The sequence below is a fragment of the Nerophis ophidion genome, linkage group LG09 (genome assembly GCF_033978795.1).
Source record: "Nerophis ophidion isolate RoL-2023_Sa linkage group LG09, RoL_Noph_v1.0, whole genome shotgun sequence".
Lineage (NCBI taxonomy): Eukaryota > Metazoa > Chordata > Actinopteri > Syngnathiformes > Syngnathidae > Nerophis > Nerophis ophidion.
In genome coordinates this window covers 10,096,291-10,150,839 of record NC_084619.1, presented here as the reverse complement: position 1 = coordinate 10,150,839, position 54,549 = coordinate 10,096,291, and the positions used below count along the sequence as shown (strand labels likewise).

Genomic DNA, 54,549 nt, shown 5'->3' with positions numbered 1-54,549 from the left:
CCCAAAACCAGTTAAGTTGGCACGTTTGGGAACTGAGGAGACCAATTTTTAAAGCTATTCATGTGGAATTCTTTCCCATTCTTGCTTGATGTACAGTTTAGGTTGTTCAACAGTCTGGGGTCTCCGTTGTAGTATTTTGCGCTTCATAATGCGCCACACATTTTCAGTGGGAGACGGGTCTGGACTACAGGCATGCCAGTCTAGTACTCGCACTCTTTTAGTATGAAGCCGCGCTGTTGTAACACGTGGCTTGGCATTGTCTTACTGAAATAAGCAGGGGTGTCCACGATAACGTTGCTTGAATGGCAACATATGTTGCTCCAAAACCTGTATGTACCTTTCAGCATTAATGGTGCCTTCACAGATGTGTAAGTTACCCATGCCTTGGGCACTAATACACCCCCATACCATCACAGATGCTGGCTTTTGAACTTTGTTTCTACAACAATCCGGATGGTTCTTTTCCTCATTGTTCCAGAGGACACGACGTCCACAGTTTCCAAAAACAATTTGAAAAGTAGACTCGTCAGACCACACAACACTTTAACACTTTGCATCCGTCCATCTTAGATGAGCTCGTGCCCAGCAATGCTGGCGGCGTTTCTGGGTGTTGTTGATAAATGGATCTTGTTTTGTATTGCAAAGTTTTAACTTGCACTTACAAATGTAGCGACCAACTGTAGTTACTGACAGGGGTTTTCTGATGTGTTCCTATGCCCATGTGGTGATATCCTTCACACACTGATGTCGCTTTTTGATGCAGTACCTCCTGAGGGATCAAAGGCCACAGGCAATCAATGTTACGTGCAGTGATTTCTCCAGATTCTCTGAACCTTTTGATGATATCACAGACGGTAGATGGTAAAATCCCTAAATTTCTTGCAATACCTCTGAGAAATGTTGTTCTTAAACTGTTGGGACAATTAGCTTACACATTTGTTCAAAAAGTGGTGACCCTCTCCCCATCCTTGTTTGTGAATTACTGAGCATTTCATGGAAGCTGCGTTTATACCCAATCATGGCACCCACCTGTTCCCTATTAGCCTGTTCACCTGTGGGATGTTTCAAATAACTGTTTGATGAGCATTCCTCAACTTTCTCAGTCTTTTTTGCAACTTGTGCCAGCTTTTTTTGAAACATGTTGTTGCAGGCATGAAATTCCAAATGAGCTAATATTTGCAAAAAATAACAAAAGTTTACCAGTTCGAATGTTAAGTATCTTGTTTTTGCAGTCTATTCAATTGACTATAGGATTCCCCTGGATGAACTGGACGAAGTGGGTGGGGAGAGTGAAGTTGGGGCTTCTCTGCTTAGGCTGCTGTCCCCGCAACCAGACCTCAGATATATATATATATATATATATATAAATAAATGTGTGTGTGTGTGTGTATAGATTTCAGCCTGAAGTATTTTAAATTTGACTTGTTTATTAAAGTGGAGAAAAATATAAATATGTGATATTTTTATAGCAATTTTTGCAAAGCTGCCATTTTTTAAAATCATTTTGAACTTTACACCTCAGATATTTCATTGTAATACAATAATGAAACATTTAAATAAGAAAGGCAATACATTTTCTCATGTCAGGGACTTTTGAAAATAACCACACGTATTCCAAATAGTATAAAATATGTTTCCTTTTAGTTATTAATAAAAATGACATTTCCTTTTATCACAGCAAAAGTTAAGAAATGCTTGAGCTTCTTGTTGATAAAAACATGGTCAAAAAGCTTAAGACAGTGGGAAAAAAAGAACACTGATTGATATAAACATGGCATGGGCACAAAACCTATAGAATCTCAACATGGCAAAGCCAAACAAACATTCAAAAACAATCTACTGTTAATTTCTCCCAGGCTTTGAGGCTAAGCACATGGTTATGCTTATAAAGTGCTATCACGTATAATAACCATTAACAGTATTTAATTAATTGTTACATAATGGGGTTTGACGCAATGACATGATTTATTTGCAGTACACAAAATGATCGCATTGATATGAATAAATAGCTCCGTTAACAGTTTGTCCGATCTCTACATGTTCAAAAGAGTTGATTTACAATATAAAGCTCATCAAAATAGTTCAATTCCTACCGAGAGCATTCAGTGGATCATCAAATATGTTGCTTGAGTCCGCCGTTGCCGTGCTGCTCTCCTGGGAAGGGGGCGGATTTTTTAATTTCGGAGTCGCCTTAGCGGCAGGTTTGACTGTGCTTGGCGAAAAGATGTCATCTTTAACAAAAACAGAATAGCAGGTTTAAATTGAACATTGAAAAAAAACACACTTGCTGGGTTTGATTTGTCTTCGCTTACCCATTTCGTCGTCAAATATGGACTCAGTCGCTCCCTTTGTCTTCGTCTTCTGTTTCGGTGTAAAAATGTCTGTCGGGTCGGCAAAGATGTCCACGTCGTCGTCAAACAGGCTGAAATCGACGGGCTTGTCTTTCTCCTTATCCTTATCGTGGACTTTTGGCAAAGTGGTTATGTTGTCGTCCTGCAAAGGCGTGAAATGAGTTTAGGAGGCTGAGAAAACATGGAAAAACGCTGCAGGACCTTTGAAACTGAACCCACGTGGTCACTGTTCAGGCTGCTCAGCACAATACGGCTCAATAAATATAGGGTAATCTCATAAAAGTAATGCAATAGCTCATTAATAATACATTTTCACAATGACCAGTTTGACTCTGGAACTGATTATTTTATATCACATTCAAATTCCTATCATACAAACTACACCTGTGAAGTGAAAACCATTTCAGGTGACTACCTTTGAGAATGCCAGGAGTGTGCAAAGCAGTAATCAGAGCAAAGGGTGGCTATTTTGGACAAACTACAATACAAAACATGTTTTCAGTTATTTCCCCTTTTTTTGTCAAGTACATAACTCTGCATGTGTTCATTCATAGTTTTGTTGCCTTCAGTGACAATCTACAATGTCAATAGTCATGAAAACAAAGAAAACGCATTAAATGAGGAGAAGGTGTGTCCAAACTTTTGGCCTGTACTGTAGATCATATTGCAACGACTGTGTGGTAACTATGTCCGTGTATTTAAAGTTCTGATTTATACATTTGTTTTAGTTACACTATAAGGCTGCAGCTATTGATTAATTTAGGAATCTATTGATTATTTTGTTTGATAAATAACACTTTATAGCCTCAATGTGTACTTTGGGGTAATTGGTTTGAATAAACTACGCTGTTTCTGCTTGGCATAACCTTCCTTGTCATCTTCTAATAAATGCACACAATCAACATAGAAATAGCACGTTCATCAGGAGTGCATAAATAAAAATAAAAATCTCCACTGTTTGCCACACACCACCGCTCTCAAGTGCGCTCTACTTATGGAGAAACTATGTCTGCAAATCTAAAGTTCCGGCCACTTCATGGTAGAATCAGTAATGAGTTAATAAACTAATTTAACGAGTAATCAAAGCAACTAAATATAATTGAGACTTTTTTACTATCAAATTAATGGATTTATTCAATTATTCAGCTTTTATTCCAAAGTAGTTGCACACTAAAGGTTGGACTTTGTCAAAATGTCAGCAAAACTGTGTTGCATGGGCTATTTATTTTTCTTTTGGCATGCTGTTTTTGACCCAATAGAGCAGCCTGACTTGAAGTTTCACACAACGCTCAACGCTGAACACCGACTTCTACTTGAAAGTGTCAGCAAGTGTTGCTGCCGTCAGGCAAAACATTGTCGAAGGTGCGACTTTGCAACTAATTGTTCATCGACCGTTTGTCTAGTTCAAACTTGGGAAAATTAAGGCTCGAGAGCCCGGTAAGCTTTTCAATCTGGCCTGCCGGACATTCCCAAATATATTTTTTTAAATCTTTATGACGGAAACTGTAGCTACCATTATTATGTGCAGTGATGTTTTCAAATTACTGTAAGTCTTGAACTATACAAAGTAATTTAATAGTTGGAATCTGCGTTTTTGCGTAGTTACTATGGTAATTTAGGTCACAGCAGCTCAGACGAGGCACCAAGCAGTGTGGGTGGGGAGCGTTTCCACAGAGTGTTTCCACAGCAGCCAGCCTGAAATGCGGGTGTCAGGGACAGACGCGGAAGGAATTTTTTAAAACAAAGTTCCAAAGCTTAGTGATATAACAGATATATCAGGTCGTAGGTGTTTTTTTTAATTTTTATATTTGGCTGCTTTTGTTGCGTTTCGCTTGATTGTAAAATATGTCGAGCGAGTGACGTTCATATGTTGTCAATATTCAGTGTTTTATCGTTCATAGTTAATATTGTCAATTCCACATTCTTAATTTTCATGTGCATTCTGGGTGTCTCATTCAGTAAAAAAAAATGAAATTCCATTTCGTTATTAAGGTGGTCTGTCATAACGTTTTTAGTATTCATCCATTTTCTACCGCTTATTCCCTTTGGGATCGCGGGGGGCGCTGGTACATATCTCAGCTACAATCGGGCGTGAGGCGGGGTACACCCTGGACAAGTCGCCACCTCATCACAGGGCCAACACAGATAGACAGACAACATTCACACTCACATTCACACACTAGGGCCAATTTAGTGTTGCCAATCAACCTATCCCCAGGTGCATGTCTTTGGAAGTGGGAGGAAGCCGCAGTACCCGGAGGGAACCCACACATTCAGGGGGAGGACCCCAGACTACTCAGGACCTTCGTATTGTGAGGCAGACGCACTAACCCCTCTGCCACCGTGAAGCGGTTTTTAGTATTTAATCAGACATTATTGTTAAGTTCCTAAAAATCAGATATACCGGCCGCCAGACACATTTCTTTCTCAAGATTTGCCCCCCTCCGAGTCAAAATAATTGCCGAAGCCTGGTCTAGTGATTATTAAATTTGAACATAGGCTCGCATGTCTTCCAAAGACAATAAGGGCACTAAAATATCATCTACTGTTCTCGAAAAACATGGAGTGGATTGTGGTCAACTTTAGAGGTTACACACTTGAACACAAAACCAAAATTACCTCAAAAATGTCCTGCTTTGAAAAACTATTGCTGCTCTTTGGGATGCTACTACTGTAGGATGGGGGCGTTGGTGAGATTACTCCAAAGATGTCCTCGTCGTCGTCTTGTAAAGAGGATGAGGCCTTGACTGTCTTTGATGACGACTTAACCTTTTGGAAGAGGTCATCGCTGTTCTTGTTCTCATCAAAAATAGATGGAAGGTTGCTTTTATCTTTCTTCACTCTTTCGCCTGTGCCTGCCGGATGCTGGACCTCCTTTGTGGTGGGTTTGGTGATAGGGGTGTTTGTGATGGAGCCAAAGAGGCTGTCGGAACCAAAAAGGTCATCCTCCTCAAGGGGAGGCGATTCCTTCCCTTGGTTGTGGTCCTTACTAGAGTCCTGCTTTGTGGCACTTGGGGACAGAGGCAGCGTCGGTACAGAGGGCTTGGTGGGTATTTCAGTGGGAGGCGGTTGAGGAGGTAGAGAGTCAGGCAAGGACGTGATTAGTGCTGCAACCTCAGAAACAGGAGTCCGGCTTGAGTCATCTGGAGAAGACTCAGGAATGTGTCCACCAGGGATCACTTCTTGCTCCTCTACAGATCTTTCAAACGCTTGCTGCCTTGCCGCTCTAGACGGAGGTCTTCGACGTATAGAGCCTTTGACGCGACTCTGCAGAAGAACATGTACAATATATAAATAGTCAGATATTTAATTGTGATGAACCTACAAAAAACCCTGTGATTGATCTGTTGAAAAATGTAATCGTTTTCATTTCTTTCAATGCGTGCAATTTACGCCCCACCTTGTGTGCACTCTGCAAAGTGGAAGCCTGCTGTGGCGTGTCGAAGCTCACTCCCCCCTCAATGTTAGCCTGGCTTCCAATAGGAGTCGTAGCTGGGCTGGGGCTCAGGCTGGAGCTGGATACCCCAGAAGATGAATTAGGATCCAGACCAGGGAGTACACTCACAGCCCCAGGCATACTTGGGGCCAAACCAGGGAGCAACACTGATGGGTTGATCTTCAAACTTGCCTAAGAAGCACAACCACCGTAAAAATGGTGGAAATAATAATGACAGGCTATAATTAGAACTCAAAAATATGTAATCAAGAGGAAGCAACTGTCAATGGATGCAGAAACTGGCATCTCGGATAGAAATGAGGAGAGAAATGTTACACAAAGAATCAAACTTTAAAGGTGAAATGCGGAAAACAAGACAAAATAACTTTCAGTGAAGGGAAAAGAAATAACTAGGAACTGAGGTCGTTCCTGAGTCGAAAAAAGAATGAAATAGCAGAAATGACTTGAGTCAACAAAATAAATTACTTGAAGTTTGCCAATCCTTGATGACGGCTCTTTAGGTTTTGCAGGACATGGTACAGGTTTCTGTGTAGTTGAGATTACAATACATTCAGTTCAACCAAAGAAAACACATTTTTGAACACCTTACTGACGGACAAAGTCTCAATAGTAAATATGCAGGGGGCTTTAAAGGGGAGCTGCACTTTTTTTTTGGAATGTTGATGATAATTCTCAATTCTTATGAGACAAGAACACATACAGTACAGGCCAAAAGTTTGGACACACCTCATTCAATGCGTTTTCTTTATTTTCATGACTATTTACATTGTAGATTGTCACTGAGGGCATCAAAACTATGAATGAACACATGTGGTGTTACGTACCTAACAAAAAAAGGTGAAATAACTGAAAATATGTTTTATAAACTTGTTTCTTCACAATATCCACCCCTTGCTCTCATTGTTTTGCACACTCTTGGCATTCTCTCGATGAGCTTCAAGAGGTAGTCACCTGAAATGGTTTTCACTACACAGTCATAGTTTTCATGCCTTCAGTGACAATCTACAATGTAAATAGGAATGAAAATAAAGAATACGCATTGAAATGACAAGGTGTGTCCAAACTTTTGGCCTGTACTGTATGCCTTTTTTATGCTTTCTAACTCCTAAATATAAATTAAAATATGCTTACAATGAAGCCATCAATCAATCAATCAATGATTATTTATATAACCCTTAATCACAAATGTCTCAAAGGGCTGCACAAACCACAACATCCTCAGATCTGATCCCACATCAGGGCAAGAAAGAACTCAACCCATTGGGAACAATGTGAAACCAGCTCCCATGACATCACTGCTTCTATTCCGCTCATAAAACCCACTGAAAACAAACATCTAAAAAGTGCCAACAATACTGCATTTACATTTTGTGACCTAAATATTGACCAAGAATGAGCAATATTGTGTTATTATAAGTGCTAACATTAATCACCCACATATAGCGGTGCTTTGATCAGGGAGAGTTACCGATTAGCTTATGCTGCTGTACTGACATCAGCTGGTGAGCTGCTCTCTCGTCTCTGACCTGGTGAAAGTTTGAGATTATAAATCATGCCTCTCATCTGGATATTAAAAGTGATGTGGACATAAATCGAGAAGTTGGTACACTCTGACAGCCAACTAAAACCCGGAAATGATGAAAAAGACGCTCGTTTGCACGCCCATTTTTTTCTTCGCGAGGATGATAAGTCATTCTGCATCTCAACAGGAATACCGTATTTCCTTGAATTCCCGCCGGGGTGCTAATAATTTAAAACCTCTTCTCACTCCTGCGCTTATCAAAGGCATGCGGTAAAAGTAAGCATGCGCTAATCATTCTAAAACCTCTTCTCACTCCGACACTTACCAAAGGTATGTAGTAAAAATTTGAGTGTGATGTAAGCTTGGACCTTAAATCCTACTGTATAGCTCTTAGTCTTCTTCCCTTTATGCAATTTCAAATTACCGGTATTGAAATCAGCCTCCTCCATTTTGAAAATGATAACAGGGGAAGTGTCACTCGTGACGTCACAAGTTTGACCAGGCGGTAATACTAAGCATGCGCTAATTATTTTGGGAAGCGAGTTTGACCCTGCGGCAATTCAAGGAAATACGGTATATGATCACAATAACAGTCGGCATCCCAGTGAGAGAAAGCATTGTACAGTAAGTGATGTATTATTATGTTTGTTGGCTCTCATGAAGTCTACAGTGATAAATAGTTGTCAGTATTGTTGAAGGAAAAATGTGAATGTTGTGATGCATCTATAAAATTAATACACCGCCCTATGCTTAAAGTGAACAAAATACATCATCCTGATTTTGACATTTCTTTTGAACAAAGAAATGGATTTACATTGTTTTATTCCACTGTCAAGTTTGTTCCATAAACACCTCTGATTGAAATACTTTTTTCCATCATCACTGTTCTAAAGGTAGATTTATTAAAGATCTCCCCTGTTCCTTTCAGAATTTAATTACTTTCTATTTTTACTAATCTGTTTTGAATGTTGCATGTACATGATGTTTAGGATATTACAGTCTGCCAGTTCATGACATTTTAGTAAGTGTAACTGTTTTGAATATTGGGTTTGTGGGTCCCCTGTATGCATTTCCAGTAATGATTCTTACAGCTCTTTTCTGCAGAAGGAAGATTGGATTTAAATGTTTTACAGGCACTCCCCCACATTTCAATACAGTATGTTAGATATGGAACAATCAGTAAGTTTTACAAACTATACAATGCTTTTTGATTTAGCAATTCCTTTATGTTGGACAAAATAGCTATAGTTTTAGATACTTTAACCTCTGTTTCATTTATATGTGATTTCCATGACAAATGTTCATCAATCATAACACCCAAAAACTTGATCTCTTTGAATATTTTTAAGCGCTTCACAGGTAGAATAGAGCGATTCTCATAAACTCCATTGTAAGTAGACTTTTGATCGCTTTTATTTCATATTTAGAATGCATAAAAAAGGAAAAACGTGTTTTTGTATTACATAAGGATTGTGAATAATAGGCAAAATCACCCAAAAAGTGAAATTCCCCTTTAAGAAACACCATTTTTTTTAATTGCTTATTAGAATGACAGTATGCATTTATATTCCACTCACCTGAATCTCTGACACTGGTTCTGGTTCTGGATGGCTTAGCGGTGCTCTGTCGTTAGACATACTAGGTTTCTCTGCTACTTTCTGAGGAAGATCCCACCCCAACAAAAAACGAACAACTGACTTCAATTATGATGTCTTACAAAAAAAAACAAGCCAGCTTTGAATGGAGCAGATCTGCATATTAATTCAATTAGTACCGGCGGAAGAGTTTTGGGCTTGTTGGAGCTGAAGAGGTCATCCTCCTCGTCCTCTGAGAACAGACTTGGTGTCGCCGGCTTCACCGAGCTGAGCTTGGCGCTCTGTAAAATAAACATGGTTGCGTAATGTTACCACGCAATGGAATACATCCACATGCAGACACACAAACCAACATTTCATTAGGAAAACCTGCACAGTCTGAAGTGAAGACAAAACCACAAAAAATTGGTGCTAATGTGATTGGAAAAAAGGAGGAAAAATATAGTGTTTTCTTCATTAGTTTTATAGTCACTTGATTTCTTAGTAAACATCATTAGTGCAATTCATGCATTTGTAAGCTGTGAGCACCCTTGAAGGTGTATTAAATGATTCTTATAAAATTAGGCTGTTTACCTAATTGAAGATGTTTACTATTGTAGTTAACATAGAATTAGAAATAACTCAGTTTTGCATCACTGTATACCAGTAATAGTCAACTAAATGGTTTTGGGGACCACATTTCCAGAAAGTTAGGCATTGGGGGGCCGCCGGACCTTTACATTCACTATTAGCCTTATTTTATATATTCCGGAGAACCAATATTATTTTGGTCTATTTATTTCGTTCAGAGTTATAGGAGCTCTCTGCTGTTTTTAAGGACCCTCTGCAAAAATGTGAATCTCTCGCAAGTTTTTTGAACTGAACTCGCTGATCACCAGTTGAATGATGAAAACGATTCCCTAAAATGGATCCTCGAGGAACACTACTAAAAAAAAACAAAACCAGTGAAGTTGGCACATTGTGTAATTCATAAATAAAACCAGATTACAATGATTTTCAAATCCTTTTCAACTTATATTCAATTGAATAAACTGCAAAGACAATATCTTTAATGTTCGAAGTGAGAAACTACATTTTTTGGGCAAATAATCATTAACTTAGAATATAATGGCATCAACCTTTAGCAAAAAAGTTGGCGCAGGGGCATTTTTACCACTGTGTTACTTGCACGGTGAAATGGCTTTCACTTTGCATAGTTGAGTTTTAACTTGCACTTACAGATGTTGCGACTAACTGTAGTTACTGACAGTGGTTTTCTGAAGTGTTCCTGAGCCCATGTGGTGATATCCTTTACACACCGATGTCGGTTTTTGAAGGTTTTCAGCCGCGCTGCATACGTGCAGTGATTTGTCCAGATTCTCTGAACCTTCTGATAATATTATGGACAGTAGATGGTGAAATACCTAAATTCCTTGCAATAGCTGGTTGAGAAAACAATTTGCTCACGCATTTGTTCATAAAGTGGTGACCCTCGCCCCAAACCCTGTTTGTGAACGACTGAGCATTTCATGGAAGCTGCTTTAATACCCAATCATTGACCCACCTGTTCCCAATTAGACTGTTCACCTATGGGATGTTTGAAATTAGTGTTTGATGAGCATTCATCAACTTTATCAGTCTTTTTTGCCACCTGTGCCAGCTTTTTTGAAACATGTTGCAGGCATGAAATCCAATATGAGCTAATATTTGCAAAAAATTAAGTTTTGAAGTTCAAACGTTAAGTATCTCATCTTTGCAGTCTATTCAATTGAATATAGGTTGAAAAGGATTTGCAAATCATTGTATTTTGTTTTTATTTACGATTCACACAACGTGCCAACTTCACTAGTTTTGGGTCTTGTACTTTATTTAAGACTACAGACTGCATCGGAAGTAAACAAGACACCTAGTTAACAATGCTTTAGTTAAATCACATTACGAAAAAAGAAGAGGACTTGAAAGGAGTGCCTTGAGGAACGCCTAAGTTATGTAAATCACAAGTTTGGACCTCAGTGTTCTGTTTGCTAGCAAGATTAAAATGTGAAGTGAAGTGAAGTGAATTATATTTAAATAGCGCTTTTTCTCTAGTGACTCAAAGCACTTTACATAATGAAACCCAATATCTAAGTTACATTTAAACCAGTGTGGGTGGCACTGGGAGCAGGTGGGTTAAGTATCTTGCCCAAGGACACAACGGCAGTGATTAGGTTGGCAGAAGCGGGAATCGAACCTGCAACCCTCAAGTTGCTGGCACGGCCACTCTACCAACCGAGCTAAACCGCCCCACGTCAAGTTTGTGTTTACAGTGGTCCAAGATCCTCTATACAACTGGAGCATTCTAGTGTTTTTAGGAAATTTCCGCAAAAATGTTTGTCTCCCAAGTTCAGAACTGAACTCGCGGGCCCCGTAGGGTGTCATTCTCGAGCTCGATTTGGCCCCAAGACCACCAACTGTACACTACCAGTGCAATTATAACACTTTTCAGGTAATATAGGATACAGCAATGGAATCAATGAACCTTCTCATTTCTATTTTGAACACCTGAGTGGTCAAGGTTGACAGCACAGATGTGCCTAACATTGTGGTCAGTGAGTGTACGCCATAAAAATACTGACTGTCGTTCTCTCTGAGGGGGCAAAGAGGTCAACATCTGGATCATTGTCCTTCTGCTGCGTGGAACTAAACAACAACTCCTCATCCAGGAACACACCCGTGCTTTTCGCCTGTGGTTGCTCCTCAACAGGCTGTAAAGAGTGAACACCCGTTAATAAGCAAGTCAATATGTCTTCAACTTTTAATGCATCCACACCTTTGGAGGGTCTCTGGTTGTAGGTTTGCTGTGGGGGACAATTGGAGCAAGCTCATCCTCCTCTTCATCATCATCAAACAGACTTAAAGATTTTACTTTCTCCTGCGTTTTGATGATTGGTGGCGGGACATTGTCGTCGTAGTCGTCATCCAAAATGATCTTTGTCTGCTTGTTGGCAAAAACGTCAATGCCCCCAAACAAACTGACGGCTCCAACAGGCTTCTTTTTACTTTCACCACCCTCAAGTGATGACAGCAGTGTCTCAGTAGGCTTTACTGCTGCTTTCTCTGGCACAGGCGGCTTTTCTGGCACTGATGGCTTTTCTGGCACTGATGGCTTTTCTGGCACCTTCCTTTCATCTGAATCTTCTTGTGATTTGGGCTGAGAATCCACAAGCAAAAAAAAAAAAAAGATAAGTGTTAGAGATTACACCGCAGATATGTCTCAGAAACTAAATAGCAAAGTCACACTCACTTTTGTTGGTTTATTTGTGTTGTCATCTGGTTTGATGCCAAACAAGGACCCGCTATCATCATCTTCATCCTCAAACAAGAGAGAAACCTTCTGGGGTTTCTTCTGACTGTGTGAAGAGGGACATAACCACATGATTAGATTACAAGTACCCTGATTTACTGGGAATTTGAGATACGAGTGGTCTCTGGGCTTTTTGTCGTGCTTTAAGTTGCGAGCATACCCTGAGTTACGAGCATTTTCACTCTTGGTTGAAGCGATATTTGTAACAGGGTTGTGCCGTTTGAGCAATAAGGAGTTAGTATATTGTTACACGTCGTTTCTTCTTCATTTGTGCGCGACAGTTTGACAGTTTTAACAGTTGAGTGCCGCTTAGAGTTCAACATCCTGCCCTACAACCATCAGAACTAAGAAAGTTAGTGCGAAAAAAACATGTCCTACCTTTCATCTACCTGTTCATTTGTTTCTTGTAATATTACTTTATTTTTGGTATACAGTAGACTCTCGTTTGTCAATATTGATTAATTCCTGAGAGCAATAAACACATTTCCACTAAGTACAAATAATCTATTATAAATGAATTATTTTCATATTAGTGTAGTGTTGCACTATATTGACACTAAGCGTTTTTAGTACTATCGTTATATTGTGATATTATATTATTATATTTTGCCCTCCAGAGTGCAAAACCATTTCTAAGTCACAAGCCTCGCCTGTATGGCGGCAAATAAACTATGTTTAATGCAAATATCATCACAGGAGGATGAGGAATAGGTAAATATGCAAGCTAGCACTGTTGAAGTAAAGAAAGGTGGGTGGATCGATACATATAATGACAGTAACGATTAGAGATTGACCGAATATCGGCGCCGATATTTGGCATTTTTTTGTACTGTATATTGGTATTGGCCTCTTTTTTCCATTGGTATCGTCTTTTTTTACAACTGCAACAAAACTACATCAGCAGATACAATATCTACTCATATGATGCTAGTATTTATTTTTATTATTTTTTTTAATAGTGGCTCTTTCCACATTTTGGATTGCCGGCCCCTGGCTTAGACCGATATTTTTTTCAATAATCAAACAATCTCTAGTAAAGATATCAAGTATGTAATCAGTAAATGGTCGATACTATAGTTGTTGGATCAATATTTTTTTTATATTTGTAACATACTTTAGCTTTTTTTTAAATTTTTATTTTAATGGTTTTCCAAACTCGGGCTTCACAATGGCAGAGGGGTTAGTGCGTCTGCCTCACAATACGAAGGTCCTGCAGTTCTGGGTTCAATCCCAGGCTCGGGATATTTCTGTGTGTAGTTTTTCATGTTCTCCCCGTGAATGCGTGGGTTCCCTCCAGGTACTCCGGCTTCCTCCCACTTCAAAAGACATGCACCTGGGGATGGATTGATTGGCAACACTAAAAATTGGCCCTAGTGTGTGAATATGAGTGTGAATGTTGTCTATCTGTGTTGGCCCTGCGATGAGGTGGCGACATGTCCAAGATGTACGCCGCCTTCCGCCCGATTGTAGCTAAGATAGGCACCAGCGACCCCAAAAGGGAATAAGCGGTAGAAAAAGGATGGATGGATGGTTTCCAAACTCGTAAAATAAGTTCTTGGACACAGGGTGGCTTTAAGGGCGAAAACCAAAGGATTTAAATCAGAGCCAATTGTATGAAACAAGAAAAATATTAATTGACATTGTTACTCTACCCTCTGTTTTTGTTTGATTATAATTGGAATCAAATATTGAATCAATCAATGATCTTAAAAAATACAAGTATCAGCATTGGTATAACACTACTCCTGTAACTACTGGGTATTGGATGGAAACCCAAATTTGTAGTATCGGGCAAAACTAATGTTAACTGTCCAAACAATGTAAGAATAAGTGTTAATTACATTTTAACACAATTGTAGAAAGAACCACGTTGCAACAGAAAGTAAACAGCTATAAACAATACATTTTCAAGTAGATTAATAATGGTTGACAAAATCATACAACCAGAAATTACGCCATATGATACCGCATACCGCAGCAGCCATACTTGTGGCGAGGGATGATAAATGATAAATGGTAAATGGGTTGTACTTGTATAGCGCTTTTCTACCTTCAAGGTACTCAAAGCGCTTTGACACTACTTCCACATTTACCCATTCACACACACATTCACACACTGATGGAGGGAGCTGCCATGCAAGGCGCCAACCAGCACCCATCAGGAGCAAGGGTGAAGTGTCTTGCTCAGGACACAACGGACGTGACGAGGTTGGTTCTAGGTGGGATTTGAACCAGTGACCCTCGGGTTGCGCACGGCCACTCTCCCACTGTGCCACGCCGTCCCCATCAACATGATGACTGTAGTAAACTTTTTTTTTTTGTGTTCAGCACTGTTCTAACACTTACTCACAACTGTTTGTAGCTGGTGTTGATCAAAGTACCTTGATTCTTTTGCTGGAGCAAACAGGTCGTCGTCATCCTCATCAAACAGGCTGCTTTTCTGCAACATTGTGACACTGGGGAGGTTGGAAGGGGCGCTGGCACTTGGTTTCATTCCTCTCGTCTTATTCTCTTGCTTGGCGACACTGACTTTGGGATTTAGCCACTGGTCCTGATGTGACGCATGAATTCAATTAGTAAAATCACAAAAGTTTGGAAATTCAATATTACAGGAAAATGAGTTCAAGCTTTGACTTTTTTTTGTTATGAAGGCTGTTTCTGCTCACATACCTCATCATCACTAAAGAGTGAGCTGGAGATAGCTTTACTGGGCTGTGGTGTGGTGATTTTAGCTGCGCTAGACTTTGATGCCGATGCGAAGAGATCCTGCAGAAAGATAAAGCAGATAAGTAAAAGCAGGAAAAAAACAGTCCCTTTTAGGCATGAATGGGACAAGCTGCTGTCTCCACCTCTTCATCATCATCAAATAACGACACATGATGCTTGCTAAGTATGCCCTGGCTTGTCGTTTCAGGATTGGACTGACTCTTGGGGATAGTTGGAAATACCTGCATGGGTGAAAATACATCCAATAAATACAATAAAGTACATTAACATGATTTCATGTTAAGTTGTGAGCTTTACTTGTGTGTCTTCGTCATCAGAAAAGAGGCTACTTGTCAAGGATTTCTGGGTCTGGTCAGCAGTTGTTACAACATCTGGAACAAGCCCGTTCTAGAAACAAGTGCAAAAGGCAGTTAACTACATTAAGACAGCGGCTATTAATCTGAGGCAGAAAACACTTTTGGTAACGAGTCCTCACTAAAATAACATCACAATGACAAATGTTGTGAGACGGATATCTATCCAAACCTTTTCTGATTTTTCAGACTCCTCACTGGGGATGGACGGCTGACGCCTCTTCAGGCCCTCACTGAGTAAGCTTTTAGTCCCAGGACCAAACATAGAGATGGCCCCTGCAGGCATCTGAACACAACAATCAATAATGCTGTAAATTCTCCAATGAATTAAAATCATAACATTGGTTGCACTGCCTAGCAATTTGTGTAAAACGCATGTGTTACATTTGTTGTACTGTTGTTGACAATTAACTCCTTAGTGGTATAAATGCTGACCAAGCAGTTTGCCCCTTGCCGCTATTATAACGTTTCTGTTGCTGCTGTGTTGCCCCATATACTAGCCCATAAACAACTATGAGCCGGATCTACTAAAGGTTTGCGTGTATTAACACACATGCATACTTGGTAGCACATGCAAAGCTGATCTCCTGAGCTTGTGCACAGAGGATTGTGCCTCAAATGAGCAAAATAGAGAGTGCAATCCATTTAGCGTGTTTGTCTTCATATATATGGAGAATAAATGCTGATTATTAGAACGCAGGAGAAGATGCAAATAAATTCTTTTAGCGGTGACAATGTGATTTATCAAGGTTTAAATTGTTCTGCGGCCATTGTTTTGCATCTATATTTAGCTGATTTGAATTGTAAGCACAAACTGGAACAGTTATGCACATATAGCTGTGAGAAAGGAGGCGATCGGGCTTCAAAAACAAAACCATGGCGAGAGACACCTCCGTTCTGTGTTTGTCAACATATTTGGACTGTCCTAAATTTAAAAAAAAAATCTTAAATATTGCATTTATTCAGCAAACATTTAAAAATGTAGTAGCTGTCTTATGACTTAGAGGGGAATTGCACAATCATCATTCACAATACTTAGACAAGAACACATGTTTTTCTTTTCTTTTTTTAACGCATTTTAACTCGTAAATGAATGCGATCGAAAGTCCGCTCACAATGGAGCTTATGGGAGTCGTATTCTGCCTATAAAGCCTCAAAAAAAAAAATTCAAACCCTTACATTAAGGTTTCATATACATGCTGTAAATACATATAGAATACAATAGAATAGACTTTATTGTCATTATATTTGTATATAACGAGTGTGAAGCGACCGGAATGAGAATCAGCACCTCCAAGTCCGAGTCCTTGGTTCTCGCCCGGAAAAGGGTGGAGTGCCATCTCCGGGTTGGGGAGGAGACCCTGCCCCAAGTGGAGGAGTACAAGTACCTAGGAGTCTTGTTCACGAGTGAGGGAAGAGTGGATCGTGAGATCGACAGGCGGATCGGTGCGGCGTCTTCAGTAATGCGGACGTTGTACCGATCCGTTGTGGTGAAGAAGGAGCTCACCTATGGTCATGAGCTTTGGGTCATGACCGAAAGGATAAGATCACGGGTACAAGCGGCCGAAATGAGTTTCCTCCGCCGTGTGGCGGGGCTCTCCCTTAGAGATAGGGTGAGAAGCTCTGTCACCTGGGAGGAACTCAAAGTAAAGCCGCTACTCCTTCACATCGAGAGGAGCCAGATGAGGTGGTTCGGGCATCTGGTCAGGATGCCACCCGAACGCCTCCCTAGGGAGGTGTTTAGGGCCACGGGGAAGACCAGTCTACCGGCTGGCCTGGGAACGCGTCGGGATACCCCGGGAAGAGCTAGACGAAGTGGCTGGGGAAGGGAAGTCTGTGTTTCCCTGCTTAGGCTGTTGCCCCCGCAACCCAACATCAGATAAGCGGAAGAAGATGGATGGATGGATGGATGGATGGATGGATGCATAACGAGATTAAGGACTCCAATTTAAGGTGCGGTAGTGGGAACAAATGTGGGATAAAAATAAATTACACAAGAGATAATAAAGATAAAACTAAGAATTGAAATGAACAGACTACTATCCAATAATAATAGTAAGTAATCCTGTACAATATACAAAACACTATCCAATATACAAAACAAGACAAGAATACCAGGGTAATAAATAACAATCACAAGACAAGAGTACCGGGGTAATAAATAACAATCAGTGTCGGATGTATTGCACTCTAAGGGTAATATTGCACAGTAGCGTGTTAGGGTAGGATATTGTATAGGAGTGAATTATTTATTATATGTATATTATGTGTAATGTAGTAACAGGCACATTTATAACAACGTGTATAATTGTGTATTTTCATCATTTTAAGCATACGGCAGCGCATTTATGTAAAAAACGCATCACAACATTTGCTTTTATCTTTTAACTACATCACTGATTTCAACTCGCTCCTGACTTCATGAGAGCCAACAATAATGAAACATCACTTACTGTACAATTTCCGTTGTCATTAGGATGCAGACTGATAGAATCTTGTTATAAACCCATTAAGATTAAAAAAATTACTCATATAGGAGGAACTAAGCGTCTTTTTGTGTCTAAATTGGCTGTCAAAGTGTACCAACTTGTCGGGTATGTCCTCATCTTTCTACTATCAAGGTGAGAGGCACTGTTTATGATCTAGAATTACATTTTCCTGACCACCAAGGCGAGGAAGCAGCTCACCAGTCGATTGATGTCAACGTAGCCATACAAGCTAGTGATCACAGTGCTGCTATAAACACTTCGTCTACATTAGCGCTTATAATAACAATATCACCAATAGTAGGTTAATATTCAAGTCGCGGAATGTAAATGGAGCATTGTTGGCAAGTTTTTGGATGGATATTTATTGGGTTTTATGGGCGGAATAGAGGACCTACCATTGGCTTCATTGTTAGCGGAATTTTATTTACCACTTAGAATGCATTGGAAAAAAATATATCCGTCGTCATGTCTTTCATAATGATTGTGAACGATATGCAAAAGTCCAAAAAAAGTGCAGTTCCCCTTAAAAGGAGTGATTAAAACAATTCCAAATGTTTCGTTTCGGTGACTGCTGGTGTTTTTTTGTTTTTTTTTTCCATTTTGGAGAAATGTTGTAAATATATATGTAAATGTATATGATGCTATATGCAAAAACTGCAAGTTTTTTCATGCATTCTTGCATTTACTACTGGATTATTCCAGAAGTACCATAACAAAACAGCAGAGGTTAGACTGTTGGAGCATATGATGTCATGAATGTGGAGGAATTTAAGTTTTTTCTTGGGCACTTAAATATGGCGGTCTGCAGAACTTTTGTACTTGTTATCAGTTTCGCACACAGTCTTAGTACTGTAGATCAGTGTTTTTTAACCACTGTGCCGCGGCACACTAGTGTGCCGTGAGATACAGTCTGGTGTGCCGTGGGAGATTGTCTGATTTCACCTGTTTGGGTTAAAAATATTTTTTGCAAACCAGTAATTATAGTCTGCAAATGATGTGGTGTTGAGTGTCTGTGCTGTCTAGAGCACTTCCATATCAGTAGGTGGCAGCTGGTAGCTATTTGCTTTGTAGATGTCGGAAACAGCGGGAGGCAGCATGCAGGTAAAAAGGTTTCTAATGCTTAAACCAAAAATAAACAAAAGGTGGGTGCCCCTAAGAAAAGGCATTGAAGCTTAGGGAAGGCTATGCAGAACCAGACTAAAATTGAACATTCAACAAAAGTAAACAAAAACAGAATGCTGGACGACAGCAAAGACGGCGTCCACAATGTACAACCGAACATGACAGGACGATCAACAATGTCCCCACAAAGAAGGATGACAACAACTGAAATATTCTTGATTGCTAAAACAAAGTAGATGCGGGAAATATCGCTTAAAGGAAGACATGAAACTGCTACAGTGAAATACCAACAAAAAAAGAGAAAAAGCCACCAAAATAAGAGTGCAAGACAAGAAGTAAAACACTATACACAGGAAAACAGCAATTAAGTGAAAATAAGTCATGATGTGATGTGACAGGTGGTGACAGTACACCTACTTTGAGACAAGAGCTATAGTGATGCATGCTTGCTTATGCTTTAAGGTCATATCCAACAATTGCGACAACCACATTTTACTGTTAAGTGAGTTTCAGTTTTAAATAATTTCTGCTGGTGGTGTGCCTCGGCTCAAAAAAGGTAGAAAAACACTGCTGTAGATCACCCACAACATACCCAATAACAGTACATGCAATTCTATGATTTGCATACGTGTGGTATATGGATCTTAGTCGATTAGTGCTACATTTTCCTTTGCATTTTCTCAGGCACTCCAAATTGTTATCAACTTATCTTTTAACTCACTTCACAATAATATTGCAAATGGAATTCCTAAAGAACAAAACATCTTGCTTTCAAGTTAATGTTTACCTTCTTTTCAGGCGGCTTGACAGTCTCTTCCACCTTCTTATTTTGAGCTGGAGTTGAGACGCTGTACTTCTCACTAAATATGTCACCATCTTCGTCGTCTTCATCAAAAAGGTCAACGGCTTTTGGGGGGTTGGGTTTTTCCTGTGCAGCTGAAGAAGATGACATGAACAACTGTGAAGTAAAGATCTCACCTCAGAAAAGTAATGATTGAAAGTGGCCACACTTACCATCTGAAGAACTTTTCAGGCTTCTTCCGCTAAAGAAGTCGTCGTCATCGTCTTCATCAAACAGCCCTTCTATACCTCCAGATGCGATGGGGCTCGGTTTGGAGGTAACGTGGGTCTTAGTTGTTGGAGCTCCATTTTCTCTATTCTCCCTCAAGTCAGCCACTGTATTAAAACGGTTGCTATCTGTTTTGAGAAAAGAAGCATTTGACTCCATGGCCCTTGAGAACATTATGCTGTATGCTCGCATGTAACTACCTGGAAATATTGAGACAGCACCGGGGGGGATTTTCTTGCCAGGTTTGTCAGATTCTTTAGTGGATAGCAAAGGGAAAATAGGCAAATTAATAAAGGGGAAAATACACTTTAATATCATATAATGCAGGAGTTACGTTAAAAAATGGGCTTACTTGCCTAAAACTGATAAATATTTCACATCACAAGATATCATGGTTAATGATTTACAATGTGTAGAAAACATGTTGCAATGTTATCTATTTAAATAAATGCTTGACAAAAGGTGACCGGTGGGGTACATACTGATTAACTATTCAAGTTATGTTTGGTAAAGCCATTGTACTGGATCTAGATTAGACCGATACCCACATTACACAAACAGTACTTCCGCAGGAAGTATATGACGGGTACATTCAATAACAATAACAGTGCAATACGTTTTCATAACATGGTCACTACTGCCTAGTTTCTCTTCTTATATTACTGTTATATTTTTATTCCCATTGTTGCTTTTTATTTTTATTGTAATATTTTTCTATTTTGTTTCCATTTAAACCCCCATTATTTACGTTTTAGTTTTTAAATTGATCTCAACTCTGTACACTGCTACTGGAATTTTAATTTTCCTGAAGGAATCAATGAAGTACTATCTATCTGTTACGCAAATAAACACCTCACCTCTAGTAAATGTCTCCTTTACAAAGACATCTTCTCTGAACTTTGTGTCACAAACACCAATTATCATTTTGACAATGGTTTTCAAATATTGATTCAGTAACAAATGACACATTGGTGCAAATACAATGTAATTAATGGCATTGGTATACTGTCACAACCTATTGGTATAATATAATATCAAAATACAAATGGCTCTCACAACAATATATAGAATATGTTACACAATTTGATATGTATCATTTTACTTTAGTCACCACGTATTGTATATTTAATTTTATATCATCAAACTTTTCAACTTAAGATTTCCTTCAAAATTACTATATAAATTAAATTATATAAAATTCTGATTAAAATTGTATCAAAATAAATCACATTTACAGTGTCTCAAATTAAAATAAATCAAATTTAAATAGTTTAAATTTTAACTAAGATAAAATTGTATTTAAATTACATTTAAATTTGATCAAAAATACAATAAAATAAAAATGAAATTAAAAAACAACAAAAAAAGCACACAAAAACCCAAAACAAAAGCATTACCTGCAGCAGGAGTGGTGCTTCTGGTGTTTTTATTCACAGACGTGTCTTCTTTGGACACAGATTTAGGTTTTGGTGCCTCAGAGAACAAATCACCCTGCATGGCAATCCAGAATAAAGCACCAAATGCATTTGGCAAGAGTCATAAACATAAAAAAACCCATTGCTATACCTCATCGTCATCATCAAAGAGGCCTCTCCCCCCACTGAAGAGACCACTTTTCCCTCCAAACGGGGAGAAGTCGTCGTCGTCCATCTTCGGAGGTTTAAACATGTCGTCGCTGTCCTCTTCAGCTGCTGCTGCAGTGTGCATAAAGAGGAAAATTATATAAAATAATAAACTACTAAATAATGATGATAATGATGATGAATAAATTAAAAGTCCATGCGTACCATGTGAGTTTGCAGGCTTTGACTCTTTTGTGCCTTTACCTTTCTTCTTTGATGATAATGCTTTGGTTTGGTAATAACAAAAAAAAAAAGCTTGCGTATGAATTGGTGTTCATTTGAACCTACATTTTGGAAATCTCTCGTGTTCAAATGAAGATGAATGCGAAGAGAACTCAAATTAAGGTTGACACACTGGCAACTTACAGGCTCGATCTCCTGTTGGTTTGCTAACCAGTTCCCCTTTAATCCTGGCGGCCAGCTCGTCGGCAAAGGATGACGGCCCGGTGCTCTGAATGCCACATGAGGAAAAACAGACACATCATGCAACATGGCTCTGTTTCCAAGCAACAGCACTGAATGATGTAAGGAGACCAATGAGGAGTAACCCAGGAATTGATTAGTTTACTGTGTGTAAAAGTTTAGACATGTTGTGGAAATAGACTACCATATTTTATGGACTATACGGCGCACTTTAAATCCTTTCATTTTCTCAAAACTCGACAGAGCACCTAATGTATGGAGTCATTTTGGTTGTGCTTACGGACCTCAAAGCTATTTCATTTGGTACATGGTTAAATGATAAGTGTGACCAGTAGATGGCAGTCACACATAAGAGACTGCAATATGACTAAAGTAAACAACACTAACATTTCATATGTTCCATTGAAAATATAGAAATACACACAGCGCTCAAAAATCTATCAAAAAGTTTTAATAGGACTTTGGTAAGCTATGAAGTCGCACCACTTGATGGATTGTACTGTGCTTCAACATACAAGTATTATTCTGGTGAGTGTATAAGTTAAGACACATTACCTGATGGTTTTTTTTCGCAGTATTATCCAAAAGCAACTTTTTCTACCTTCTGTATTTTGCATTTGCATAAGTCCTGAAAATTTGCGCGTGTCCGCCTTTGGAGTCTGTAGCGACGCTGTAGTCGATAAGCTTCTTTTTCTCTATCTTCTTGTTATGGGTAAGCTTCTTCTTTTTCTCTATCTTCTTGTTATGGGACATTCATTTTCCACTGTTGCCATTTCTAATATAACGTAGTGTAAAGTTCTTACTTATATCTGTAAATAAACTCGCAATGAAAATTCTAAAACATACCGGTAATGGGAATTTACATTATTCACCCAAGGAACTTTATGTAATAGAGTTCCGGTCGGACGGTTTTTCACGGAACACTTTTTCGGTGTTGTTATTGCACTTGTGAGCCACGGATGAGAAGATGCTGCTCCGTTATTGAATTACGAGTGAAGTGAATTATATTTATATCGCGCCTTTCTCTAGTGACTCAAAGAGCTTTACATTGTGAAACCCAATATCTAAGTTACATTTTTGAACCAGTGTAAGTGGCACTGGGAGCAGTGGGTAAAGTGTCTTGCCCAAGGACAAAATGGCAGTGACTAGGTTGGCAGAAGCGGGGATCGAACCTGGAACCCTCAAGTTGCTGGCACAGCCACTCTACCAACCGAGCTATACCGCCCAAAGAAAAGTCTGAATGTCATTAAAACAGTTAGCTCCATCTTTTGACACTTATTCCACTCCCGCCCTTGCACGCTACACCGCCACAACAAAGATGACGGAGAAAAGACGCTGTCGAAGGTGAGCCACGTAAATAAGACCGCCCACAAAACGGCGCGTCCTGAAGCGACTGTCAGAAAGCGGCTTGAAGATGATCTGTGAAACATAATCTATGCAACATTTTGATCGAAGAACAACTATTACATGTTATGTAGACCACAAGTGTTTTAAATTTAGAGAAAAATGATAATGATATGACTCCTTTAATGCACCCAATAATCCAGTGTGCCTTTTATATGAAAATAAACCTGACTAGACCTGCTCATCGTCAGTTTGCTTTATAAACTGGTGCGCCATATGGTCCGGAAAATACGCTACATACACAAAGCTCTACCTTTGCATCATCATCATCCTTGTCTGACTCCCCGAATATATCCGAGTCTTCATCGTCGTCTTCGTCCTCCTCATAACTCAACGTAGATGACTTCTGCAAGTATAGGAGTTTTTAATGCGAAAATCCATCCATTTGTCACCAAATTGATTCCCTTTCATGTATTTACCTTATTGATACTAATGCGGCCATCATCCGCCTCCTGCATGAAGTCATCATCTGAATTCTGTTTACATTGTAGGTTTTTAGCCATGTTAAAAGAGTAAAAACATTGATAATATTATGAAAAATAATGTTAGAAGCTTTTACTTACATCTGCATCTTTGCCATCATCGCTTTCAATGACACTGTCTCTCTGGCTGTCCACTGACATATCTGTGAAAACAAATCATTACCGACACTGGACCAGACAAACACTAATGTCTTAACATGGAGGATGTTTGTTTATCACCATCACTAGACAGGTCACCAAGGCCAACGTCGTCCTGCTCCATGAAAGCCTGGGAGCCAATCAGTAAAGGAAGAGGTCTATCCACGTAAAGATCCTTACAAAACAAAAAAACACATATTATATGCAGATAATTGAAGTGTATATATCTTCATTACCTTGGCCTCCAGTATTGCCTCGCCTCTGTCGTTAGCCTCCTCGTCCTCGGAGTCAGAGTTTCCCGCTTTGATGTCCAGGTGCTCAAAGGCCGACTCCAGCACCTTTAACCCGTAATTCACAGCTTCTTGCATCTTGGGGATCAGCTCGGCTTCTTTCTGCTCGCGTGTTTTCTTTGACAGGAAACAGTGATACAAGAAAATCGAGTTTAATTGTCATTAAACTTTAATAAAACAAAAGTGATGGTGCACAGTTAGAGATACAGTTGGATGGGATGGATGTCAAAAGACTGGGCCCCTTTGTGGCGACCCATCAGCGTTCCTGTTCTGTAACCCTTTACACTGTTTGCTTGACTAATCTTGAACGGGTTTGTGCTGAAAAGAAAGTTTCATTGTACTTGTGCAATGACAATAAAGACCTATCTGATCTGAAAAGAGTTAATGAAATAAAGGTCCTGGGGGTTACAATTGATGATCAAATTAACTGGTAATCGCATATTAAATCATATGCAAACCAAAGTGTCACGAAGCATCGCAGTATTGAATAAAGCCAAACACGTTGTAGATTACAAACCACTCCGCATTTTATACTGTTCGAATAGTTCTTCCATTATCTAAATCTGATTCTGATTTTGATATCTAACCTACTGTGCAGAAGTTTGGGGCAATAATTACATAAGGACACTAAATCCACTCATCATCCTGCAGAAGAAAGCAATAATGGTCATTCATAAGGCAGGATATAGGGATCACACAAATAACTATTTATTACATTCAAAACTTGAAGTGTAAGGATCTTGTGGAAATACAAACAGTACAAATTAAATATAAAGCAAAAAACTATTCACTGCTTGGAAATGTGCAAAAGTTTTTCACTGAAAGGGAGGGAAGGGGGTTTAAACATAGAAGGGAATTTCAATCCTAAAGTTTTGAATGGTTGTGTTTCAAGCATGTGGGTTTCAACTATGGAACAGTTTGAATTTGGAGTTAAAATAATGTCCACCCTTAATTTAGTTTTAAAAAAACAAAACAATACAAAAACATGATTTTTAATATATACAAGAATGAGGGTTTCTAACAATCACAAAGTGTTTATATCACGATTATTCTAATTATTTGGGTAGTTATTTCCTTGTTATTGGTTGGTGTTACCATCAATTACTCCTTGTTTTCATGTGACTATATACAGTATGTGTATATTGTACTTATGTACTGTATTTTTGTGCAAAAGAAAAGTGAGTAAAGTGGGTAAAAGATTATTGATTATATATTGTATTAGGACCGGTAAATGTATCATTGTTTATTATAATAATAATAATGATAAGAAAGCCAGTGATTGCGTTTATAAAATAAGGGTGGGAGTAAATGAGTTTAGCTTCTTCCCACTCCTTTTTGGATATGAAAAAAACCCATTATGTATTATTTAAATTTTTTAAGTGTTTTCATTGTTCAATATGTGTTTCTATTTCTGTACCTTACTGTAAAGTTATCAAGACTATTCCCTTTTTTCATTTGCTTTGGTTTTAATATGTCCAATATAAACTACTACTACTACAAATAAAATATTACCATCCATATTAAGACTGATTATATAAAGAGACAGGGTTCATACACTTTTATTTAAAATATAACTTTTTAAAATGATTGAACTCACTTTGTCATTCAGTTGTCAAAAACTCCGCCTCCAATTATTTTATTTTTTTTAATGGTTTCTGTTTTTAAAAGTTGAGATAATTGATGTTAAAAAAATATATATATATTTCTAAAAAAAACATTTTATCTGAATCATGTTAAGAAACAAGTCCACATACACCTTAAAATTCAACAAGTTTGAAAATAAGTGTGAGGGACTATGCAACAATAATTTATATTTGTAAATGTTTTAAATAATTTATTACCAAAAATAATAATACATTTATTCATGTTGTACTTCCTCAAATAATTGCTTCCATACTCAAAGACACTACACCCCAATTATTTGCCAGATGGGTATTCCAATTGTCTAAAACAAAATGCCACACTCTTGGAAAACTAAAAACAGCGAATAGACGTGAACTAAACTTTTATCTGTACAAAATGCCAGAACAAAGACCAACAATGAGGCGGCATTTAGCCACTATGGCCCCCACCTGTGGAACACCCTACCAGAGAGCCGTAGGACTGCAGAGACCTTTGATATATATATATAAAAAAAAAGTTATAAAAAGGCACACTTTTTTAAATAAGGCTTTTTATTAGTCATTTTAAACTCTCAAGTTCTTCATTTTTAATGTTACTTTCTATTTTGTGTTTTGCTATTATTACTACTAGTATTCACTATTTTATAACAAAAATTTTAACCTATATTTCAAACTGTATTTCATATTTTTTTCGATGCAGTTAATTTTTAAGTATACTTCGGTGTGGACGCCTCAAAAGTGGCGTTTTTGCACAATTCTGAGTGCCATGCCATACTGTGAGTGCTGTGTGTTTTTTGTTTTTTTTGGGTGTGAAACACTTTGTCCTGCAACTTGCCTTTGCAAGAAAATGAATACATAATCAAGTTTGATTAATACTGAATTCCACAACTATTTTGGGATAAAATGAAACCCCTGATTCTACCTGATCAGGCTGCTTCTCCACAGCATCAGCCTTCAAAACGGGCTCCTCTACCTCGTCATCGTACACTCTCTGCAACAGGAAACAAAAGTTGATGCAACACTTATGCGTTGCAAGTACAATGAAAGTAACTCCAATCAAATAGGAAAGTGATAAGTTACATTTTCGATGAACTGTGTGTTGGAGAGCATGAGGAAGTCATTGAAGACCGAGTGCAAACTGCTGTCTGTGGCCTTGGTGTCTCGGATCAAACTGTCCAGCTGCTTTTCAATCTCATGTGTTTTGGACAACATTCTTTGAGAAAAGTCTTGGAGGAACAAGAAAAGCTGCCATGGGAGGGAAATGGGGGGGAAACAAACACGGTTATGTTGACGAACCAAAGCAGAAATAATGTCAAGATCCTGGCAATGCAGCGTTTAACCGCTACTCTCATGACTCCAGTAACTGTTGGCTCTGCTTCTCTTACCCCTGAATCAGCAGCTAAAGACCAGTTGACGCTGCTCTGCCTCATTTCTTCCAGAGTCCACGGTCTCTCCCAAATCTGAGCATCTTTCTCACTGTGTTCATTCCCGTCCGGACCGTTTGCCATCCCATCTGGCATCCCGTTCATCTGAAGAAACAACATGGTCATTAAGAGAGAGACAAAACAGACTAACGTGCCGTTTGATTTATCAATAAACGTACAGCACATAAAAAGATGCCCTATTTTTGCTTCTTGTTAACAGTTATTTTTATTATATTATTGCCATGTCAGGGGTTTTAACAGCAAGAATTTTCAAAAGTTCCAAAAAAATACATGAGAAAATTTAAATCACATCTTTAAAAATATTTTAAATAGAATTATAGTACTATTTTAATAATATGCATTTTCTTATTTTAGTTAATTTTAAACATTTATCATTAATTTGATCTTAATTTTCAAAAAGGCATGCAGATTCCTGTATAGACACAAAAATAAGACATAAATGTTATCCTAGCAGAAAAGTCAAGTGACCTTGAATTCTGGGGTCTATAAACCAAACCAACAGGTGGTGCCATGTGACTTCTCACCAAGCTAGCCCATGCCTTTCTTCTTGTCACTCACACCCGCCTGTAAAAAATTGACTCAAAGGCTGGGCATACAACAAAGGAGGACTGTATGATGCTACACTTAAAGATAATGATGTAAGTAAAGTCATCAAACAACTGTTGCGCAGTTAAGAAATATTCCATCCACCAGTTATTTCACGGTCATAATATAATATACGATGACAATTTCTAATTAGTGCTTGATTACTGTTGATTCTGTCTTTAAAGATTATATCCAAAATAGATTTAGAAAAACAGGGGTTATCTTATATTCAAGTCCATATAATACGGATTACCTCAAAACATATATAATTTTCTGGTGGCGATGTATTATTAGACAAACATTTATGCATTTGTGAAATATTATGCACAGTCGTCGTTTGTTTATCTCTGTTAATTGATTCCGAACATGACCACGGTAAAGTTGGAATCCATTATAAATCAACTATTTTTGGGCTAAACATGATGTAACACCCTTTAGTCCCTTTTTTAATCCAATTTAGTAATGCTACCTGTGGATGAGCCAATCAGTGGCCACAATAGTGAAAAGTGCGCTCTGATTGGTTTAGACTTCTCTAGTGGCCAATACTACTGTAGTGTTGATATTCTTCATTTAGTTATCCATTTTTGTACCGGATAAAAGGCCTATCCGGGAAATCGCAAAGAGCCGTTGCCTTTGCCGTCGCCACCGCGATGGTGAACCGGAAGTGAAACAGACAAAGCGATGGAGGAGTCTACCCGTCAGCCGCGGGAGAAGTTTATTGACTTCCATTTTAGTATTGGCCAAACATACAAAGACATCAAAACGTATTATGGTCCCACAACAGAGCACAGATGATGGGGTAGGCTCCCACCCCTCCATCCCTGTGTCAGTTTTACTTACGGTTCACCATCACGGTGTCTGTTTTACTTCCGGCTCACTGACATAGGAAAAAATACCTTTTGCAAGATCTCGCTAAAAGTATTGCGAGATCTTGCGAAACATCCATGTCCCTTTAGGGGCTCCATAGATTTCTGCTAGTGGTGTGCCTCTGGACTTTTTCAAGGAAAAAAATGCGCTTTGGCTCAAAGAAGGTTGAAAAACACTGCTGTAACTGTATCTGCTGTGTACTGTTATTTTACTATTTTGAGATGTTTCTTTTTCCTTTCCTTTTTTTATTTGTAACTGGATCTGTGTATTATTATTATACTTTGAACTTTTCGAAAAAGGACCCTAGGAAAACTAGCCTGGCGTTTGTGCGTCGGCTAATGGGGATCCTCAATAAACAATTGGGGTTTTTGCGAGTTCTCGCAAAAGTTTTTTTTCCTATGTCAGTGAACTGGAAGTAAAACAGACACCGCGATGGTAAACCAGAAGTGAAACAGACAAAGTGATGGGGGAGCCTACCCATCATCCATGGAAGAAGTTCATTGATTTCTATTTTAGTATTGGCCTAACATACAAAGACATCAAATTGTATTATGGTCCCACAACAGAGCACAGATGATGGGTAGGCTCCCGCTCTTCCATCACTGTGTCAGTTTTACTTCCGGCTCACCGTTGCTGTGTCTGTTTCACTTCTGGTTCACCATCGCTGCGTTTGTTTTACTTCCGGTTCACTGATATAGGGAAAAAACGTTTTACAAAACATTTTTTTCCCTCCACGTCCCTCAGGGGCTCCGTAGAAATCATAAAAAAATGAAACTCAAGACAATAAAAAGTTGTTGTCGTAATTGTTGGATATGAATTCGAACCATAACCAACCATGCATCACTATAGCTCTTGTCTCAAAGTACTTTGTGTCTTGCGCTTCTATTTTGGCGGCCTTTCCTGTTACAGCGTCATGTCTTTCTTTGAGCGCTATTCCCCGCACCTGCTTTGTTTTAGTAAGCAAGAATATTTAAGTTGTTGCGATCATTTTTTGTGTACTTTGTGGACGCCGTCTCTGCTCCACACGCCGTAGGTTTTTGCTGTCGTCCAGATCTTGCAAAAAGTATTGCGAGATCTCGCAAAACTTCCATGTCCCTTTAGGGTAGGGGTGTCAAACTTATTTTAGCTCAGGGGCCGCGTGGAGGAAAATGTTTCCCCGCGTGGGCTGGACGGGTAAAATAATGGCATGACAACTTAAGAATACAACTATGATAACTTCCGATAATTTTCTTTGTTTTACTTTGGCCCAAAGGATATTCGAAAAATGTCCCAAATAATCCTCTTGACAAAACACTTCAAGTTAGTAAAGAATTCTGATGTAAAAACTGGTGCCGTTTCAAAAACACCATGAAGAAGACAATGAAATTAGACTTAATCTCAGTGTTTCTACAAGCCAATTAAACTTTAAGTCACAGTCCATCTATGATTGAACAATGGAGCATAAATAAAAACGCTTCCACATATCAACTACCTAATTTGTTATTTCCATTGTTGATTTTCTTTAAATTTGCACAGAAAAAAATCATTTTCACAGAACTATATCAATGTGCAGTGTTTCATGCGGCGTTTTAAGTGAGGTTACCTATTCTTTATTTTACTGTTTGTTTTACATTGGGTCGAGGCGGAGGAGCTTTACCGTGTACCTCTTGCTTGGTATACCCGCTCACCCAGATATAAACTATTTGCTTGCCTAACAGAATTGCTATTGTGACATCCAGTGGACACAAAGAACAGCGGTTTCTTTAATTTAAAAATGCCGCTCAATTTTACACTTAGCAAACTCATCACGTGGGCGGGATTGAACCTGTTCGCGGGCCTGATACGACCCACGGGCTGCGAGTTTGACATCACTGCTTTAAGGGCTCCGTAGATTTCAGCTAGTGGTGTGCCTACGGACTTTTGTAATGCAAAAAATGCGCCTTGGCTCAAAGAATGTTGAAAAACACTGCTTTAACTGTATCTGTGTACTGGTATTTAATTTGTATTATTTTGTTACTGGTCGATCTACAATCCCCGGTTCCATATGAGTTTGGAAATAGTGTAAGATGTAAATATAAACGGAATACAATGATTTGCTAATTATTTTCAACCCACATTCAGTTGAAGATGCCACAAAGACAACGTATTTGATGTTCAAACTGATAAACATTTTTTTTTGTGCAAATAATCATTAACTTTAGAATTTGATGACAGCAACACATGACAAAGAAGTTGGGAAAGGTGGGAATAAATACTGATAAATTTGAGGAATGCTCATCAAACACGTATTTGGAACATCCCACAGGTGTGTAGGCTATTTGGGAACAGGTGGGTGCCATGATTGGGTATAAAAGCAGATTTTATGAAATGCTAAGTAATTCACAAACAAGGATGGGGCGAGGGGTCACCACTTTGTAAGCAAATTATCGAACAGCTTTAGAACAACATTTCTCAACGAGCTATTGCAAGGAATTTAGGGATTTCACCATCTACGGTCCGTAAAATCATCAAAGGGTTCAGAGAATCTGGAGAAATCACTGCACGTAAGTGATGATATTACGGACCTTTGACCCCTTAGGTGATACTGCATCAAAAACCGACAGTGTGTAAAGGATATCACCACACGGGCTCTGGAACACTTCATAAAACCACTGTCAGTAACTACAGTTGGTCGCTACATCTGTAAGTACAAGTTAAAACTCTACTATGCAAAGCAAAACCCATTTATCAACAACACCAAGGAACGCAGCTGGCTTCGCTGGGCCCGAGCTCACCTAAGATGGACTGATGCAAAGTGGAAAAGTCCACATTTCAAATTATATTTGGAAACTGTGGATGTGGTGTCCTCCGGACCAAAGAGGAAAATAACCATCCGGATTGTTATAAGCGCAAAGTTCAAAAGCCAGCATCTGTGATGGTATGGGGGTGTATTAGTGCCCAAGGCATGGGTAACTTACACATCTGGGAAGGCACCAATTAATGCTGAATGGTCCCCACAGGTTTTGGAGCAACATACGTTGTCATCCAAGCAACGTTATCATGGACGCCCATGTTTATTTCAGCAAGACAATGCCAAGCCACGTGTTATAACAGCGTGGCTTCATGGTAAAAGAGAACGGGTACTTTCCTGGCCCGCCTACAGTCCAGACATGTCTCCCCTCGAAAATGTGTGGCGCATTCTGAAGCGTAAAATACGACAACAAGACCCCGGACTGTTGAACAACTTAAGCTGTACATCATGCAAGAATGGTAAAGAATTCCACTTTTAAAGCTTCAACAATTAGTTTCTGTAGAATGACCAGACGGAGGGAAATAATTTTTAAAGTGAACTCTATTTATTTGCTACTCGCTGGTACAGCTCTCAGTTCCTACTGGTTGTTATCACAACACCTATAGAGCTAAGAACCGGCTTGCGCATGCACAGTACACAATAACAAATACGGTGGCCTCCAAGGTACAATATACCAAGAGGGCATTACGTGAATGCTCTACAGCAGTGGTTCTTAACCTTGTTGGAGTTACTGAACCCCACCAGTTTCATATACCCTTCTTTAGTGAACAATAAAAACTTTTTTCATAATTTATAAATATTAACCATGAAATTATTTTATATTAAATAAGTACTAATAAAGATATATTTTCCAAACAAAGTTACAGGAATGTACACATGATCCCATGTTTACTTCTCACTATGTAACATGTGAATGTTCTAGTGGGAACTAAATGCTTTTTCTCCTATGTCCCACTCTCCCTTGTGGAGGGGGTCCGGTCCGATCCGGTGACCATGTACTGCTTGCCTGTGTATCGGCTGGGGACATCTCTGCGCTGCTGGTCCGCCTCCGCTTGGGATGGTTTCCTGCTGGCTCCGCTGTGAACGGGACTCTCGCTGCTGTGTTGGATCCGCTTTGGACTGGACTCTCGCGACTGTGTTGGATCCATTATGGATTGAACTTTCACAGTATCATGTTAGACCCGCTCGACATCCATTGCTTTCCTCCTCTCCAAGGTTCTCATAGTCATCATTGTCACCGACGTCCCACTGGGTCATTATTGTCACCGATGTCCCACTGGGTGTGAGTTTTCCTTGCCCTTATGTGGGCCTACCGAGGATGTCGTAGTGGTTTGTGCAGCCCTTTGAGACACTAGTGATTTAGGGCTATATAAGTAAACATTGATTGATTGATTGATTGATATCTGAAAGGGGTACAAATTATTTCCAAAGCAGGAACCCCTCCCAGACATACAATACTATTAGCCAGCTCGTGAAAAACAATATTTTTTGTTATTGGTATTGTAATTGGGCCAAAATACTTATATTAGAAAATAATCTCATGGAAATGACTGCTGTCATTTGATTATAATAATAAAACATTTAACTTATTTAGTCAGGTTTGGGACCGGTGTGCTGCTGGTGTGGCTACAGTGCATGTGCACGTCTAACGTCGTTCACATGTGCTCCACTGAATGCTCAAGGAGTTTTTGCGTTTGCTGACGCATATAGAAAATTAGAGGGAACATTGTTTGGGGGTATCCGTAATACGCCGATAGGGAGAAGTTTTTATTTACACGATGAGTCGGGTTGTCTTGACCTCCGTGCGGGAGGCTCCGCCGAACCCCTGAGGCCGACTCACCGATACCCTAGGGTTCGATCGAACTCAGGTTAAGAACCACTGCTCTACAGTTTCTTCAGTTCCCTAACGTTTATTGAGTGTTGTTAAAAGAAAAGGTGATGTAACACAGTGGTGAACATGCCCTTTCCCAACTACTTTGGCATGTGTTGCAGCCATGAAATTCTAAGTTAATTAGATAGATAGTACTTTATTGATTCCTTCAGGAGAGTTCCTTCAGGAAAATCAAAAATTATTAGTTGCAAAAAAAAAAAAACACTTTATGAGTTTGAACATTACATATTGTGTCTTTGTTGTGCATTCAATTGGATATGGGTTGAAAACGATTTGCAAATCATTGTATTCCGTTTATATTTACATCCAACACAATTTCCCAACTCATATGGAAACGGGGTTTGTACTATCTATCTACATCAGGGGTCTCAAACTCAAATGACCCGTGGGCCACTGGATGCAGAAACTGCGTGAGGCTGGGACGCGAGAAAAGATTTCTAAAAAAAAAAATCTAACATGCACTTTTTAATGAATTCACCTTCTTTGAATGGCTTTCCCGCCCTAACAAACTACTTCCCAACTCTCGCGATCTTTCCAGGAAACACCCGAATATCAGTGGCCCTCCCGACAATCTCCCGGGGCAATCATTCTCCCGATTTTCACCCAGACAACAATTTTAAGGGCGTGCCGTGATGGCAACTGCCTTTAGCGTCCTCTATAACTTGCGGTCTCGTCCGCTTTTCCACCATACAAATAGTGTGCCGGCCCAGTCTCATGTTCCGGGCTACAATACGGGGCAGGGTTGAGGGGGGCGGGGGTGTATATTGTAGCCCGGAAGAGTTATGGCTGCATGGGATTCTGGGCATTTGTTTTGTTGTGTTTATGTTGTGTTACAGTGCGGATGTTCTCCCAAAATGTGTTTGTCATTCTTGTTTGGTGTGAGTTCACAGTGTGGCACATATTTGTACCAGTGTTAAAGTAGTTTATACGGCCACCCTCAGTAGGATCTGTATGGCTGTTGATCAACTATGTCTTGCAGTCGCATACCGCATATACAGAAGCTAAACACAACATGTGGTTGGACTGGCACGGTGTTTGTACAGGATGTAGAGGGCTTCAAAGGCAGTGCCTCCACGGTGTCCCCTTAAATTGTTGTTTTGGTGAAATTTGGGAGAATGATTACCCCTGGAGGGGCACTGAAAATTGTGACTCTCCTGGAAAAATCAAGGGTATGCAAGTATGGCGCTGTAAAGTTAAGTTAAGTTAAAGTACCAATGATTGTCACACACACGAGGTGTGGTGAAATTTGTCCTCTGCATTTGACCCCTCCCTTTGATCACTCCCTGGGAAGTGAGGGGAGCAGTGGGCAGCAGCGGGGCCGCGCCCGGGAATCATTTATGGTGATTTAACCCCCAATTCCAACCCTTGATGCTGAGTGCCAAGCAGGGAGGTAATGGGTCCCATTTTTTTTATAGTCTTTGGTATGACTTGGGGCTTCACGGTGGAAGAGGGGTTAGTGCGTCTGCCTCACAATACGAAGTTCCTGCAGCCTTGGGTTCAAATCCAGGCTCGGGATCTTTCTGTGTATAGTTTGCATGTTCTCCCCGTGAATGCGTGGGTTCCTTCCGGGTACTCCGGCTTCCTCCCACTTCCAAAGACATGCACCTGGGGATAGGTTGATTGGCAACACTAAATTGGCCCTAGTGTGTGAATGTGAGTGTGAATGTTGTCTGTCTGTCTATCTGTGTTGGCCCAGGGTGTACCCCGCCTTCCGCCCGATTGTAGCTGAGATAGACGCCAGCGCCCCCCGCGACCCCGAAAGGGAATAAGCGGTAGAAAATGGATGGATGGTATGACTTGGCCGGGGTTTGAACTCACAACCTACCGATCTCAGGGCGGACGCGCCATTCATATAAAACTTGCGGGCCGCACCAACATTACATTTTCACATCGAGATGCGGGCCGCGAAATAACATCTCGCGGGCCGCATGTTTGAGACCCCTGATCTACATAGATTCAATGTGGGACCAGGCTGAACGTCCAGGGCAGCAGTCCTGCTGCACTTTTGGTCAAAGTGCAAGAAATAAATCCATTAATCCATCTATCAATCTTCTTCCGCTTATCCGAGGTCAGGTCGCGGGGGCAACAGCCTAAGCAGGGAAACCCATACTTCCCTCTCCCCAGCCACTTAGTCTAGTTCTTCCCGGGGATCCCGAGGCGTTCTCAGGCCAGCCAGTAGACATGGTCTTCCCAACGTGTCCTAGGTCTTCCCCGTGGCCACCCACCGGTTGGACGTGCCCTAAACACCTCCCTAGGGAGGCGTTCGGGTGGCATCCTGACCAGATGCCCGAACCACCTCATCTGGTTCCTCTTGATGTGAAGGAGCAGCGGCTTTACTTTGAGGTCCTCCCGGATGGCAGAGCTTTTCACCCTAACGGAAAGCCCCGCCACACGGCGGAAGAAACTCATTTCGGCCGCTTGTACCCGTGATCTTATTATTTCGGTCATAACCATAGGTGAGGATGGGAACGTAGATCCATTTCCATCCAATTTCTACCGCTTATTCCCTTTCGGGGTCGCGGGGGGGACAAGTCGCCACCTTATCGCAGGGCCAACACAGATAGACAGACAACATTCCCACTCACATTCACACACTAGGGCCAATTTAGTGTTGCCAATCAACCTATCCCCAGGTGCATGTCTTTGGAAGTGGGAGGAAGCCGGAGTACCGGGAGGGAACCCACGCATTCACGAGGAGAACATGCAAACTCCACACAGAAAGATCCAGAGCCTGGATTTGAACCCAGGACTGCAGGAACTTCGTATTGTGAGGCAGACGCACTAACCCCTCTGCCACCGTGAAGCCGGTGGAACGTAGATCGACCGGTAAATTGAGAGCTTTGCCTTCCGGCTCAGCTCCTTCTTCACCACAACGGATCGGTACAACGTCCGCATTACTGAAGACGCCGCACCGATCCGCCTGTCGATCTCACGATCCACTCTTCCCTCACTCGTGAACAAGACTCCTAGGTACTCGAACTCCTCCACTTGGGGCAGGGTCTCCTCCCCAACCCGGAGATGGCATTCCACCCTTTTCCGGGCGAGAGCCATGGACTAAATAAATCCCTCTATGCAAAAACAAAGCAACTTTCCACAGTACACGATACATTTTGTAGTAATTTCATTAAAACTAAAATACATTCACTAGTAGCTACTTTGCATTTTTACGACATCTAGAATGTTCTCTCAACTTGTAGCAACATGACTGCTCCACTTAAAATAAACAAAATGTACCTCCGTGAATCGTACGATAACTTCTTACATTAACGCCACGTGGCAAAAAACAAAAGTTTATTCGTTGTGTTGCCTTTTTAAAAAGTTGAACTATTTAACTAGCATCGTGGGAGCTGTTGGGCTAGCCGCTAGCTAGCTAGCCAACGTATACGTTAGCCTGGAGTTGAGCATGCGAGCAAACACAAATAAAGACTTAAACACAAACGTCCCAGCTTACCTTAGTAACGCCAGGCAATGGAACGTCCACCGGCTTTCGAACGTGCGGGGAAAAGAGGCGACACAAGCGATCGATTATGCTAAATTTGGCCTTTCCCTCATTGGTCTTCTGACAGGTCAGCCATGTTCTGTCTGCAGACAGTCACCTGACTCGGGTTGCCTAGCAACCACTGCTCAAAGTGGGACGGAGTGGAACGAATAAATCTCGTCCGCAATGTTTCCACACTTCGGGGACTTGTCGGTTCGGACTTTTCGATTTTGAGGTCTAGATCGGTGGTTCTCAACCTTTTTTGAAACCAAGAGCTATATACTTCTTGGGTACTGATTAAATGCGAAGGGCTACCAGTTTGATACATCCATCCATCCATCCATTTTCTACCGCTTATTCCCTTTCGGGGTCGCGGGGGGCGCTGGCGCCTATCTCAGCTACAATCGGTTTGATACACACTTAAATAAATAGCCAGAAATAGCCAATTTGCTCAATTTATCTTTAACAAATAAATCTATATATATAAAAAAATGGGTATTTCTGTCCGTCATTCCGTCGTACATTTTTTTGTCCTTTTAAGGAAGGTTTTTCGTAGAGAATAAATGATCGATCAATCAATTAATGATTACTTATATAGCCCTAAATCACTAGTGTCTCAAAGGGCTGCACAAACCACAACGACTTCCTCATTAGAGACCGCATAAGGGCAAGGAATACTCACACCCAGTGGGACGTCAGTGACAGTGATGACTATGAGAAACCTTGGAGAGGACCGCATATGTTGGCAAACACCCCCGTCTAGGGGACCAAAAGCAATGGATGTCGAGCGGGTCTAACATGATAAATGGGTTGTACTTGTATAGTACTTTTCTACCTTCAAGGTATTCAAAGCTCTTTGACACTACTTCCACATTAACCCATTCACACACTGATGGAGGGAGCTGCCATGCAAGGGGCTATTGATTGATTGATTGATACTTTTATTAGTAGATTGCACAGTACAGTACATATTCCGTACAATTGACCACTAAATGGTAACACCACAATAAGTTTTTCAACTTGTTTAAGTCGGGGTCCACGTTAATCAATTCATGGTAAAACCAGCACCCATCAGGAGCAAGGGTGAAGTGTCTTGCTCAGGACACAACAGACATGACGATATTGGTACCAGGTGGGGATTGAACCAGGGACCCTCGGTTTGTGCACGGCCACCCTACCACTGCGCCACGCCGTCCCAAGTTCAATCCATAGTGGATCCAACACAACCGTGAGAGTCCAGTCCAAAGTGGATCCAACACAGTAGTGAGAGTCCCGTCCATAGTGGAGCCAACAGGAAACCATCCCAAGCGGAGGCGGATCAGCGGCGCAGGGATGTCCCCAGTTGATACACAGGCCATCCTGGGTCCCAACTCTGGACAGCCAGTACTTCATCTATGGCCACCGGACCGGACGCCCTCCACAAGGGAGAGTGGGACAGAGGAGAGAAAATGAGAAGAAACGGCAGATCAACTGGTCTAAAAAGGGGGTCAATTTAAAGGCTAGAGTATACAAATGAGTTTTAATGCGAGACTTAAATTCTTCTACTGATTAAAAAAAACACTTAATTGAACGGTTTAACAGAGGAGAAAACAGGGGGGAAAAAAATGAAAATAAAATTTTGAAACATAGTTTATCTTCAATTTCTACTCTTTCAAATTCAAAATTCAACCGAAAAAAAAGACGGGAAAAAATAGCTAATTCGAATCTTTTTTTAAAAATTCCAAAAACATTTTTTTGGAACATTATTAGTAATTTTCTCCTGATTAAGATTAATTTTTGAATTTTGATGACATGTTTTAAATAGGTTAAAATCCAATCTGCACTTTGTTAGAATATATAACAAATTGGACCAAGCTATATTTCTAATAAAGACAAATCATTATTTCTTCTAGATTTTCCAGAACAACATTTTTTTAAGAAATTCAAAAGACTTTGAAATAAGATTTAAATTGGATTGTACAGATTTTCTAGGTTTGCCAGAATAATTTTTTTGAATTTTGATAATAATAAGTTTGAAGAAATATTTCACAAATACCGTATCTCCTTGAATTGCCGCCGGGGCGCTAATTAATTGAAAACCTCTTCTCACTCCGGCACTTACCAAAGGCATGCAGTAAAAATTTGAGTGTGATGTAAGCTTGGACCTTAAATCCTACTGAATAGCGCTTAATCTTCTTCCCTTTATGCGATTTCAAATTACCGGTAATGAAATCAGCCTCCTCCATTTTGAAAATGATGACAGGGGAAGTGTCACTCGTGACATCACACGTTTGACCAGGCGGTAATACTAAGCATGCGCTAATTATTTTGCAAAGCGAGTTTGACCCGGCAGTAATTCAAGGCAGGCGCATACTATATGCCCTGCGGCAATTCAAGGAAATACGGTATTCTTCGTTGACACAACAGAAGCTAAAATCAAGAATGAAATTAAAATGTATTTATTATTCTTTACAATAAAAAAATACATTTACTTGAATATTGATTTAAATTGTCAGGAAAGAAGAGGAAGGAATTTAAAAGGTAAAAAGGTATATGTGTTTAAAAATCCTAAAATAATTTTTAAAGTTATATTTTTTCTCTAAAATTGTCTTTCTGAAAGTTATAAGAAGCAAAGTAAAAAAATAAATGAATTTATTTAAACATGCGAACACCAAGTCTTTAAAATATTTTCTTGTATTTTCGAATTCTATTTGAGTTTTGTCTCTCTTAGAATTAAACATGTCGAGCAACGCGGGACTAGCTTGCTAGTAAATAAATAAAATATAATAAAATAGAGGCAGCTCACTGGTAAGTGCTGCTATTTGAGCTATTTTTAGAACAGGCCAGCGGGCGACTCATCTGGTCCTTACGGGCTACCTGGTGCCCGCGGGCCCCGTGTTGGTGACCCCTGGTCTAGATTGTAGGAACGCAGACACGGTTTAGGACTTGTTTGTTGTTAGTTTCTCTTATCAAAGAGAGCTGTTGTTGCCGCGCGGTCGTCAGTGCGCATGTGCGGATATTTCACACCACGGAAATAGCGACATACTTATTGCAAAACGATATTAATGTTAAAAAAAACAACAACAAAAAAAAAGCGGTTAGTGTTTAAGGCAAATTGCACAAAGTTGCTAAACCAAATGAAAAGTTAGTATGTGGTATAAAAATAAAAAATACCATGATATGTGGTACGGGGATGTAGCTCAGTGGTAGAGCGCATGCTTTGCATGTATGAGGCCCCGGGTTCAATCCCCGGCATCTCCACTTTTGCAGACATTTATCGTTAGTACCAAAATAATCGGACATGGTAAAACTGATAAAATGCAACCCAATTAAAAGTAATCAACACTCTTATAGTGATATTTTAATTGATACCTTCCTTTCTTTCCCACCGGAAGTGTACACAATTTAAATTTTTAAACTTCCTGTTGTCTCAGTGATTTGTAGTGAGGTTTATTTTCCCCTCAGCATTTTTAAAACCTTAAATCGGGGGAGGTCAAACTTTTTTTTAGCTCGGCGGCCACACGGAGAAAAATCTACTCCCAAGTGGGCCGGACTGGTAAAATCTTAAAAATAAAAGACAATTACAGATTAGGCCCTGCGATGAAGTGGCGACTTGTCCAGGGTGTACGCAGCCTTCCGCCCGATTTTAGCTGAGATAGGCACCAGCGTCCCCCGCCAACACAAAGGGAATAAGTGGTAGAAAATGAATGGATGGATGGAACTTCAGATTGTTTTCTTTGTTAAAAAAAAAAAAATTACTGTTGGATTTGGTTGTCTTTTTATTTCCGCGTCAGATTTTAGAACAGCCAAAGTGTGAGCCTTTTACATACACCTTGAATTTGGAATGTTGGAATGAAGACATAACAATCTGTTATCTCAACTGTCCGAGGTAGGGGAGGAGAAAAAGAGGGGCGGCTGAGAGTGAGTCAGGAGGGAGAAACTGCCATTTTAGGATTAGATCAATTTGGACCATGCCTTTGAAATGTTGTATCTAGAGTGATCTCCCAAGGCGCTTTGGTTATAAAATATCAAAATGAGCAACTTCTGTCTCTGATTGATTTAAAACCAGTTTATGTGTCATAAAAGAACCTGGGGGAAGTTGACTGAAGGAAGAACGGGTCAGAACGCAACAATTTGGGGGCTCGTCCGGGATGACACGCTGAAAATTGGACTGCTCTTGCAAACTTACGGACGGACTCACTTGGCCAACAAATAATTATAGTTGCTTATTACATGCACAAAGTCGTCAAGACAGAAGTCTAATAGAAAGTATACGGTAACAAACGTGTCCGCATCATTCAACTTTCTACATGAGCTTGACTTAACGAATTAACGCGGCCACCAGGTGTGGTAGAATGTCAAATTACTATTCAATCAATCAATCAATCATCAATCAATGTTTACTTATATAGCCCTAAATCTCTAGTGTCTCAAAGGGCTGCACAAACCACTACGACATCCTCGGTAGGCCCACATAAGGGCAAAGAAAACTCACACCCAGTGGGACATCGGTGACAATGATGACTATGAGAACCTTGGAGAGGAGGAAAGCAATGGATGTCGAGCGGGTCTAACATGATACTGTGAAAGTTCGATCCATAATGGATCCAACACAGTCGCGAGAGTCCAGTCCAAAGCGGATCCAACACAGCAGCGAGAGTCCCGTTCACAGCGGAGCCAGCAGGAAACTATCCCAAGCGGAGGCGGATCAGCAGCGCAGAGATGTCCCCAGCCGATACACAGGCAAGCAGTACATGGCCACCGGATCGGACCGGACCCCCTCCACAAAGGAGAGTGGGACATAGAAGAAAAAGAAAAGAAACGGCAGATCAACTGGTCTAAAAAGGGAGTCTATTTAAAGGCTAGAGTATACAAATGAGTTTTAAGGTGAGACTTAAATGCTTCTACTGAGGTGGCATCTCGAACTTTTACCGGGAGGGCATTCCAGAGTACTGGAGCCCGAACGGAAAACGCTCTATAGCCCGCAGACTTATTTTGGGGTCTAGGAATCACTAATAAGCCGGAGTCTTTTGAACGCAGATTTCTTGCCGGGACATATGGTACAATACAATCGGCAAGATAGGATGGAGCTAGACCGTGTAGTATTTTATACGTAAGTAGTAAAACCTTAAAGTCACATCTTAAGTGCACAGGAAGCCAGTGCAGGTGAGCCAGTACAGGCGTAATGTGATCAAACTTTCTTGTTCTTGTCAAAAGTCTAGCAGCCGCATTTTGTACCAACTGTAATCTTTTAATGCTAGACATGGGGAGACCCGAAAATAATACGTTACAGTAATCGAGGCGAGACGTAACAAACGCATGGATAATGATCTCAGCGTCTTTAGTGGACAGAATGGAGCGAATTTTAGCGATATTACGGAGATGAAAGAAGGCCGTTTTAGTAACGCTTTTAATGTGTGCCTCAAAGGAGAGAGTTGGGTCGAAGATAATACCCAGATTCTTTACCTTGTCGCCTTGTTTAATTGTTTGGTTGTCAAATGTTAGAGTTGTATTATTAAATAGAGTTCGGTGTCAAGCAGGACCGATAATCAGCATTTCGTTTTTTGGGCGTTGAGTTGCAAAAAGTTAGCGGACATCCATTGTTTAATTTCATTAAGACACGCCTCCAGCTGACTACAATCCGGCGTGTTGGTCAGCTTTAGGGGCATGTAGAGTTGGGTGTCATCAGCATAACAGTGAAAGCTAACACCGTATTTGCGTATGATGTCACTTAGTGGCAGCATGTAGATGCTGAAGATTGCAAAAGGATCCGCCATAAGGTTGGTGTTTTTCTAGCATTTGTGTCAATATAAATATAAGCATATTTTGTCGCCTTCACCAGGTTGAATTATTTACTTGACTATCAGCTAAACTTTTTTTTTAGATGTTTTTGAAAGTAAAAGTATTACAAACACCTTTGTTGTCCCTTCTTCAGAAACAGAAGAGGGAAGAGTTGAGGGTGGAGTCAGTCAGACTCAGTATTTTATATTTATTTGGCGTTATTTATACTTTCTGAAAAATGGCTAAATTGGCCCTAGTGTGTGAATGTGAGCGTGAATGTTGTCTGTCTATCTGTGTTGGCCCTGCGATGAGGTGGCGACTTGTCCAGGGTGTACCCCGCCTTCCGCCCGATTGTAGCTGAGATAGGCGCCAGCACCCCCCGCGACCCCAAAAGGGAATAAGCGGTAGAAAATGGATGGATGGATGGTGTGACAATGTTCAATCAGTCAACTCATTGGTGTTGATTTTCAATCTATCTAGATAAAAAAAAAATAACATCAAAATAAAATTACAGGATGTTATTAATTTTCCTCAACTGGTGCACTAACATTATGTGGTTATTTATTTATTTATTTTTGCATATGAAGCATAATCCACAAAGATACGAGACACATTTAGAACAGCAGTTTCTTTCATTCAAAAATGATGGCTAATTTTTATACTTAGCAAACTGATCCCGTGGGCCGGATAAAACCTAGTCGCAAGCCGTACGTTTGAAACCTCTGCCTTAAATTGTTCAATCATCAACATAGTGCCTCAGAGGGTTTTTCAGACCACACATTACTGCGCTCGAGTCAGTATGTTAAAACAGGTCGGTCATCAAGAGCAGTGGTCCCCAACGACCGGACCGCGGCCCCCACCACCAGGCCGCAGAAATTTTTTTAATTCATTTTTATTTAAAAAAAAAAAAAAAATCATAATTTTTTTCATTAAATCAGCATAAAAAACACAATATACACTTATAATTAGCGCACCAACCACAATAACCTCCCTTTTTCATGACAAAGGAAAAAAAAAAAAAGGACCCACCCTTCACCCTGGGCCGCGGGACAAATTATTAAGCGGATACAAAAAGGTTGGGGACCACTGATCAAGAGGATAAGGAGAAGGGAGAATGACTTACTCTAAGTAAACATGTATTTAAAATGCATATGGCCATGTATAAAACAACATTTTTTGGCTCTACCAAGTTGTATACAAACTCCATCCTGTGTTTATTTTTTAAATATTTATTCATAAATTTCAATGTTCACAAACAGTTGAGAAACAATAATCAAAACAAGTCCAACGACAGTATAAAACATTATAAAAACAGCACAAAACAGCGCCAGGGAGTTGTAAATTTAAAGTAACAAAAATAGAATACAAAAAAAATTATATACCGTATTTCCTTGAATTGCCGCCGGGGCGCTAATTAATCGAAAACCTCTTCTCTCTCCTGCGCTTACCAAAGGCATGCGGTAAAAGTAAGCATGCGCTAAATATTTTAAAACTTCTTCTCAATCCGGCACTTACCAAAGGCATGCAGTAAAAAAATTGAGTGTGATGTAAGCTTGGACCTTAAACCCTACTGAATAGCTCTTAATCTTCTTCCCTTTATGCGATGTCAAATTACCGGTATTAAAATCAGCCTCGTGGCAGTAATTCAAGGCAGGCGCATACTACATGCCCTGCGGCAATTCAAGGAAATACGGTATATATAATAAACAAAGTGCAAAGCCATAGGCTCATTCGCTCCATTTTGTCCACTAAAGACGCCGAGATCATTATCCATGCGTTTGTTACGTCTCGTCTCGATTACTGTAACGTATTATTTTCGGGTCTCCCCATGTCTAGCATTAAAAGATTACAGTTGGTACAAAATGCGGCTGCTAGACTTTTGACAAGAACAAGAAAGTTTGATCACATTACGCCTGTACTGGCTCACCTGCACTGGCTTCCTGTGCACTTAAGATGTGACTTTAAGGTTTTACTACTTACGTATAAAATACTACACGGTCTAGCTCCAGCCTATCTTGCCGATTGTATTGTACCATATGTCCCGGCAAGAAATCTGCGTTCAAAAGACTCCGGCTTATTAGTGATTCCTAGAGCTCAAAGAAAGTCTGCGGGCTATAGAGCGTTTTCCGTTCGGGCTCCAGTACTCTGGAATGCCCTCCCGGTAACAGTTGGAGATGCTACCTCAGTAGAAGCATTTAAGTCTCACTTTAAAACTCATCTGTATACTCTAGCCTTTAAATAGACCTCCTTTTTAGACCAGTTGATCTGCCGCTTCTTTTCTTTCTCCTATGTCCCCCCCTCCCTTGTGGAGGGGGTCCGGTCCGATGACCATGGATGAAGTACTGGCTGTCCAGAGTCGAGACCCAGGATGGACCGCTCGCCTGTATCGGTTGGGGACATCTCTACGCTGCTGATCCGCTTGAGATGGTTTCCTGTGGACGGGACTCTCGCTGCTGTCTTGGAGCCACTATGGATTGAACTTTCACAGTATCATGTTAGACCCGCTCGACATCCATTGCTTTCGGTCCCCTAGAGGGGAGGGGTTGCCCACATCTGAGGTCCTCTCCAAGGTTTCTCATAGTCAGCATTGTCACTGGCGTCCCACTGGATGTGAATTCTCCCTGCCCACTGGGTGTGAGTTTTCCTTGCCCTTTTGTGGGTTCTTCCGAGGATGAATTGATTAACGTGGACCCTGACGTAAACAAGTTGAAAAATGTATTCGGGTGTTACCATTTAGTGGTCAATTGTACGGAACATGTACTGTACTGTGCAATCTACTAATAAAAGTAATAAAAGTTTCAATCAATCAAACGAATGGAAAACCTGCTTTGGAATTAAAAATTAAAGTGACAATTTTAGCTAGTATAGAATTTTCATAAGAAAAAGTGTTTGAATAACACAAAGGCAAGGAATACAGTAGGACTGGCACTCAGAAGGCACTATTTGTCGCGGTTTACCTGACACATGAAACGTGACGAATTGCAGGAGTGCTCTATAGCACTTTAGCCGCCATTCCAACATAGACCACAGCGTCAGTGACTATGGAGAGTGGAGCTTTCCCTCATTTTCAGCACACAGCATTGCAAAATGATTAACCTGAAATCCCTTACCTACTGTAGCTTGTTGCATCAAATATTGAGTTAAGAGCTGCGTATGCATGCTTTTTTTCTGTCAAAATTTCGTTACATTGACAAAGATTGAATAAAGTTGATGCATTCTTTCCAAGATATTGCAGGGCCTCAAATAATAATGGGGTGGGCCAGATGTGCCCCCCCCCGGGCCTTGAGTTTGAGTATCAACAACTGAGATGGTGGAGAATGATTTAATTCCGGCATCAAGTTGTAAAATAAAGACAGGTTATAGGTTGTGCTCACAAAGTCTGTCAAACCTTCTCTAGTAAAAATGTTTCTTTGTTGGAAAATTTCTGTTAGTTGCGCTTTTTATCTGTAGAAAATCGTCCCCCTTACATACACACCTTCAAGTGAGCTAGAGTAGTGGTCCCCAACCACCGGGCCGTGTACCGGGCCGCAGAAGAATTTTCTATACATTTTTATTTAAAAAAATAAAAATATATATATTTTTTGTATTAAATCAACATAAAAAACACAATATACACTTACAATTAGTGCACCAACAACACAAACCTCTCTTTTTCATGACAAAGAAAAATAAAAAATAAAAAAACAAAAAAGGTGTGTATGATTTCCATACACACCTTCAAGTGAGCTAGAGTAGTGGTCCCCAACCACCGGGCCGTGTACCGGGCCGCAGAAGAATTTTCTATACATTTTTATTAAAAAAAAAAAAAAAAAAAAAAAATTTTTTTGTATTAAATCAACATAAAAAACACAATATACACTTACAATTAGTGCACCAACAACATAAACCTCTCTTTTTCATGACAAAGAAAAATAAAAAATAAAAAAACAAAAAATAAGGTTCCCCCACCAGACCGCGAGACAAATTATTAAGCGTTGACCGGTCCGCGGATACAAAAAGGTTGGGGACCACCGAGCATGAATGTCCCGGTGCGATTTTTATGTTCAATATTTTACAGTCCACTTGGCAAGAATCGACGCTTTACACGGACTGTAGACAATCATTAGGTGTAATTGTCAATATGCAAAACAACACAGTACTTCTTTATTCCAACAAATATATAAAAAAAACATGCATTTACATTTTTACAAGTATCTTACATTAAACACAAACTTTCAAAACGGTTGACAAACGCCAAAACACAGCAAAAACATATTTACAATCAAAACACCTCCAAGAATAACGTGCAAGCGTTTCCTATAGAAACAAGTGTGCAATTACAGTATTAAAAAACTTCAAGCCTGAGGTGTAAAACATTTAACAAACACCATACAAATAAACACTTTTTTTGTCAAATACTGTATTCAATACAGGATCATCGACATGTAAACAGTAAAAGGGTGATCTTCAAGAGAAGCATATGTTGGTGCAAAAACCTAAAAATTGTCCGTAAAAAAAAAAAAAAACGTCATCGGTGAAGAATTTAAGGAGCAGATGGGATGTTGTTTAAACCCTCAAACACAATCAGAAGAAAAAATAGATGTAAAAAGCAGTCAAAGATCAACAATTTAAAGACCTGCTGCAAAAATGCAGGTAAAAGCACAGTTTTAAGTTTTGGTGACAGCTTTTTCTTCCCTTGAGTGTGTGTTGTGATGATTTGCTGTGTCGCCTGAGCGTCCATTGATCTAAACTCTCAGCTGGTTGTTGTAGTGCTTTGTTGCGGTGTCTCGTGATCTTCCTCATCAGCAGAATCACCTCGACTCTTTTGTTCTCGGCCACTGCGGTCCATGTCCTCCTTATCGCATGTCAACATTTCCACTGGCAAGGGCTTCCAATAGTCGTAAAGCTGACACTGCAATGAAAGTAGGGGATTTTTTATATACATATATACATACATCCATCATCTTCCGCTTATCCGAGGTTGGGTCGCGGGGGCAACAGCCTAAGCAGGGAAACCCAGACTTCTCTCTCCCCAGTCACTTCGTCTAGCTCTTCCCGGGGGATCCCGAGGCGTTCCCAGGCCAGCCGGGAGACATAGTCTTCCCAACGTGTCCTGGGTCTTCCCCGTGGCCTCCTACCGGTTGGACGTGCCCTAAACACCTCCCTAGGGAGGCGTTCGGGTGGCATCCTGACCAGATGCCCGAACCACCTCATCTGGCTCCTCTCGATGTGAAGGAGCAGCGGCTTTACTTTGAGTTCCTCCCGGATGGCAGAGCTTCTCACCCTATCTCTAAGGGAGAGCCCCGCCACACGGCGGAGGAACTCATTTCGGCCGCTTGTACCCGTGATCTTATCCTTTCGGTCATGGCCCAAAGCTCATGACCATAGGTGAGGACGGGAACGTAGATCGACCGGTAAATTGAGAGCTTTGCCTTCCGGCTCAGCTCCTTCTTCACCACAACGGATCGGTACAACGTCCGCATTACTGAAGACGCCGCACCGATCCGCCTGTCGATCTCACGATCCACTCTTCCCCCACTCGTGAACAAGACTCCTAGGTACTTGAACTCCTCCACTTGGGGCAGGGTCTCCTCCCCAACCCGGAGATGGCATTCCACCCTTTTCCGGGCGAGAACCATGGACTCGGACTTGGAGGTGCTGATTCTCATTCCGGTCGCTTCACACTCGGCTGCGAACCGATCCAACGAGAGCTGAAGATCCCGGTCAGATGAAGCCATCAGGACCACATCATCTGCAAAAAGCAGAGACCTAATCCTGCGGTCACCAAACGGAACCCCTCAACGCCTTGACTGCGCCTAGAAATTCTGTCCATAAAAGTTATGAACAGAATCGGTGACAAAGGACAGCCTTGGCGGAGTCCAACCCTCACTGGAAACGTGTTCGACTTACTGCCGGCAATGCGGACCAAGCTCTGGCACTGATCATACAGGGAGCGGACCGCCACAATAAGACAGTCCGATACTCCATACTCTGAGCACTCCCCACAGGACACGGTCGAATGCCTTCTCCAAGTCCACAAAGCACATGTAGACTGGTTGGGCAAACTCCCATGCACCCTCAAGAACCCTGCCGAGAGTATAGAGCTGGTCCACAGTTCCACGACCAGGACGAAAACCACACTGTTCCTCCTGAATCCGAGGTTCGACTATCCGGCGTAGCCTCCTCTCCAGTACACCTGAATAAACCTTACCGGGTTTACATACATACATATACACAATTATATATACACACGTATATACAGTCGTGGTCAAACATTTACATACACTTGTAAAGAACACAATGTCATGGCTGTGTTGAGTTTCCAATATTTTCTACATTTTGTGATAGAGGGATTGGAGCACAAACTTTTCACAAAAAACCTTCATGAAGTTTGTTTTTTTTATGAATTTATTTGAGTCTATTGAAAATGTGACCAAATTTGCTGGGAATCAAATCAGCTTCATGGCATGGCCTCTTAACTTCATGGGAGTTATTATTATTGACGACACCAGTTGACTTCTTTGAGTCCATTTAAATAAAGCTCATGTGATGCAGTCATGAGACTCGGTTACAAACGCGACGATAGCAAAGTCAAAGGAACTCAGCACAGATCTGAAAAAACAAATCATTGACTTGAACAAGTCAGGAAAGTCACTTGGAGCCATTTCAAAGCATCTTAAGGTTCCCAAGAACAACTGTGCAGACAATTGTTCGTAAGTATAAAGTGCATGGCACAGTTTTGTCACTGCCATGATCAGGAAGAAAACGCAAGCTATCACCTGCTGCTGAGAGAAAATGGTTTGGGATGATCAGAGTCAAGGGGGAACCACCAAAAAGCAGGTCTGCAATGATTTGGAAGCTGCTGGAACAACGGTGTCAGTGTCCACAGTCAAGCGTGTTTTGTACCGCCATGTACTGAGAGGCTACACCATGCAAGAAGCCACACCTTGAGGCTCGTCTAAAGTTTGCTGCTGATCACATGGACAAAGATAAGACCTTTCGGAGGAAAGTACTGCTGTGAGGTGAAAACAAAAATGTATCTGTTTGGCCCCAATACCCAGCAATATGTTTGGAGGAGAAAAGGTGAGGCCTTTAATCCCAGGAACACTATTCCTACGGCAATCAGAATCAGAAATTCTTTATTCATCCCAGAGGGGAAATAAAAATTTTCAGGTATGGTGTTGGTATTATTATGCTCTGGGCCTGTTTTGCTGCCAATGGAACTGGTGCTATACAGAGAGTAAATGGGACAATGAAAAAGGAGGATTAACTCCAAGATTCTTTAGGACAACCTAAAATCATCAGCCTGGAGGTTGGGTCTTGGGTGCAGTTGGGTGTTCCAACAGGACAATGACCCCAAACACACATCAAAAGTGGTAAAGGCATGGCTAAATCAGGCTAGAATTAAGGTTTGGATTGGCCTCCCCGAAGTCCTGACTTGAAAACCCAATGAAAACATGTGGACAATGCTGAAGAAACAAGTCCATGTCAGAAAACAAATTTAGCTGAACTGCACCAATTTTGTCAAGGAGGAGTGGTCAAAAATATCAACCATAACCTTGTAGATGGCTACCAAAAGTTGCTTATTGTAGTGAAATTTGCCAAGGGACATGTAACCAAATATTAACATTGCCGCATGTATACTATTGACCCAGCAGATTTGGTCACATTTTCAGTAGACCCATAATAAAATCATAAAAGAACCAAACTTCAGGAATGTTTTTTGTGACAAATAAGTATGTGCTCCTATCACAAAAAATGGAAACACAAGACAGCCATGACATTGTGTTCTTTACAAGTGTATGTAAACTTTTGACCACACACAAAAACACACACACATAGTATGTGTGACAACTGTACATTGAGAGGTTTGGATTGCTGGAGGAGCATCTGCACTTGGTGTAGATCCTGGTCAGCAGGTCCTTCACCTGCAGAGTATAATTAAACATTTTTGTCACATTTCACAATCTCAGGCAGTTTAAATAAGGTTCATCCAAATATTTAACCTTGCTCCTGTATAGACATTTCACACTCTCTCGGATATCACACTTGACATGTTTTTCGAGTTCAAAGCAGATCCTCAGCAGCTGTTCCTGAAGAAAGACACATGAGAGGCAAACAATGAGACACATTGGACAATAAGGTGCACATGTTTGCTGTGTGGTGTACAATAGCTGTGTAATGAGTCATTGTAGTGGATAGTAAATATACACTGACATACAAGCTGTACACTGACTAGGGATGGGTACCTTTCACATTAGAACCAATATGGTACCTGGGAATTGATAATGGTGCCAATTTTCGGTACTTTTGGGTGTCCACGTGGTAATTAAATGTTAATAGTTTGATAAAATATTTATTTTAAATGTAACATTAAGCACTGCACTGAAAATAATTATGCTGTCAAGTTATGTCTTATTTTCTTACATTTAAGTCTCATTTGCAAGTATTATAACGTAGACTTTGCATGCAGTTGCAATTCCAAGACGTTAGATGGCAGTAGTTTATAGACTATAGTGTGTTGTAGTAGACGGGAAGTAGTCTTTTCCATTAAGTTGAATGTGGCAGTCTTGTCTTTTATTGCACCCTACAAAGTGTTCATACTGTAAGTTTGGTACTTTTTTACACACCAGCGGTTTAATTGTAACATGCATCTTAGTTGTAGTTCCATCCATCCATCAATTTTCTACCGCTTATTCCCTTTCGGGGTAACCTCATCGCAGGGCCAACACAGATAGACAGACAACATTCACACTCACATTCACACACTAGGGCTAATTTAGTGTTGCCAATCAACCTATCCCCAGGTGCATGTCTTTGGAAGTGGGAGGAAGCCCACGCATTCACGGGGAGAACATGCAAACTCCACACAGAAAGATCCCGAGCCTGGATTTGAATCCAGGACTGCAGGACCTTCGTATTGTGAGGCAGACGCACTAACCCCTCTGCCACCGTGAAGTTTTATTCACCAAATCGCTAATGCTAAGCAGTAGCATTTATGCGAATATTTATTGTAGATTAGCGGGGTGTAAAAAATAGTCAGGAAGTGTCGTGGATGGCAAAGGGATTCTGGGCATTTGTTGTGTTGCGTTTATGTTGTGTTACTGTGAGGAAGTTCTCCCGAAATGTGTTTGTCATTCTTGTTTGGTGTGGCTTCACAGCGTGGCGCATATTACTGAGAGTGTTAAAATTGTTTATATCACAACCATTAGTATACTATGTATCACCCAGTATGCCTTGCAGTCGTGTGCATGTGTCTACGGAAGCCACACACAACATGTTCCTGGACTGACAAGCAGATCGTACATGTTGTAGAAGGCGACAAAGCCAATGGCTTCATAACACGCCTAATACTTATTAACTGGGTGACTGCCTGCAGTCATTCTAGAGAATGTTTGCGTCTCTATTGTCTTATAGGCTTTGTGACACGGGTCCTAAATGGCTCTTTGAATGGAAAAGGATACCGATCCCTGAACCATGTATATCAAATATTACCGAATGGTTTAACCGCCACCCGCCCGAATCTAATTAAAATCTATTTTTTCGTCATGTCACCCGCCCGACCCGCGGTTATCCGTGGATGACACCGCAAACCGCGCATCTCTACCGCTCGGGGTCTGAGCCCATTTTGTGAATTAAACGCCTCTTCCTAATATTAGCCTATGTATAGCGGTACACCACAACTGATGGACGGGAATACTTTAAGGGGGAAGAACAACAAAGTTTTGACTTAAAGTTCAAGCTAGCGGTTGTGAAGTATGCGGAGCAGAATTCTGGTTTGGCAGCGGCCAGGCAGTTAACGTTGACCCAAAACGTGTACGCGAATGGAAACAAAAAAAGGGACAACTACTACCTCAGTCGGCAATCGATGGAAAACGGGCTCGCTTATCTGGCGGAGGTAGGAAGAAAGTGAGCGACGAGCTCGATGCTAATTTCTGTCAGTGGATACATCACATTCGTGGACTGAACCACCGTGTGTCCCGCAAAATGATCTGCATTAAGGTCAAGGAGTTATATGCCACCTTGAGTGACACGATAGACACCGGGGTGGTGTTGGTGCAACAAGTGGCTGGCTTAATCAATTCCTGTGTCGGAACAACTTTACCCTCAGGAGGAGAACAACTGTTGCACAGAAGGACGCTCCCGTCGAGAAGATTGTCAACTTCCTCGTTTCCTCTACTAAACAGAGGCCAAGAAAATCCAGCCCAAAAATATCATCGCCATGGATGAAACAGCCGTCTGGTTTGACATGGTTGGTTTTAGTACGGTCAATGAGAGGGGCGCCCGTTCCATCTGCCTCAAAATCACCGGCCACGAGAAATCACGCGTCACGGTGGATCTTGCAGTCAAAGCAGACGGGACAAAGCTGAAGCCTTACATTGTGTTTAAAAGGTGCTGTCCGTGATGTAAAGGCTATGCAGAGCATCCCCGGGGTGATCATAGCTTCCTCCAAGAATGGCTGGTTTAATGATAACCTGACAAAGGATTGGCTCCAGAGGGCAGTGGGAAAATTTCACTTCGGACCGAGGCTACTTGCTTGGGACTCGTACCGATGCCATATGAGCGAGGCCATGAAGGCAGAGCTCAAAAGGGGCTACAACCCTACAATGGCTGTTATATGTGGAGGTTGCACAAAAAACCTGCAGGCCCCCGATGTTGTGTGGAATGGCCCTTTCAACGCGCAGCTCCGTGACTACTATGATAACAGGATGGCTGGTGATAAAGACAAGACCTACACCAAGTCAGGGAACCTGACAGCCCTTTCCCGCCGCCTCCTGGTCGACTGGGTCCTGGGATGCTCTGGATCGGGACACTCTGATCAACTCATTCAAGGTAGGCTGGCTGGCTGTGTGTGTGTTTGTTGTGTGTTACAATTTGCTCAACACTCGCCTCAGCCGCAGGTATTCGCTATTTTGCTTGCCTGAATTTCAGGAAAGGCAGAAGATCAGGGGTGCCGAAAAACGCTTAGTTAGCATAGTTCGCATCATCTAGCTAGCTTACTTGATGTCACAATCTGAACACCCTTGGGTCCAAACCAGTCGTAGTTCTAGAGTATTTATAATTAGCCCCTGAGAAGGGATATTATTTAAACAGAAGCCACAACACCAGAAATATATAACCTGAAGCTTTGGGATATAGTTCTCAAATGGGAAACGTTTTCAAAGTTCTTTGCATACATGTTATAGAATTTTCCATTACATTTTCAATGATTATAATGTTAGTAAATTATTTACAAAAAAAACAACACCTTGTGGTACATTACACAGGACATGTAGGTGTCAAAAAGACAGCCAAAAAGTCAATAAATGACAACAAATCTAAAAGGTAAAATATAGTGTTGAAATGCACCAAATTGCAGGAAGTCTTGATTTTCAAAAAGTTCTTTCTGGGCTTCTGTAGCTGGACTTTGCGCCACTAATTTTTCTTTTCTTTTTTCCCTTCAGTTTTCCTCTTTTTTCCCTTGAAATGTGTTCTCATGCCTGAAAATATCAGCATTACCTCAAGACAGTCCGTGACAACTACGCCCGTTTGCATTTGATCTGTGCCCCCAGGATTGATGTCCCATGCAACAGAGGTATTGAAACATTCTTGATTTTACGTAAATCGGTACCTGGTAGTACCGTGGTAATTTAGTCTGTCTCTTTAAAAGCACTGAATACAGTACCCATGGGCTTCACGGTGGGAGAGGGGTTAGTGCGTCTGCCTCACAATACGAAGGTCCTGCAGTCCTGGGTTCAAATCCAGGCTCGGGATCTTTCTGTGTGGAGTTTGCATGTTCTCCCCGT

General features: G+C 40.7%; 2 protein-coding genes and 1 non-coding gene across 8 annotated transcripts in view; 1 reads left to right on the top strand and 2 right to left on the bottom strand.

Moving 5' to 3' along the window:
- Positions 1-1,619: 1,619 nt before the first annotated feature.
- washc2c (WASH complex subunit 2C) lies at positions 1,620-37,166 on the bottom strand. Of its 3 annotated transcripts, none has more exons than XM_061910231.1 (31): positions 36,998-37,166; positions 27,374-27,517; positions 27,069-27,233; positions 26,911-26,979; positions 24,313-24,483; positions 24,158-24,251; positions 24,020-24,081; positions 23,876-23,932; positions 23,710-23,802; positions 21,996-22,080; positions 21,795-21,854; positions 21,574-21,701; positions 21,405-21,498; positions 20,208-20,261; positions 19,953-20,135; positions 19,726-19,874; positions 15,500-15,613; positions 15,272-15,361; positions 15,097-15,195; positions 14,918-15,013; positions 14,629-14,798; positions 12,188-12,293; positions 11,714-12,094; positions 11,520-11,648; positions 9,105-9,206; positions 8,908-8,988; positions 6,274-6,333; positions 5,752-5,979; positions 4,971-5,618; positions 2,313-2,493; positions 1,620-2,231 (listed from the first exon to the last, which is right to left on the bottom strand). In XM_061910231.1, the coding sequence occupies exons 2-31, from the start codon at positions 27,515-27,517 to the stop codon at positions 2,083-2,085; spliced, it is 4,242 nt and encodes a 1,413-aa protein (XP_061766215.1). In that variant the 5' UTR covers positions 36,998-37,166; the 3' UTR covers positions 1,620-2,082. The 3 variants fall into 3 exon arrangements, with proteins under 3 accessions (XP_061766215.1, XP_061766216.1, XP_061766217.1); XM_061910232.1 differs by having other exon boundaries at positions 21,574-21,698; XM_061910233.1 differs by lacking the exon at positions 6,274-6,333.
- A 3,026-nt stretch (positions 37,167-40,192) lies between these two features.
- On the top strand, positions 40,193-40,264 carry trnaa-ugc (transfer RNA alanine (anticodon UGC)). Its single transcript has one exon. It is a non-coding gene; the product is annotated as a tRNA-Ala (tRNA).
- A 6,641-nt stretch (positions 40,265-46,905) lies between these two features.
- Positions 46,906-54,549, bottom strand: part of slf2 (SMC5-SMC6 complex localization factor 2) — a 25,527-nt gene continuing 17,883 nt past the window's right edge. For all 4 annotated transcript variants that reach the window (XM_061910227.1, XM_061910228.1, XM_061910229.1 and 1 more), the window contains exons 18-20: positions 50,770-50,856; positions 50,624-50,691; positions 46,906-47,675 (exon numbers count right to left, since the gene is read on the bottom strand). In XM_061910227.1, the coding sequence (XP_061766211.1) occupies positions 47,630-47,675; positions 50,624-50,691; positions 50,770-50,856 (201 nt within the window). In that variant the 3' untranslated portion in view covers positions 46,906-47,629. The remainder of the gene's footprint in view (positions 47,676-50,623; positions 50,692-50,769; positions 50,857-54,549) is intronic.

What these genes read in the sequence shown, in the direction of transcription:
- washc2c (XM_061910231.1), bottom strand. Translation starts at nt 27,517, where the DNA reads ATGAACGGGATGCCAGATGGGATGGCAAACGGTCCGGACGGGAATGAA. An exon ending in CTGATGACGAAGACACACAA is followed by an intron (nt 15,196 to 15,271) that starts GTAAAGCTCACA and finishes TCACCCATGCAG; the next exon opens with GTATTTCCAACTATCCCCAA. An exon ending in CAAGGATTGGCAAACTTCAA is followed by an intron (nt 5,980 to 6,273) that starts GTAATTTATTTT and finishes TGTGCTTCTTAG; the next exon opens with GCAAGTTTGAAGATCAACCC.